The sequence below is a fragment of the Hyperolius riggenbachi genome, chromosome 7 (assembly GCF_040937935.1).
Source record: "Hyperolius riggenbachi isolate aHypRig1 chromosome 7, aHypRig1.pri, whole genome shotgun sequence".
Classification (NCBI taxonomy): Eukaryota; Metazoa; Chordata; class Amphibia; order Anura; family Hyperoliidae; genus Hyperolius; species Hyperolius riggenbachi.
The window spans coordinates 308,922,102-308,994,190 of NC_090652.1; the positions used below are offsets into that span (position 1 = coordinate 308,922,102).

Sequence of the window (72,089 nt, forward strand, 5' to 3'; positions counted from 1 at the left end):
CCCTGTTTATGCGAATGCATTGACCATTTAAAGAGGAGCTGCCAGCCATACTATCTCAGAAAAAAAACCCACATATATAAGTAGATAAATACTTGCTCTACTTATATAATATGTTTTTTACACTGTCCAGTTTTGATTTTAGTGATTTTTCTATAGTGAAAAAAAGAGAAAATAATTTTTAGGATTCTCCATTGTAACTGTGTCTATCTTGAAGCCAACCCTGATGTAATTTCCTCCCTTACTCTCCTCTGCCTGATTGTGTATTTATTGTCCACCCTCCTAAAAGTCTTCAGACACTCCCATCCAGCTCTGCAGTAGAAAGTGCATTGTCTCAGCATGAGAAATATTGGCCAATCAGAGAGGAACAAAGGTGTGAGAGGGGAAAACAGGGGTGTGTGTGTGTATGTGTGTGGTGGTGGTGGTGGGGGGGGGGGCTTTAGCCAATCAGGCTGCATTAGTTAAGTCTCAGAGCAAAGTAAAGAAGCAAAAAAAGACAACCCATCTCCTTTGTGCAGAAATGTACCAAATAGGAGGTGCCAGGGAAACTGGGGAATGATCATTTATCAACAAGAAAATTAATAGTGATTTTAAAGTTTGGATTGCCGTATTAGCATCCTTATTACTTGTTTACCAGATAAAAATAAATAATTGATTTTTGATTTTATGCCCGTCAGTTACACTTTAAGGACGGCTCTTAACTCCTTTCAGTTTCCAGAATATTTACAGTAACTATCTGGTGTTGTATCCTGGTCTTTCTCTTGTCCTGTTCCTTGTTCCTGTACCTGCCTGCTTCATTGACTTCCTGGTTTGACATGATATGTAATTTTGACTGATTTTCTACCTTTTAATCTTGTGCCTTTCCTCATTGTATAATCATAAACACCTTTTATTTTGTGAATTAGCTAGATAGTTAGTTAGGTTTCTGTGCATTTGGGGTTTTGATGGCTGTGGTGTTGGTTATTTGTTTATGTGCTGTTTTCACTTGTATACAGTGCATTATTTAAATAAATCATTATATTTCACCGTATTCCTGTATCCAGTCATCAGTGTTCCTGCAAATAGTGGTCACTTGCTGATTTATGCATTCACCCATAACACTATGGCCTCGATTCATAAAGAGCTGTGCGATAAAAAAAAAATCTGGTATTTAAAATACCGCATTTGGTATTTTAGACTTTTGTTTGCTAATTCATAAAAATGTTCACAGGTGCGATACAAGTTCCTTAATTTACTGGCTTCACGTGACTAAAACCTGTTCGGTAACAGCAGAGTAGTGGAGTTGTCTCTGCTTTGTTACATGCTGTTCCGTGCAGTGACGTAATTACAATAGTAAGAGGCATCCCCAACATCCTTTTTTAATGTACAAGTTTGTTACACTGCCTCTGCTCCCTCTGAATCTGTTCATTAGTCTTTCTTAACATTTTATTTTATTGCCACAGCTTACATGAACTGCAAGAAACATTTAACATGCCATGCTTAGGCGATTTCCCCACTAGCTCCTCTGCATCTTCAAACAGGAACCTACAGGGTTAAACGTCTGAAGGGCTACAGGGGAAACCACTTTTGTTCAGGATTTCTCTCTTCTGCTGCCTTGGGGGGGGGGGGGATGTTGGAAAAGCTTGACCCTTCTGAGAAGGCTTCTGATCCTATTGGCATCTGATCAGCGGGGACAGAGGCTGTTTATATTGGCTGTCTGCTCCTGTCAGTCATAGGTAATCCCTCTCTGCTTCTGTGAATCACAGCTCTGCACAGTCCCCACACTGTTTTCGACAGACCAGAGCTGCCGGTAATGTTTCTGGGCTTTAACACATGTTCTAGTCTTGATGAATTGACATTTACTGGCATGTGTGGAGATATTTACCACACAAGTCGGTAATTTACCTCACTGCTCGATAATTTCAGTTTTCCGTGCAGTAACAGCCTTTATGAATTGACATTTTTTCAAGTGCTTGGTAAAGTCAGCTGTTTTCTGCATTACCTCATGTGGTGGTAATGCTTTATTAATCGAGACCTATGTGATTTATTTTGGCTGCCCTTTATGTCAACACTGAGTCAATCTTAGGACTTTCAGGAAAGGCAACATAGCCCCAGGCCTTGGGTGGTCGCAGCTTAAGCGGGCAGCTGGACTTAGGCAAGAGGAAAAAGAGGAAGAAAATGAAGAGGGAATGCTGTAAATGGGGAGGGGGGTGGAAGAGGAAGCTGCAGAAGTTGGTCTCGGGGCAGAATGGTAGAAATCCGACCCTGGTCATACGGCTAAGTTGAGGTCCACTTTATGTCATCCTCTGCCGTGAATAATTCTATACAGCACTGTGACATCACAGGAGATGGGCGCTTTCAGCTGACACACTCAGAAAGGCAATTGTTAACCAGCAGAGTTTTCTGGCTGAGCCCCCAAGGGACCCCGGAACTTGGCAAGCAAGAGATCCACAATGTAATATACGACTGTTCCATATGCTGACAAACATTCGCCGGCGTTCTGCTCCTCAATTTATGTTGACAAGCAGCAACAAATGATGAGAGAGAGATTTAATTTGAATAAATTACAATATTTACATGGGCAGAAACCCATAAAGCATTGCACTTTGATGGAACACTTACATCATGATATTGTGCTGCGTTCCCACGGGCCTCGCGGGGAGGCTGCACATGTATCTTCCTAAACTGCACGAGGCCTGGCACCAGAATCCATCTCCGAGTACTGTGTGACTTGTCTGCAACACTTACTGCTCTTTATTGTTCTGTTGTGTTCTGTAGTTTAATTTGTGTTTATGGCTTTTATGCTGTAGTTTACTGCGATGAAGCCCTCAGGCTTGTGAGAAGCTGCTGGACTGAGTCTCCTGCCGCCAGTGTCACGTACTGACATTATTCTGGCTCCATTCCTGCCCAGAAAGATGGAAAGGATATAAACATTTGTAACAAAAATAAGTTTATAGACACAAATATATGTATAAACTTTTAAAAATGCACACTGTTATCAACACACACAACAATCTAACATTTCTGAACCATTTATTGTTTGTGTTTTGTTTTTTGTAATTTTATGTTATAATTTTATGTGCAGAATTTCAAAATTTCATTAATTATTTATTTAGAACATTCTTTTTGTATCGTTGATAGCTGGCAGACTTTTAACAGCGAATACAAATAACGCTTTTACCTACAGTATTTTTTTCGCATATAAGACACACTTTTTCTCCTCCAAAAAAAGGGGTGAAAAAGTCCCTGCATCTTATATGCCGAATACAGGGAGTCCCCGACGTACAAACACTCACAAATACGAACTACCGCCCTGCCCCAATGCCCTGTGCTCTCCCCATTTGTCCTGTTCTCCCCCCGTGTGTCTTCCACACCCTCCATTTGACCAGCGCGTCCCCGTGAGTCTTTCCCTCTCACCCGTTTGTCCTGGGCCCCCCATGTGTCCTCTTCTGCCCCTGTACGGTTCCCCTAGTGACCGGCATCAGCAGAAGCCATCACTAGGGGAGCCGTGCAGGAGAGGAGAGGTCTGCGATCGCTGCAGGAGGCATGGAGTAGGTTAGCCAAGCTTCCTATCTTACACCTTGAGTCTCACTTCTGCTAACCTTGGCCAGGTAGCGACAGCTGGTGCTCCTCTCCTGCAGGTACACCACTCCTGCAAACCAAGACAATCCAATATGTAGAAGAAGGCACTCCGCAGGCTTCAAACTTGCGTTTGACTTCTTTATTGAGCAACAGCACACACTATAAAGAAGTCAAACGCAAGTTTGAAGCCTGTGGAGTGCTTTAATCTACGTATTGGATAGCCAACTACCTATTCACTTATACATGGGGCAGAGGAGGACACATAGGGGTGGGGGTATGAATAGATGATAGATAGATAGTCAGATAGAAAGTTAGATCAATCGATTGATAGATATATAGATAGATATGGATGGACAGATAGATGAATAGAACATTTTCTTTAATATCTCAATTCTCAAGGGGATTTCTGACATGAAGAGACAGAGGCCCATATGCAATTCACTTTTTCACTTGACTTTTCTCCTAGGAGATAATTTTTCATCTTTAATTTAAAATAACTTTTTAGCATTTTACAATGGGAAAATTACCAAAAAGTAGGAGAAAAAACTACCGTCAACATTATTTTGAGTATTTGTTTGTTTGCAGATAGTTTAAAAGTCATTTTATGACAAGTTTTCAAAATATCACCTAAGAGAAAACCCAGTTGAAAAGTGAATTGCGAGAGATAGATAGAGGCCCATATGCAATTCACCGTTTCTCCTATGTTTTCTCCTAGGAGATAATTTTTATGATATTTTTTGTATCTTCTCTGTAAAGTAACTTTTCAGTATTTGCAATTGAAAAAGTACCAAAATTAGTAGGAAAAGTACTAACAAAATTATTGTGTGCATTTTGTTGTTTGTTCTGGGTTTAAAGGGCATTTTATTGACAAGGTGTGAAAATATCAAATTGGAGAAAACTAAGGAGAAAAACTGAATTGCATATGGGCCAGAGAGTGAAATGTATAGATAGATAGACAGACACATGCCTGTTAGACCACAATCCTCGCCGTGTAGCTTTAGCTGTGTCCTTTACTTTAATGCAGACACACAATTTTCTGTAATATCCCGAGGGGATTGCTGATAAATTCCACAATGAGATTTATGTGTAAAAATTTCATCAAAGTGTGATTTGGTGGAGATCAGAGCTGTGACATGCGGAGACACAGAGGCTCCCGCAGACTTTAGCGGGGATCCCAGAGAAGCGTCTGACGGAATTAAAGTGCCACCATTAGGCCCGAGGTCGGCACAAGTAACCAGCCAGGGGATTTATTGAGAACACACGTGACTACCTCCTACATCTAATGGAGATTTCTGCTCCAGGACAGCCTAGCCGGTCATCAATGGGCCATTACTCAGGGGTGGGGAAATACATAGTAACACTCAGAGTGTCCATACATGTTCACACACACAGAGTGTCCATACTATACGCGTTCCAGGTGATGAAGGAAACAAGAGCACAAAATATTATCAGTATGTGTTTACACAGAAGGTATGTGTGATTATTCAGGTTGGAGCGAGCATATGATATCTCCCACAATGCACCACTGCTGAATATGCAGATCGTCACTTTATTGTCCCTGTCAGCTAGCCACACCCCCAGAACCACTGGAATGCAATGATGTGTCAGCTTGTGAATATTACTGAGCCACACTAATCCAACATGCATTCATACAGGGCCGGATTTACTGATAGGCACTGTGGGCCTACATGTATTAAAGGCGGCTATTTGTCTGCCCCAAAGTGACCCCTCTGCTCCCCGCTTCCCTCTGCAGAGCGCGAGTGGATCGGTTATGAGAAGAGGCTCACCGGCTCCCGATGTTCCAGCGATGATCTCCATTTACTAGCGGTAGCACATCCAGCGTCATCTCCATGGCTACAGTGTGTCTCACTGCAAGTTACCTGACGGCTCATAACAGTTCATCATATGACTCATCATGCGACTCTTTGTTACGAGCAGATGGGTCACATACAGAGACTTGCGGTAGCCATGGAGAAGGTACTGGATGTGCTGCTGCTGCTGCTGAACGGAGATCATCACTGGAATGTAAGGAGACAGTGAGTCTCTTCTCATAACCGCTCTGCTTGCACCCTGCAGAGGGAGGGGGACTGGCACATTAGGGTAATCATACTGGGGCACATGTGACAACGGTGGATGAGGCGGGTACACACTGCTGGGGCACCTATAGCTGGCTAAACTATACTGGGGCACCTATATCTGGTTAAACTATATTGGGGCACCTATACCTGGCTACCTATACTGGGTCACCTATAACTGGCTAACCTATACTGGGATACCAATACTTGGCTATCTATACTGGGGCACCTATAGCTGGCTAATCTATACTGGGATACCTATGCCTAGCTACCTATACTGGGGCACCTATATCTGGCTACCTATACTGGGGGAACCTATACCTGGTTACCTTTCCTGGGGGCTCCTATACCTGGGTACCTATACAGGTGGCATCTATAACTAGCTACCTGTACTGGGGGCACCTACACCTGGCTACCTATACTGAGTCACCTATACCTGGCTATCTATACTGGGGCACCTATACCTGGCTACCTTACTGGGGGCACCTACACCTGGCTACCTATACTGAGTCACCTATACCTGGCTACCTATACTGGGGCACCTATACCTGGATACCTATATTGGGGCACCTATACCTGGCTACCTATACTGGGGCACCTATACCTGGCTACCTATACTGGGGGCACCTATACTTGGTTACCTTTCCTGGGGGCACCAATACCTGGCTACCTATACTGTGTCACCTATACCTGGCTACCTATACTGGGGCACCTATACCTGGCTACCTATACTGGGGGCACCTATACTTGGTTACCTATACAGTTGGCATCTATAACTAGCTACATATACTGGGGGCACCTACACCTGGCTACCTATACTTGGAGCATCTATACCTGGCTACCTATACTGGGGGAACCTATACCTGGTTACCTTTCCTGGGGGCACCTATACCTGGATACCTATACAGGTGGCACCTATAACTAGCTACCTATACTGGGGTCACCTACACCTGGCTACCTATACTAGGGCACCTATACCTGGCTATCTATACTGGGACACCTATATCTGGCTAACTGTAATCGGGGCACTTATACCTGGATACCTATACAGGTGGCACCTATAACTAGCTACCTATACTGGGGGCACCTACACCTGGCTACCTATACTGGGGCACCTATACCTGGCTACCTTTACTGGGACACCTATACCTGGCTACCTGTAATTGGGGCACTTATACCTGGATACCTATATTTGGGGCACCTTTACCTGGCTACCTATACATGGGAGCTAAATACTGCATGACAAATAACGGGGTGGTAGTGTGGTGCAAGTTTTATAGCCTCTCCCTGGGAACAATTTACCATAGAAACTGCATTGCACACACGTGGCTTTCTATGGGGGGGGGGGGAAGCACATCTGACTATGAGAGGGGGGAGGGAGGGGGATACACCAACTATCTATAGGTGGGGCAGGGGGGCACACTGAATATGGGGGGGGGGCACAGCACCCATCTATAAAGTAGGTGGCACATCTGACTATGGGGGTTGGGAAGGGAAGCACCTATAAATGTCTATGAGTGATGTGTGAGGGGGTGTGACCTGTGTTAAGGGGCAGGTTTAAGGGCACTGGAGCTTATGTGCCTATAGGCTCCTGAGCTGTAAATCTGGCCCTGCATATATATGGATTGGTTGATCCTCATCAGTGTATGGTATGTATTATTATGTCTCTATGGGTAAAATGTGAAACACCAATAGTTACAGAGACCGGCTGCCTGATCCCCCCCCCCTAAAGAGAACCAGAGATGAAGCACCCTCTTGTATCTTACCTTATAAATCAGTGGGAACATGACAGTAAACACCTAATCTGCTTTTTGTTTCATTGTTCTCTGTTTAATCTGACTGTTATCACCTCTGATAAGAATCCCCGACTGAGCACTCACACTCAGTCTAGCTTTGCTATGGAAAGATTATAGCTGAGTCTGTCTTCTCTGGTGTCTTTTCAAGCCCAAGCCTGCCCCCTTGTGGCTCTGCTATAATTATTCCCTGCAAAGCCAGACTGAATGCTCAGCCCGGGATTCTTACCACAGCTGATAACAGACACTTTTAGCAGTGAGGATGAAACAGATAGCATGGTAAGTGTTTTTTCTAATTCTCTTACTGATATATATGGTAAAATACACAAGGGTGCTTCGTCTCTGGTTCCCTTTAAGGACCAGGGCATTTTACCTGGGGGGGGGGGGTCAGGCAGCTGGATCCCCAGTATTGTTAGGTAGGCATTAGTGTCCCCAGTGTAGCCATGGGTGCCCCGTATTGCCAGCAGCCTTTACTCACCATCCAGGCTCCAGCGATGAGCAGCTCTAGCTTTCTCCACTCTGGCCGGCATCCCCGCTCGCACTGCTGTTAAGTTCTGGTTCGCGGCTTGATGAAGTCATCAAGCTGGGACCCGACACTTATGTCAGAGTGAGCAGAGATGCCAGCCAAATCAGAGGGGTGCGACGAAGGTGAGTGAACTCTCTTATTCCCCTAGTGATCAGGAGCAAATTGCCATAGCTTCTGATCACTGAGAGGAGATGTCAGCAGTCATATGACAGCTTAATCTCCCCTCTCGGGTGCGCTCGGGAGCGGAAGCAGCAGGTGGCATAAATCCTACGCTGCATCAGAGTTACACAGCCACAAGTGCGGCATAGGATTTACTACCACCGGTCCCCAAAAGGTTAACAAGTTGACACATCACTGCATACGAAAGTAAAAATTAGTCAGAGTGACACTTACCTCATTGACTGTATGGCAGTCAAGAACTCTCCTTACTAAAATCAGTGCAGAGAGAACCAGTACATAATAATTTTCAGCAGATTATTGGCACAGGTCGCAGAGGTTGCAATCATGACTGGGTCCTATGTTCTGCTGGGCTTGTTAGGGGTCGTCTTTCCAGCTGGAGGCCTGGCCTAGATAAGAGAAAAGATGACCTTCTGGCATTGGTAGAGAATGTACCTGCATTACTGCGAGCAACAGAGGAGGACATATAAGGGCATACTTAAGGGGTCAACAGAGGAAGAGAGTAGAGTGGGCGATAGTGGAGGGAGGACTCCAATGGTTAGAAGGCTCAGACAGGACGACTGATGGGGGCACAATTATGTGCAGCAGTTTTTAAAGTGTTGATCGTAACGAGTCATTTTGTTTTCATACAAGTTTGCATCTTTTTGCAATTACAATTCTTATTGTAATTATGATTATGTGGGTAATCTTGATTTCTTGTAATTTTGCCTAGTAACACATAGTTTTCGCACAATTGCATCGAAGTCTGTGAGGCATAAGAAAACACATTTTTTTTCACTAGAAAACCCATTTTTGCATTAATACATTGAAGTCTACGGAGCATAAGAAAAAAGCCCCAAGTATCCGGCGCTGGCGGGGTTCGCCGGATGCCTGACGCACTTGTTTGCAGGTTGTCATATCCCTCTCAGTTCAGGTGTAGAGATGTCGCGAACCTCCGATTTTCGGTTCGCGAACCCTGTTCGCAAACCTCCGCGAAAGGTTCGGTTCACGAAAAAGTTTGCGAACCGCAATAGACTTCAATGGGGAGGCGAACTTTGAAAATTTGAAAAAAATCTACTGGCTGGAAAAATGATAGAAAACATGTTTCAAGGGCTCTAATACCTGGAGGCCCTCCCTCCACCCTCCACCCTCTATCCTCCTCCCTCCTCCCTCCACCCTCCTCCCTCCTCCCTCCACCCTCCACCCTCCTCCCTCCACCCTCCTGCCTCCACCCTCCTCCCTCCACCCTCATCCCTCCTCCCTCCACCCTCCTCCCTCCACCCTCCTCCCTCCAGGAGGGTGGAGGGAGGAGGGTGGAGGGAGGAGGGTGGAGGGTGGAGGGAGGAAGGAGGAGGGTGGAGGGAGGAGGGTGGAGGAGGAGGGAAGCAGCTGTCCCTTAACTAATTAGTGTAGGCAGATAAGTGAGTGAAATGGCATAAGGACCTTGCTTGGAGGAGGGAGGGAGGGAGGGCCTCCAGCAGTGAGAGCAGTTTGTTTGGCAATAATGTGCCTGCTGACTGTGATGTAGAGAGTCAAAGTTTTGCTCAATAGAGCATTATGGGGCGAATCCAAGTTCCGCAAAAGTTTGCCTGGTGCAGGTGAATGCGAACCCCCAAAGTTCGCCTGGAACCGTTCGCCGGAGAACAGTTCGCTACATCTCTATTCAAATGTCTTTAAAGAGGAACTGTCTTGAAAATCTTAAAATTTAAAACACATACAAATAAGAAATACATTTCTCCCAGAGCAAAATGACTCATAAATTACTTTTCTCCTATGTTGCTGTCACTTACAAAGTAATTTATGGCTCATTTTATTTTCGCGACAGTTCCTCTTTTAATACAAAAAAACACTTGTTGTTGTGATTGATAAAAACGGTGAACAGTGATATTAGTAAGGATCACTATAGTGGCTGGCTCCTATAGACAAGGGGGGCCCACCCGGTCACAGTGTTTGGCGATTAGGGGGTCTACAGCAGGCCACCTGCAGACCTGCAGACATTCCCGGAGGTTACGTGAACTAGTAAAGTCATAGAGACAGTGACTGTGGAGGAAGATGGATAGTCAGTGGAGCCTGGAGAGGTAAGTTATCTTCTCCATGGGTGAATGTCACATCTGACTACCTATTCTGGAGAATGCCACTTAATACTAAGGGCCCAATGGCTTTCTATACTGGAAGCTACCTGAGGCTACCTATGCTGGGCGGGCACTGGCGAACTGATCGGGCTATTCCGGGTGTCTGGAACCTCCCCCTGCACTGAGCTGTGTATTCAGCCAGGGAAGCCTGCATAATATAAACAGCCTCATTCTCCCTCCCTTCTTACTTCTGGTGTCTCCCTCCGGCTAATAGAATGAGAGAGGCAGCCCAGCTTCCCTCACAAGAAGATGCAGCCTGCAGTGAGAGAATGCTGATTATGGAGTCCTGGACTCTCCACAGCACAGAAGTGTCAGACATGATGAAATTAGAGTGCAGGCAAGCTGGTAAATATGCACAGCATGATGCAGAGCTTGCCTGGACTCAGGGTCTGTGGGCAAACATCTGTCTGGTCTCTCCCCATTGTTATAATGACTGCATGTGTGGGTAAGGTGTTTTACAAGCTGAAAAGTTTTTGACAGTCCCTAGACTCCAGGAGGGCTTCTTTCTGACTTGTGTGAGAGACTGACAGGGACAGGAGTCCGATTACAGGCAAGTAGCCTGTGTGATGTGGGACGGCAATACAGATAAGTTCTCTGCTCCATCTCAGGCTATTCTCAATTTCTCCACTCCTCTCTCTGGGCTAGTGCAACGCCAAAATGACAATAGCAATCGCTAGCAATTTGTGAGTGTGATTTTGTGAAGTGATTTTCAGAGCGATTTTTGAATGAATTGCTCAAAAACATGCTACATGCAGTATACCTGCGATTTTGAAAAAATCACAACGCTGCTGTGAGAACACTGTCATAGGGTAACATTAGCCAAGCGCTTTTCAAATCACTGTTGATTTGAAAAACGCTCAGAAGCACTCTTGGTGTGCGCCAGCCCTCCCTCATTCACCTTTGTTTCCCTCTTCCCCTAGTGCTGGGTATTTGTGTCTTCTTGTCATACAGGAAAGCTAAATAAAAGTGCAATCCTGGTGAGGCAAAATATTATTATTTAGTATTTATATAGCGCCGCCATCTTCCGCAGATGCATATATCCCTGCATCATATGGGTATCGCTTGCGCTATGTGACACTATGTAGCATATTCCACTGAATTGTCCAAACTAAGTCTATCTCCTGTTCCTCTCTTGGGGAGTTGTTCCAGCGCTGTACCCCGTTCAAATTTGCTGCTACCAGAAGCCCTCAGAAACACTCGTGACCTTGAGTACTTCCAAAGATAGGCAGCTCCGTAATACGCCAGCGCACTTTTGTGCATGGGCAGTATGGAGCCACCTGTATTCGGAAGCACTCGGGGACATACGTGCTTCTGGACCTTTCAGGAACCCCCCCCTTAAAAATCCTGCGTTTGCCCCTGGCGGGCTACCTCTGGGTACCTAAAATGCAGGCTATCTTATAATAAGGGGCACCTCTTGCTACCTATACCAAGGCAGGTCATTCCCCGGCCGCGCTGCGCCTGACCTGGGCACTGATATATATTTAAAGTGAATCTGTATTGTTAAAATCGCACAAAAGTAAACATACCAGTGCGTTAGGGGATATCTCCTATTACCCTCTGACACAATTTCGCCGCTCCTCGCCGCATTAAAAGTGGTTAAAAACAGTTTTAAAAAGTTTGTTTATAAACAAACAAAATGGGCACCAAAACAGGAAGTAGGTTGATGTACAGTATGTCCACACATAGAAAATACATCCATACACAAGCAGGCTGTATACAGCCTTCCTTTTGAATCTCAAGAGATCATTTGTGTGTTTCTTTCCCCCTGTTCTCATGCACTGAAGTTTCAGGCTGCTCGTTTCTTCCTGCAAACAGCTTTGCCCTTGTCTGTAACTCCTCAGTATGTGAAAGCCCAGCCAGCTCAGAGGACGATTTATCCAGCTTGTAAAAGATAAGACAGAGGAGAGAAGCTGCCCTAATCTAAATAATACACAGGCAGTGTGCATAGAGGGGCCTGGAAGGGGGAGTTCATAGCAGAACCACAACACTGAAGAACTTGGCAGCCTTCCAGACACAGGCCGACAAGTCTGACAGGGGAAAGATACATTGATTTATTACAGAGACAGTGATAGTATAAAGTGCTGCAGTAAGCCAGAACACATTAGAATAGCTTTTGGAACTTGTAGGATGATAAAAAACAGGATGCAATTTTTGTTACGGAGTCTCTTTAATGTTATTATGTCTATGGCCATGCAGCAGTGCAATTCGATGTTGGCAATTATCAGAACCCCAAATTACTTCTCCCTCTGAATTACTATGACTCAGAGGGGGAATAGTAATTAATGCCGTCCCAAATTTGAGCGGCAGCAGGATGAGCTGCCATTTGGCTCACCTTCTGCTAAAATGACCGGACGGCAAAACCAAATGTACGCAACTGTACTGAATGACTACCTGGGGCTACCTACCTAACACCAGGTGGAGGCACCTCTTTCCACCTAAAACATGGAGGGGGAGACTTAAATCTTAAAACTGGTGTCGGGGGAGGGGGGGAGAGGGCAAAAAGGTACATTACATTTTGGGGGGCTCCAAACAAAAGTTTGCTATAAGTCCCCATGATGTATAGTTACGCCTCGATATAGAGTGGTTGGAAGTGGTTAAGTATGCCCATGTCTCTGAAGCAGAGTCAGGAAGCCAGGAGTTGCTAGTGACTCAAAGGACACCAGAGGCGAAAATAAACTAATGAAATAAACAATTGTATCTATCTTCCTTCTCCAAAAATGACTTTTTAAGATATTCCACAGTTTGATTTTATGTTTAAATGTACTTTTTAAGTTTTACCTGTTTTATTGTTTTTGCTCAATGACACATTCATTGAAGTATGCCAGAGCTAAAATCTATGAACTGTTGGCCATTTTTATCTCTTTCCTACTCTCAGAAGCTATTTTCTGCTAGGAAAGTGTTTAATAGTTGGAATTTCATTTATCAGTGAGGGTCACACTGTAGTCACTTCCTGTCTGAGTCAGGACACTTACATACCTGATATTTAACTCTTTCAAGCAGAGAAAGAAAAAAAGGAACACAGCCAAGTTATTTGTGTGCTAGGCACTGTACATACACATGTCTATCTCATCATGTCACATGCCACCTCGGGTATCCTTTAACAAAAACTTACCAAATAAAGAAAGACAATGAATTTTTAGAGAACATGACATTCTACTGCACTATTATAAGGTACGGTACTTGTGGAACCAAGTTTGTGAGTGAAGCTTAGATATACTGCTTTATTTATAGTAATGACGCTCTTGAGTTTGGCTACACTTAACGACTGCGGGGAAAGAAAGTTTGAGAGCCAGCCTACTCCTTCTTCTACAAAACAGACACGTTTATAGCTTTCTCCTTCAGGGTTCTCTTCTGCGTAGCGCGAGTGCCGTCTGGTTATACGAGAACATTTATTTAACATCAAAGAGACCAGAAATAATTCTCAATTTAGATACAAAAACCACTCGGCGGCACAAAGGCACTTTACGCGACGGCGCCTTAGCACGCGGATTTGGATGCCAGTCATGGCGGCAGTTTATTGCGCCATATAACTCTGTCTAATAGAGGCTTTCCGACAGGAAGGTGCTGCGGCTGATAGGGGGGAAAGCGATCATTACGTTGATCTCCCATTTAAATGAGGTGGTTTCATTGACCACGAAAAATAAATTTGCACCTGAGCAAAGGCAAGTTTAGGTTGATTTACAGTCAGGGGCGCAGGGAAAGCCATTATTAAAAGCAACAAGGTTTGATTCCTTCGGCAGTTATAGATGCATCCAATTGTTCAGGAAGCGTAATAGCAAATTAAAAAATAGAATCTGGAGACTATCTCCCGACCGTTACTCCGGAGTTATTGCTTGAATGGCCCCATTTGCATATGTTTTCTTCTTGCTGCTAAAACTCCTGTCTGGCTCCAAACTCGAGCTCCGAATTTTACCTGCCTGCAATGTGTAAGGAGTCGGATCATTCTTCGACTTTATCCTTTTCTATCCGTTTATCTTTGTTTTCTTCCTCCACCTGCTTGTTTTTTTTTTTTTGTTTGTATTTTTTAATTGGGATAATAAAAAAAATGTTTTCTAGGAACTTTTCCATAAATGGTTTGAATATCATATGTGGTTTTTGTCAAGTTCCATCTTTATTTCATTATGGTAATGGTATTTCCAGAACAAACTAAACAAACTTAAGGCCTCTTTCACAGTGGGACGTTAAAGAGAACCTGTACTGAGTAAAAATATTTAAAATAAACATATGAGGTAACTCCAAATGAACATTGCATAGTTACCTTGCCATCAGTTCCTCTCAGAAGCTCAACATTTTCTTCTGCCAATAATCCCTTCCAGTTCTGACAACATTTTGTCAGATCTGAAATATATCAGTTGCTGTCAGTAAAATATCAGTTGCTGTCAGTTATAGCTGAGAGGAAAACTGATGTAGCAGGTAATGTCCATGTTTCCCTATGGCTCAAGTGGGCGATGTTACAGTTTAACTGTATGCTGACCAGAAAGCTGTTATGGGTAATGGCCATTTTCAAAATGGAGGACGGAAAATTCCCTTGATTACAGTGAACAAACAGGGTGCAGGAGAGGAGAAAGACACTGAGGAGTAGACTACATGGAAGGTAAGTATGACTTGTGTATGCTTATTTTGACTTTTAATGTTCAGTTCAGGTTTTATTTAAAGTCGCACGTTATAAAAAATTATACTGCAGACTAACACACAGCAATACAAAGTCTGTGCGACATTCCCAGTGCTCACGTTGCGTTGTGTGTAACGTGTAGCAATATTTAGAAAGTGCTGCATGCTGTGCGTTTAGCAATACATTTGCTGCGTTATGTGTGTTGCACATGCTCAGTAAGGTTTGTTGTTTTTTTTAAATGTAACGCATGCGCTGTTTTCGTTCCATCAGTATGCAACGAAAACGGCACACCAAGAGACACATAACGCAGTGCAAAATAACGTCCAATTTCATAACCTACATGCGCTGCGTTAGGGGCACGCAACGTCCCACTGTGAAAGAGGCCTAAAAGAACAATTGAAAGCATTCCATGTGTGTAAAGGTTCAAACACACCTACTAACAATCTGTCCAACTATCTTCCAAACTTCTTCCAAACTTGTCTGAAGGAAGATAAGTTGAGTGTGTGTGTACAGCTGACAAACAACCAGATGACCATCTGATAACAGGTTGTTTGCCTGATCCAACCAGTGGATCAATCTGACCAACGCTCAGGCAGGTTGAAACGTGGTACAAGTCATTTGAACAACTTTCCTGTTTTTGAATGCTCACATGTTGTGAAGTTTGTCGTTTAGCTTGCATGCATAGTATTTAAGTGAGTTTGTTGTTTAGTTGGTTGGTGTGTGTGTACATACTTGTCAGGTAAACAATTTGTTGTGTGGTTGGTCATGCTGTGCGGTTGGTTGTGCATTGAGTTGGATGTGTGTATGAGCTTTAAAACATTTACATTCACTGCAGAGAGCAGTACAGGCTTGCTTATCTCTGGCTAATCCGCAAATGTAATAATTGCCGCACAGGAAAACCCTCTCTGCCTGTGTCTTCACCCTGCCCCCATCCTCTGCTGAACAGACACATAGCCCTGGCAGTGGCTACAGCTGAGTCAATTCAGCACAAATAGGAGGCAAGCAGAGTGAAGACACAAGCAGAGAGTGTTTCCTGGCCAACAATCATTACATTTGCCGATTAGCCAGAGATAAGAAAGCTTGTACTGTTGTCTACAGTGAAAATAAACTTTTTTTTTACACACTGGGAATGCTTGAGAATGTTTTCAATTTTTTTTTATGTAACTGAGTAGTTACTAACAATGCCTGTACACTTTTATGGCTATTCTCATGTTTGTGGAAATGTGAACATTTTGCAAAAAAATGTGGTTAATTAATATTCTGCCTGGCCTGCCTTTAAAATTTCTGTTTTGGGGGGAGGGGGTGGGTCCATCAAAAGTTTTGCAGGAAGGTCCAATGATTTCTACACCCCTGGGTCCTACTTACAACCTCAACACTGTATACTGCAATTAACATTGAGGTGTCTTAGAGCAGGGCTTTTCAACCTTTTCAGAAATTGTACCACTTTTATCGCATGAAAATTTTCAAGTACCACCAGTCATTTTGTAAGATGTCAACAACTCAATAAGTGAAAAAAAAGGATAAAGTATTATTAAATATTATTATTATTTATTGTATTTTTAAAGCGCCAACATATTACGCAGATTCACTCATCCAGGCACAACTGTTATCCCTATAGATAAGTTAAAAGCCGGCGTTTTAGTTCACAGAAGAATGCATTCTTATGCTTAGTCACCTATACTGCGCAGAAGTACCCAGGTAAACATAGGTGTCCCAACTCTGGCCCTGTAACATGCATAGTGCAGACATGCTAACACATTCATTGCATCAAACCTATCAATGGATTAGGAGCACACATCCTGTCATCCTCTCCTGGGACAGACAGTGCATCTTACCAATCGCACAAGGGAGCTAACGTAATGTATCCATGTGCACCATGCGCATACACCAGCACCTGTTGCTACCAGTACTGGCTGCCTACACTCAGGGGCACATCTAGCTACTTATACTGGAAACCTCTGGCTACCCATCTCCGGGGGCATACCTCCAACTAACTAATAATTGGGGGCATCTCTGGCTACCTTTACTTGGGGCACCTCAAGCTACTTAATTCTTTGAGTACATCTAGCTACCTAATACTTGGGGGCACCTGTAGCTACTTAATACTGGGAGAACCTTTGGCTACCTAATACTGGGGAGAGCAAGTCTGGCTACCTATGCAGGCAGTAGAGAGTGGCAGCCAGGTCAGCCAGCACACTAGCAGTGCAGTTTGGTGGGAGTTCCCATCAGGATTTTTGGGTGGTCTCTAGGGCACAAGAACGCCTGTGCTTATAGGCTCCTCTGATGTAAATATGAGCCTAGCTCTGAGCATCCCCTATGGTGGACAGTAACACACAAAACTCTAAAGAGATTGGGGAATACTGAGCCAAGAACTTTGATAAAGAGTTAAAGAAGCATCTCTCATTGGAGAAGCAATGTAAGAAGCCATCACGTAGGCTAGTGGTCGGTTGACTGTCCCTTTAACATAGGTTGGTATTTTTTGTTGTTTGTTTTACTGCTCAGATCTGAACACATTTGATGACATGTTGGATGTGCTGCAGCTGCCGTGATTTCATTTGCAGAGGAAGCCATATATCACTGCATTTTTTTCTAGCCTAATTGCCTCTCTGTTATCTGGCCTTTAAAAGGGAATGCATTAATCACTTGCACACTCTTAATACCGTCAGTAATATTCCTCCATTAAAACAGGGGGAAGCCATTAGCGTTGGGAACATGGTCACCAAATGTGAGAAGTAATATTTGCTCTGGCTTTTAGCTAAGTGTAAATGATTGCGAAGTACAGATAATAAAGATACCATAAAAAGGTCCTCAGGTCTACAGGAGAACCTCACATGACTCGTAAACTTCTCTATAAGCTCGGGGGCACCAGATTGTGAGTCTGATTGAAACCTTCATTTGACAAACCTTAACTATGCCAGGGAAAAAAACTCATATATAAGTAGATAAATACTTGATCTACTTACATAGCACATGTATTATACTGTCCACGTTTTGATTTCAGTGAATTTTATATAGTAAATTAAGAGAATTCTGTTCCTGGTGGAAACCATGTCTTTTTCCCACAGTTTGAGGCTAAATCCTGATGTCATTTCTTCCCTTAACTTTTTTTTCTTTTCTCCTCCAATCGCTGAGTCACCTCAGCCTTGCTTGTAAACACAAGTGAGCAGAGGATCATGTTTCAGCTAGGCAGGAAAATAAAGGGAAGAGGAGGAATATATTATATTATAGATAAAAAGAACCCCCAGCTTGCAACTGAATGGCAATGGCTATTAAAGGGCCAGTGCTCCTAAGGTATGTGATAACTCGAAATCATAACAGCAAAAAAAGGTTTTGCAAGTTTTGAATGCAGGATTAGCATCTTTATCACTTAATACACTCAGACCAGTTGCTGTTGAAATTAGATTTTTATGGTGACAATCCCGCTTTAAACTGTTAACAGGGGAGTAACTAGACTTAATAGCCCCCCCCCCCCAACACACACACAAAAATGATAGCATGGGGCCCCCTTGGTCCCCGAATCCCATGAGGGTCATGTGACCTGGAGCTGGCGAATGACAGCAGGGAGTGTTCTACTGTGAAGCAGTGTCTGGAAGCAGTAAAGAAAAATCACACATGCTCCTGCTACTCGCATCTCATCCCACACGCTCCTGCTACTCACTACTCATCACACACATTCCTGCTACTGGCTACTCATCACACAAGCTCCTGCTACTCGCTACTCATCACACATGCTCCTGCTACTCGCTACTCATCACACACGCTCCTGCTACTCGCTACTCATCACACACGCTCCTACTACTCGCTCATCACACACGCTCCTGCTACTCGCTACTCATCACACACGCTCCTGCTACTCGCTACTCATCACACACGCTCCTGCTACTCGCTACTCATCACACACGCTCCTACTACTCGCTCATCACACACGCTCCTGCTACTCGCTACTCATCACACACGCTCCTGCTACTCGCTACTCATCACACACGCTCCTGCTACTCGCTACTCATCACACACGCTCCTGCTACTCGCTACTCATCACACACGCTCCTACTACTCGCTCATCACACACGCTCCTGCTACTCGCTACTCATCACACACGCTCCTACTACTCGCTCATCACACACGCTCCTGCTACTAGCTACTCATCACACACGCTCCTACTACTCGCTCATCACACACGCTCCTGCTACTCGCTACTCATCACACACGCTCCTGCTACTCGCCACATACGCTCCTACTACTCGCTCATCACACACGCTCCTGCTACTCGCTACTCATCACACAGGTTCCTGCTACTCGCTACTCATCACACACGCTCCTGCTACTCGCCACTCATGAAGTCGGGAGGAGGTGGCTGGGACTTTTCTTGAGTGAAAAGAGAGGTTTGTTTGCTAATTGGCTGAACTTGTGGTTGGGGAGAGGGAGGAGGAGGGCCCCCCAAAACCTCTGGGCCCCCCTGTGATGGCGGGAGTCACAGGGGTGGGTGATTGTTTCGCCCATGACTGTTATAAAGGTGCCCATTAACGATCAAATTTCCCAATCCAATCATTGAGATCGATGGGAAAAGATCGTTCGGGTCCATAAAGAGAGAAGAAGATGAGGAGCGATCCAATCACAGGAAAAAAAAATCGACCCCAAAATTGGATCGATGGAACGATCCATAGAATGATCGTTCAACGTTGATTGGCACCATTAATGATACCCGATCCAATTAATTGGGCAATCATACTGTTAATGGCCACCTTTAGACATAATGTATGGACAAATATATACAGTACAGGCAGTTATTTCCTAATGCCAGATATGTGTCATTTTTATGTAACCTCCCCAGACGGAACAAATGCAGCACACAATGGAAACTATTAATATTATTTAGCATTTATATAGCGCCGACTTCTTCCACAGCACTGTACAGAGTATATTGTCTTGTCACTTAACTGTCCCTCAGAGGGGCTCACAATCTAGTAGTCCCTACCATAGTCATGTGTCTATGTCTGTAATGTGTAGACTATGTGATGTAGTCTATGGCCAGTTTTAAGCGGGAAGCCAATTAACTTATTTGTATGTTTTTGGGGTGTGGGAGGAAACCAGAGTGCCCGGAGGAAACCCACGCAGACACGGGGAAAACATACAACCTCCTTGCAGATGTTGACCTGGGTGGGATTGCAAACCGGGGACCCAGCGCTGCAAGGCGAGAGTGCTAACCACTACGCCACCTGCTGCCCAACTACCACTTACTACTTCTTACAAAAACCTCTGGGCAACAGTCCTCTTCACTTCTACAGTTGCCATCTGCTTTACTGCATAACTCCAGATGCATCACATGACCTGAGGCGGGTCAGGTGACACATCGTGAGCTGTACGAGGATGCAGCAGAACAGCCGGCAGCTGGACAAGTGAAGAGGACCAGCAACAAGAGCTTATGATAGTGCTTTCCTCTGCATGCTGCTCTGCATTAGTAAGAGACAGGGACAGTCAGAGACACGCCCCACGGCTTTCCTTCTAACGGATGGTTAGTTTGAGTACTGGATATCTGAGGCTCTATCGTATCCATAATACCTGAAGCAGATGGCAGAAATTACGATTTGCTTTTTGAATTCAGGGCAACCATTCACACTAATAAGGTACATTTCTGTGTGGGATACACCTGCAAAGCTTCCCTCTCTATCTTTAGGTGGCTTGGCTAATCCTGTGGCTTCACACTTAGACCCAAGGCTTTGGAGCAGGAGAGTTTTCTGGAATCCAGGGGATTGTAAAATGCTTCTCCTCCCCCAGCCATATTAAATAAAGATTTTGAACCATGGTTGTCCTCTGAGTCTGAGGCCTCCTGGAACAATTCCCAACTCCAGGGTTCGCTGGTGCTCCAAGTACTAGGGAGAAACCAGATGTCAGAATCTTTGGCCATTTTGACACCTTGGCTACCTACACTAGCGGGTGGCTACTGGCTACCTATTCTGGAGAACACCTTTTCTACTAATACTAGGGGTGGCTACCTATACTGTGGGTCACCATGGCTACCTATACTGAGGGTGGTTACCTATACTGGGGGGACACCTTTGCTACCTATACTGGGGGTGGCTACCTATACTGGGGGACACCTTTGCTACCTACATTAGGGACGGCTACCTATACCTGGGGGACACTTTGACTACCTATACTGTGGAGTGGCTACCTATACTGGGGGACACTGTGGCTGCCTATACTGAGGGTGGTTACCTATACTGGGGGACACCGTGGCTGCCTATACTGAGGGTGGTTACCTATACTGGGGGACACCTGGGCTACCTATACTGGGGGTGGCTACCTATACTGGGGGACACCTTTGCTACCTATACTAGGATTGGCTACCTATACTGGGGGGACACCTTGGCTATCTATACTGGGGAGGCTACCGATACTAGGGGGGGAGCACCTTTGACTGCATACCTATAAAGGAGGTCTATCTATTTTCAGTGAGGGACACAATTGGCTACCTATTATTATGGGAGAAAGAGCCTCTGACTGAGGGGAAGGGGGAAATGCCACAAATTATGTACCGATTGGGGCTACAAAAACCCTAGCAGCACCAAAGGGCCGAGCCGGGCTGAAGTAAGAATGTCATATGCTGGTGCCGGTGTTCTTGTTGTGATGCAAAGATAGGTAAATTGTCAAGCGAGACCTTGTTTTCTAAGAGAAATTACATGTGGCCTTCACTGAGATATCGTCATTTTCATAACCAGCAGATTATGTAATATCTCGACTCGGCCTCCTTTTACAAGGGGAACAAAGACGAAATGTGTAAGTGTTCTGTCCACACGTCGATCTTTGTAAAAAAACAATCTCTTCAAAAGAATGTTCCAGCAAATTTGGAAGGAAGCACAAATGCCACTAAGTGTTTGTATTCCAATTCATGGGTATGAATTGTAAAACGTGGCATCGCTAAGTAGGTGTGTAGGCACTTTGTCGTGACATTTTCTGTCACTCTGAATTGAAAATAATATGTGAATATAGTTTGTACTTTATGTCTTGTTACCATGATTTTTTGATGGTTTAAGGTGCGCAAGTTCAAACTAGTGAAATCATGTAAATGGTATTCAGGGGATGGATGGTGGAGAGAGAACAGCAAAGACAGATATGAGGAAAGGAAGTAGAGAGAATCCAGTAACGTATTGATTGCACTTGACTGACTCAGGTCGCTCAATCCTTGATTAGGAGAGCAGATGCCGGTGCGACACTTTCAGGCAGATACACCACCCCTGCGCCACACAGTGATACACAGTAAAAAAGCAGGCACTCCACAGGCACGATCTTGCGTTCAAGTTTTATTGCATGTCGATATACACTACATGTTTCGGGCTCCACCCTTCATCAGGTGTAACCTCCTACCACCTGCACCTTCCATCTATACTACTGGCCCCTCCCCCATGGGAGGGGTCTAATGAGAGGCCTGAATCAACAGGTGAATCTAAGATGCTTTCTGTGATTTCTCTTTACAGGAAATGAACTGTGCTTCCGTACTCCAGGAAAGGGACAAGTAACTGTATGTAAAATTACAACATTTATTGAAATAATGGAACTGTCATGCTCTTAGCACAGCTCTTCATCTGATTTTCCAGGGTAGATCCTGTAGGGTGCGTACGTCAAAAAGGGGCGCTGGGAAAAAAAAGGGTGAGGGGTTTTAAACGCTAAACATGGATAACGTTTAAAAATAATGTTTTATAAAGTTATAAATCATTAAATAATGTGCATGAAATCTGCAATTGTGAAATCTTCTGTTTAAAAAGTGAAATGTATAATAACGTTTAAAAAAAAAATAGTAAGTAACCCTCCCTGTACCTACCCCTAACCCCTAGACCCCCGTATTGGTGCCTTATCCTAAGACCCCCCTGGTGGTGCCTAAACCTAAGACCCCCCCCTGGTGGTGCCTAAACCTAAGACCCCCCCCCTGGTGGTGCCTAAACCTAAGACCCCCCCCCCTGGTGGTGCCTAAACCTAAGACCCCCCTGGTGGTGCCTAAACCTAAGACCCCCCTGGTGGTGCCTAAACCTAAGACCCCCCCCTGGTGGTGCCTAAACCTAAGACCCCCCCCCCCCCTGGTGGTGCCTAAACCTAAGATCCCCCCCTGGTGGTGCCTAAACCTAAGACTCCCCTGGTGGTGCCTAAACCTAAGATCCCCCCCTGGTGGTGCCTAAACCTAAGACCCCCCTGGTGGTGCCTAAACCTAAGATCCCCCCCTGGTGGTGCCTAAACCTAAGACTCCCCTGGTGGTGCCTAAACCTAAGACTCCCCTGGTGGTTCCTAAACCTAAGACCCCCCTGGTGGTGCCTAAACCTAAGACCCCCCTGGTGGTGCCTAAACCTAAGACCCCCCTGGTGGTGCCTGAACCTAAGACACCCCTGGTGGTGCCTAACCCTAACCACCACCTGAACCTAAGACACCCCTGGTGGTGCCTAAACCTAAGACCCCCTGGTGGTGCCTAACCCTAACCACCCCCCTGGTGGTGCCTAAACCTAAGACCCCCTGGTGGTGCCTGAACCTAAGACCCCCCTGGTGGTGCCTAAACCTAAGACCCTCCTTAGTGATCACTGTATTGTGTGTAGAATAATGTTTTAGAAACAGTAAGGGATAAAATATATTACAATTTACGTTACGTACTGATCGCTTTATTTTGTGAATAATGTAATGTTTTACAAACAGTAAGGGATAACATTTAAAATAATGTTTTATTGAAATAGGAAACGTAAATCATCACAAGCAGTTATAAAACATTAAAAATCTTCGGGCGCCGTTGGAAAACGTTATTATTCTCGGGCGCCCTTTTTTCCTGTTCGGCGCCCAGTAAACGATATTTATTATGGGAGTGAATGGCGGCGCCCGATTTGTCCACTAGCCTCCTGCGCCCTTTTTTACTGTTTCCCTGTAGGGTAGTCCCCTGTGTGAGAGACTGTTTTTTTTGTTTTTTCTTTTCTTGTTTTTCCGTTTCCTTTTTATTAACTATATGTGTTCCAGAGATTGTGCTATCTGTGATGTAACAGATTGCTATGTTCACATGGTGATGTTAGACCCCACACATGGGGGAGGGGCCAGTAGTATAAATGGAAGGTGGAGGTGGTAGGAGGTTACACCCAAGGAAGTAGAGAGATACTGAGGATAGGAGTACATGCAATTATGATTAACCCATCACCGGCCATTACCACTTACTTGTAGAATGAGCGCCTACCAGCCCAACCTGTTCATAGTATTCAAAATCTGTTGGCCCATAGCCCATGTACTATTGGAGTGGTAACATTGGCCAATCATTGGCTAGCGAAAGTTGGATATGTGTATTCACCGAAAGTAATGGAGAACCACACCTCTCAGAGGAATAAAGCCTGGTTCACAATTTCAATTCTGATTGGTCAATCATTGACCAATTTTCCCAACTCCATGTAGTATGAGGGTTTATGTTCACAATCTGCTCATAGTCTTCAATATCTGTTGACCCTCTGGCACGGGGGTGGTAAAATGAGGTCGTGATTGGCCAATCAGAATTTAAAGTGTGTACCAGGCTTAACAGTGGTAAGCTGAATTGTTTTAACACCATGATGGTGAACCTCCAGAGGAATTTAACCTCCCTGGCGGTCAATCAAAACCACCAGGGGGCAGGGCAGCACTTTAATTTTTTTTTCTTTTAATCATGTAGCTAGCCTAGCACTAGCTACATGATAGCCGTTGTGCTGCGGCATCCCCCCACCCCCTCCGATCGCCTCAGGCGATCAGCGCAAACGGGAAATCCCGTTCAGAACGGGATTTCCTGTTTGGCTTCCATGGACGACATTGATGTCATCAGCGTTGTGACGTCATCGGGAGTCCCGATCCACCCCTCAGCGCTGCCTGGCGCTGATAGGCCAGGCTGCGCAAGGGGTCTGGGGGGGGGCGGTGCAGCGCGGCAGGTAGCGGGGAATCGACGCAGAGCGGCGGCGATCATGAAGTACACGCAGATAGCAACGTGCTAGCTGCATGTAAAAAAAAAACCAATTATGCAAATCAGCCCAGCAGGGCCTGAGAAGTCCTCCTGCGTGGCATAGCCCGTGCTCAGCACGGCTTACCGCCAGGGAGGTTAACCAATATTTTCAAAATCTTCGTAGCCTAAAGACCTTTCTGGTCATTTCACTCCCATTAATTCTGATGTGGCTAGAGATGAGCAGACATTCATCTTAAAGGACCACTATCGTAAAAAAAAGTAGGCAGTTAAAATCTGACAGAACCAACAGGTTTTGGGCCAGTCCATCTCCTCATGGGGGATTTTCAAGGTTTTCTTTGTTTTTTAAACAGCATTTTCTGAACAACAATTTAACTGCCAAAATAGTAAGCTACCAGCCAGCCTCCCTGATCAATTGCACACTATTTTGTCAGTTAGACTTTGCAACTGCTGTTCAGGAAATGCTGTTGAAAACAAAGAAAACCCTGAAAATCCTCCATGAGGAGATGGACTGGCTCAAAACCTGATGGTTCTGTCAGAATTTATCTATCTTTTTTTTTTGTGATAGTGGTCCTTTGAAAGTGAATCTTTGTGAGATCTGGGATGGGGAAACGGGCAGAGCCAGAACTTATACACTGAGTATGCTGAGTATAATATATAGGAGTTGATATATAACAGTTAATGTTTAGCAAGTTAGCCTCTACTATTCATAACATTTCCTATCTATTGCAGAGCTGTTATTTTTCTAAGTCATGCTTGTGCCAATCTGCGATGCTATACTGTATGATTTTGCAGTGTTGTTGCACTTGTTCTAAATTCACCTGTGATATGTCTCACTTTCTATGCTAGGGGTGTCACATTTCGGTACAGGTTAATCTAAATATTCTGTAAAGTGTTGCAAAGAAAACACGTGTGATCTGCATATAACAGTATGATTACAATGTGATAAAAGTCAGAGTTCTGCTTTAATGACAATGTTTTTGGTGAAAGAAAGATGAAAACATTACGGCAGCTTCTTTACTTTGAAAGAGAGAAATCGATACTTGCAATAGAAGAGGAGATACATTAGCATTGTGATTTTTCTTTTTTTGTTATTTCAACACAGAAAATCAATAAAAGCAATGCTAACAAAGTACAGCAGATTTTTAAGCCCGACTCCGAGCGTAACTCTGAATAGACCGGCTGGTAGAGATGGCCTGAACAGTTCGCTGGCGAGCAGTATTCTGCGAACATCGGCTGTTCGCATTCGTGGCGAATAGCGAACATTTGGCGTGTTTGTTTCAACCCCTATACATCATCATTGAGCTAAACTTTGACCCCTTACCTCACAGTCAGCAGACACATGGCAGCCAATCAGCTAGCACCCCCTCCTGGACTCCCCTATCAAAAATCAGTTGCGGTGGCCATATTGGATTCATTCTCTGCTGCAGACTTGCAGCAGACAGGTAGGGAAAGCATTAGCTAGGCCTGTGTTCTTGTTCCTTACTTGCTGTGAAAGCACTTCAAACAGCCCTTTTAAGGGCTAGCACATCCATCTCCTGTGTTTTTTTTCTGTGTGACACTCCACAGCCCACTGACACTCAGAGCTGTGTGCACACTACTGCTGTTGCTTCATTAAGTTGCAGGCGCTGAACCACTCAAGTGCATTATTATATCACTGTATTCTGATAGTACTATTGCATTTCTCTGTGTGAGACACTCCACAGCCCACTGACACCCAGAGCTGTGCATAATGGGATTCCTGTCCATAAGAGTTTAAAACCCGACTTTGCATCAACTCAGTAAATTTTGGTGGGACTTTTGGCATGGACCCCCCTCCGGCATGCCACAGTCCAAGTGTTAGACCTCTTGAAACAACTTTTTCTTCACTTTTTGTGGCCAGAAACAATCTTTGTACTTTTAAAAATCCACCTGCTTATTGAAGTATATGGTGGTTCGCCAGATTCGCCTGTTTGCAAACAGTGGCATAGTGGATAGTACTCATTCCTATTAGTGATGGGCGAACAGTGTTCGCCACTGTTCGGGTTCGCCCGGATTTTGGCCTGTTCAGGTTCGGTTCGGCACCCCCCGAATACCTCATGGTGTTCGGGAGGGTGTTCGGGCACGCTGCCCGAACCCGAACAGGCCTTCTTTGTTCGGCCAAACACAGCCGTGTCCGGCCGAACATAGCCCCCTATAGGGTCCCAGCACAAAGGGAGAGCATGCCCCGAGCGCGGGGGGGGGGGGGGGGGTCGGAAATGCCCCCCCCCCCCTCCCCGCTAAGCTCTCCCTTGTGCTGGACCCTATAAAATTAAATCTAAGTCCCCCGAAGGTACCTTGCAGGCTGGCAGGAGGAGGGCAGGAAGCGGGTAGCTGGAGAGCATAGGCGCTAGTACCATCTGGTACTTCCGCCCTCTCTCTGACGCACTTCCTGTTTACATTTGTAAGTCACGTCAAGAGAGAGCAGAAGTACCGCGATGACCTGTACGAGGGTACGTGTCATCATGTAGATGACGCGTACCCTCGTACGCGTCATCGCGGTACTTTTGCTCTCTCTTGACGTGACTTACAAATGTAAACAGGAAGTGCGTCAGAGAGAGGGCGGAAGTATCAGATGGTACTAGCGCCTAGCATCTCCGGCTGCCCGCTTCCTGCCCTCCTCCTGCCAGCCTGCAAGGTACCTTCGGGGGACTTAGATTTAATTTTATAGGGTCCAGCAGAAGGGAGAGCTTAGCGGGGAGGGGTGGAGGGCATTTCCGACCCCCCCCCCCCCCGCGCTCGGGGCATGCTCTCCCTTTATGCTGGGACCCTATAGGGGGCCCCAAAGGGACATGTTCGGGTTGGGTTCGGGGTTCAGCTCGAACATGCCGAACATCAGGGGCATGTTCGGCCGAACCACACCGGACCCGAACATCCAGATGTTCGCCCATCAGTAATTCCTATCAGTACAAGGTTTTCATTTTGGCTAAGACGTTGCATGGAGTTTACACAATTTCCTTTTTTTGTGTGTAGGACATGACGAAGATTCCCATTGGTCTGTTGGAGGACCAATGGGGAGCCCTGGCTTTCAGGGGGGTAAGTAGAGTGGAGCAGCCTTTGTGATCACAAGGGGGCCCAGAGCTGTGGGGGACCCTAACTACTAATCTTCCCTTCCTCAGATACAGGGGACTATACTTCAGATCAGGTGGTTTTGTGGCTACACTTGTAATGGGTGTGAAGATCATGATCGCCACACTTGTCTTATATCCTTTGTAAGATGGGTGTCAAGGCTGTAAAGGGCACCAAGGGGAGGCAAGGGAAGGAGTGTGAACATTGCAGGGGCATCAAACTTTTGTGGGGACCCCATGAATTGTAGTTACGCCCTTGCTGGCTGCACATTTAAAGAAGCTTTGCAGCCCTCCCCTGCTGACCGATGCATAACACCCCCCCCCTTCCCCCTGCCGGCACCCACAGCACCTCAGTATGGTATGGTCCACGAGCTTTTGTCAAACTTCTACACTGCAGCTATTGAATCTGTCCTCTTCTCATCCATCCTGGTCAAGTACGCCGGCTCCTCTGCCAGTGACAGATACAAATTACAGAGGCAAAAGTAGTACAGAGGCGCCAACAGGGTAAAAACAATAATTCTTTAAAATGGATAAAATTAAGTAGGTAGCGGTGGACTTAACCCTCCAAAACAGACACAAAAATTGCTGCTTTAAGCAAAAATCTGTTTATTTACATACTCCGAACAAGGTGCAACGCGTTTCGTGGGTATATCCCACTTCCTCAGGCAATAAATAGGAGCATATCACCAATGCAGTCCGGTACATAGCCGGGCTCCTCTGTAGAAACGCATTGCACCTTGTTCGGAGTATGTAAATAAACAGATTTTTGCTTAAAACAGCAATTTTTTTGTGTCTGTTTTGGAGGGGTAAGTCCACCCCTACCTACTTCATTTTATCCATTTTTAAGAATATTGTTTTTACCCTGTTGCCGCCTCTGTACTACTTTTGCAGTTGTTTCCACCCCTGGTGGAGGGGAATTCTTCCTTTTCCTCGATCTACAGAGAGCGACTTCTTAATCCTGAGTGGGGACAGGTCTAATCTCCTCACCTGCCTTCATAGTGGTTACCTGGACGGTAACCCCTGTTTGTGAGTATAACCTACCTATACTTACCTCCCATACCCAATTTACAGTACATACTACACTATACTGGGCTCTCGGCGTCTTCCCTTATAAATTACAGAGGGTTATCTGATCAGCGGAGAGGATCATAGGAAAACCCCTCCCACCACTCGATCTTCTCTACAACTCTAGGTTGCACTCTGGAGCTCTGAGGATAGCCAACAACGCCACTAACCCAGGTCACCACTCATTTAGCCGGGTTCTATCAGGCCGGAGGCTCTGGGTCATTTCAACTAGGACCTTGAGACACAGGAACTCTTTGTTCCATTTTGCTGTCAACCTCTTGAACTCCCTTCCCCCATAGTACCCTCTCCCCCCCCTCCTGCTGCGGCGACCGCCGGCTGCTATTACTGACAATTTGTCTATCCATTAACTGCCTATTTAGTGTACTTCCATGGGTACAAGGACAGCAAATACCTGTATTTTGTATATTTTGTTTGTGTGTGGACTTGAGCACTTCTGTATATTGTCTTTCTGTGCCCTGTATTTGTCTTACTTTGTGTTTACACCAAACCCACTTTCTGGCATGACCTAGTAGCGCTTGGCAAAAAAATAATATTCTGACTCTTACATAGTTACATAGTTATTTGGGTTGAAAAAAGACATTTGTCCATCGAGTTCCTCCAGCCTTCTCCGTCACATATCCCTGTTGATCCAAAGGAAGGCGAAAAAACCCTTACAAGGCATGGTCCAATTATCCCCAAAAGGGAAAAAAATTCCTTCCTGACTCCAGATGGCAATCAGATAAAATCCCTGGATCAACATTAGGCATTACCTAGTAATTGTAGCCACGGATGTCTTTCAACGCAAGGAAAGCATCTAAGCCCCCTTTAAATGCAGGTATAGAGTTTGCCATAACGACTTCCTGTGGCAATGCATTCCACATCTTAATCACTCTAACTGTAAAGAACCCTTTCCTAAATAAATGGCTAAAACGTTTTTCCACCATGCGCAGATCATGTCCTCTAGTCCTTTGTGAAAGCCTAGGGACAAAAAGCTCATCCGCCAAGCTATTATATTGCCCTCTAATGTATTTATACATGTTAATTAGATCCCCTGATTGTGACACCTATTTCCCCTCAGTTTTTCTCTGTCAGTACTCTATTCTTAAGCTGGCCATACACTGGCCCGATTCCCGGCCGTTTCGACAGCAGATTCGATCCTGGGATCGAATCTGCTGCCAATCGTTCGCGGTAAACGCCGCCGACGATCCGATTTCCTCCCGAAATCGGATCGGTCCGTCGATCGCGCCGTGCGGGAAATTACCCTCGATCGCCCGCGGGTAAAGTGCGCGTCGCTAGCGGCGGCCGATCCGATGAAAAATACATTACCTGATGCGGGCTCCCGGGCGTCCTCTCCGCATCTTCTCAGCGCTGCACCCGCTCCATCCCGGCGCTTCCTGGGTCACTGCAGTGACCCAGGAAGTTCAAATAGAGGGCGCTCTATTTGAACTTCCTGGTCACGGAGTGACACAGGAAGCGCCGAGATGGAGCAAGAACAGAGCGGTGCAGCGTGGAGAAGATGCCCGGGAGCCAGCCTCAGGTAATGTATGTGCGGGGGGAGGACAGGCGGCAGGAGCAGCTCAACAGATTGTGATCGGTTTCAGGCTGAAATCGATTCACAATCTGTTTGCAGTAAAGGCAGCCATACGATCCCTATCTGATCAGATTCGATCAGATAGGGATCTGTCAGCTGGTCGATCTGATGGCACATCGACCAGTGTATGGCTGCCTTTACTTGTCTATTGCATTACGGTTCATGCAGATGCTGCTGCTATATAAGTACACAACTATTGACATTTTTTCCCCAATAAAGTTTTTTTTTTCAATGAAAAAAAGACAGTAGTGAAAATAGCTGAATGTTTATTGAATTGGAGTGTGTCTCCTTGCAGTTGCTTGCAGAGCTACCAGCAATAACTTGTCTTTAATAAATCCAGGACAGCCGACATTTATGAATGCCTAAGTCCAGGCAAGTAGAAAAACAAATCTTTATATACGTTGATTGATTCTAGTGTATGGCAACATATTTTATCTGCAATAAAGCAGCCACACACGCTTACACTGAAAAGCTATCAATATGGTCACAATCAGGGCCGGATTTACCATAAGGCCTTGTAGGCACATGCCCACAGGCACCTGATGATGGAAGCACCTCCCTCCCTCTTTCCCTATGCAGAGTCCTGATGAGAGTCCAAATGAGAAGTTACTCACCCTGCTATCAGCATTCCACTGATGAGAGCTTACTTCAGCCAGGGTACCTCTAGCTACTTACTACTACTGAGGTTCCTTTAGCTACCTAATACTTGGGGGCATCTCTAGCTACTTAATACTGAGGGTACCTCAGACTACCTAATACTAAGGGGCACCTGTAACCAGGGCCGTTTCTTGGGCAGTGCGGGCAGGGCGACTGCCCTGAGCGCAGATCGGCAAGTAGATGAAGGTAGAAGAACATAACCGCTAGGGAGCTGGTGACGCGTGGTGCAGCTAAATGGAAGGAGAAAGAAGATTACCAGTTCGCTCACCTTCCTTGACTCCTCCTGGGCTGCCTGTGTCAGACGTCAATTCATCATCACGTCACCACCGCCTGATGACACCTGGTGTCCTGCAGCGGTACTGCCGGCTGTCAGTACAATTCGCCCATGGAGGAGTCGGCATTCCAGGCTCTCTTCCCCTGTGTGTTTTCCTGATGCCTGCTTCCTCCTGGATGAGCGGCTGGTCACTAGTAAGTAGGCAGGTCTACTTGTGACCTGCGGCTGTGTGACTGTCCCTAAAGAGTAAGTGTTCACAAGTCCACGGGGGTGGTGGGGGGGGGGGGGCGGTGAGCACAATTTTTACACCCTTGCCCTGGGTGCAATTTAGCTTAGAAACTGCCCTGCCTGTAGCAACCTATAATGGGCAAGGGAAGTAAGGGAGAAGTGACAGCTGGGAAAACCGGCACACTTGCGGTGCAGTTTGGTGGGGGTTTGTAGGTTTGTGGAGGGCGAAGTCTAGGGTTACAGATTCAAGGTATTCTTTGTTGTACATTACAGAAGCTGCTGGTACCAGGGCCGTATTTACCATAAGCCACTGTAGGCACATGCCTACAGGCACCTAATGATGGAAAGATGGCACACTCCCCTCCCCAGGTGCCTCCCTAGCTTCTTTTCTATACAGAGTTCTGAGCAGAGTATAAATGAGAGGTTACTCGCCCATCTCTCGGCATTCCACTGATGAGATTTCCCTTTAGTCCCACTAGCTACTTAATACTGAGGGTACCTCTGGTTACCTAATGCTAAGTGGCACCTGTAGCTACCTATGATGGGCAAGGGAAGTAAGGGAAAAGTGGCAGTTGGGCTAGCTAGTACACTTGCGGTGCGGTTTGGTGGGGGTTTGTAGGTTTATGGAGGGCGAAGTCCAAAGTTCCAGGACATTTGTGCCTATAGGCTCCAGTGATGTAAATCCAGACCTGGCTAGTACTGTACAAATGAAAAATAATTACATTCATTAATTAATAACTAAAATAACTGCGGAGCATGTCATGTTTTATGGAGAGATGCTTGATTTTTGAACTATTCCTCGTTATGCTGCCATCTACCATTGGAACTTCTTACCATGCTCTATCAACACAGCTCCAACCCTGGAGGCATTTGAATACAAATTGAAAAGTCACCTGTTCATTCTGGAATTTATGCACACACAGCCTTTCCTCCATAGCACTGCAGATCTCACCCTATAGATGAATTACTCACCTGGGGCATACAGTATCTATGCACTTTGAGTCCAATGGGTAAAGAACACATCACAAATCAAGTTCTTGTAGTCCCAGTTGATGCTCAGAAACAACTAAATAAAATATATTCAACAGAATGTACCACTGTCATAAATTAAACAGGAACTGTAACCAAGGATTGTACTTTAGTAGCTGATACCCCCTGTCCCATGAGAAATCTTTACCCTTTCTCAGACAGATCATCGGGGTGGGGTGGGTGATATTGTGGTGAAACCCCTCCCACAGTGTGATGTCAGCACCTAGGTACTGACATCACACTGTCTGACATCACACTGTGGGAGCCTTGTTGCCCTGTGGGAGATAACAGCTGTTTCTAACTACCAAACGAGCAGCATCTCCTTCCACAGACATCACCTGCCAGCAGTAAAGATGGTGCCATGTGATTAATGTCCGAATGTAAATCAGGGAGAGGAAAGATTTCACAATGGGCAAACACTGACATTATCATTGATAAATAATTATTGTAAAAATTAAGCACTTTTTTTCATTTCGTTATTTTCACTGCAGTTCCTCTTTAAAGGATACCCGAAGTGACATGTGATATGATGAGATAGACATGTGTATGTACAGTGCCTAGCACACAAATAGCTATGCTGTGTTCTTTTTTTTTTCTTTTTCTGCCTGAAAGAGTTAAATATCAGGTATGTAAGTGGCTGACTCAGTCCTGACTCAGACAGGAAGTGACTACAGTGTGTCTCTCACTGATAAGAAATTCCCCTTTTTATTTCTTTCTTGCTCTCAGAAGCCATTTTCTGCTAGTAAAGTGTTTTATAGTTGGAATTTCTCATCAGTGAGGGTCACACTGTAGTCACTTCCTGTCTGAGTCAGGACTGAGTCAACCACTTACATACCTGATATTTAACTATTTCAGGCAGAAAAAGAAAAAAAGAAACACAGCCTAGTTATTTGTGTGCTAGGCACTGTACATACACATGTCTATCTCATCATGTCACATGTCACTTCGGGTATCCTTTAAAGTGTACTTTAAGTGTATAATCTGATACAGCAATGAAGGGGTTTCTGCAATCTACTTTTTGTTGTTTAAACTCAGTCACATCTTGTAAAGTTTCTGCGCACAGCACAAATTGGAACGTTTCCCATCTGTTTACCTGTGAAGACTTCTCACCCTGGCAGCTCGATACATCTCACATTTTCTGCAAAGTCTCACAACTTGTCACCCTTTCCCATGAGCTACAGCTGTGCCGACAGAGAGTTTATATAGCTTATCGAAAACTGGAGTACAAGACACCTGACAGAACTGGGGCACAAACCCCTCACCCGCGCCTCTGCCACGCCCCCTCCATCAGCCTGCAGGAAGCCAAATGACCAATGGCGACTCACGAAAAAGCCAGTGAAATATTTCACATAACGACCTTGTGTCTGCGTGAGCTGAAAGGAAATCAGGTAATAAGTAATATATTCCAGTCTGAAAAAAAAAACAAAAACAAACACCTTCTGTTCTTCAACAAATAAGAAAAAAAAATAGAATGTTTAGTCTGAACCAGAAAAGAAACAGAAATAGTGAGAAAGAACTGCATGGATCTAAACCGCAGAGAACAGAGCGTATGCATGTGTGGGAGGAGCTTGATGTCAGCGTGGAATGAGGACAATACTAGCCGAGGCGAACGCCAGAGCGTCGATCTGGAGCGACATGGAGGAAAGCCTGAGCGAATACTCTATGCGATGTACCTAGCTCCAAGTTTGTACGTTTTTTTTTAACTAGTTTTTAATCATTTTAAAGGACCACTATCTCAAAAATCTTATCATTTAAAATACATATAAACACATACAAATAAGAAGTAAATTTTTCCGGAGTAAAATGAACCATAAATTACTTTTCTCCTATGTTGCTGTCACTTACAGTAGGTAGTAGAAATCTGACAGAAGTGACAGGTTTTGGGTCCATCTCTTCATGGGTATTCTCAGCATGGCCTTTATTCTTTATAAAAACACTCCCTGAAAACTATATACTGTCCAGCCTCCCTGCTCGCTGTACACTTTTTTGACAGTTGACAGAGCAGCTGCCATTTGCTTAGGGCTTTTGAAAATAAAGAAAACCCAGAGAAACTCCTATGAGGAGATGGGCTACTCCAAAACCTGTCAGTTCTGTCAGATTTCTACTACCTACTGTAAGTGACAACAACATAACAGCATAGTAATTTATGGCTCATTTTACTCTGGAAGAAATGTACTCCTTATGTGAATGTGTTTACATGCATTTTTTAATTTTCCGATTTTCGCAAAAGTGGTCTTTTAAAGTAAACCTGAGGTGGGGAGGGGGGATATAAAAAAAAGTATACATACCTGGGGCTTCTTCCAGCCACCTCCGGCCTGATTGCTCCCTTGCCGCCGCCTTCGCTGCCTCCAGTCCGGGGCATACTGTGCAGTCGCAGTCAGTCTGTGCACGCTCCTGTGTCGTGCTCCTGTGGCTGGGAATGGCCTGCAGTTGTACTGCGCAGGCGAGGGAATGCTCCTGGCCTTGCTTGGAAGAGTGACTGTGGAGTGTGCACAGCCTGACTGCGCCTGTGCCAACTAGACAACTTACCCGGGGCCAGTTACGGATGCTGCAGGCAGCGGAGGATGGTGGCAAGGGAACAAACAGGCTGGAGGGGGCTGAAGTAAGCCCCAGGTAGGTATGCATTCTTAATATCCCCCCGTCTCGGGTACATTTTAATGGTATCACACTATACCAATTATTATGTCTTTTGTGTGACTGGATGGGAGCCGTTGAAAGCTGCAGACATACTTATAGCTCCTGTGATGAGGGTTGGGTGGGATACTATTACGCACCTGTAGTGGAAGCAGAAGCATACCGGCAGGTGCGCACAGATCAGGCCCCTGTAATAAGGGTAGGATGGACGAAGTGCTGGAGATAGCGGCATGGCGCTGAAACCCTCAAGGCGATAACAGACCTTGGCAGTGAGAGTCTGCACCTATGGTGGATGACATACTTGTGGGGGATTGTCACAGTTATACTAGTCCTGCATCAGGTATTAGAAGGAGTGCAGTTGAATTTTGGATTGTATTTTTTGGAAGGCACAGTGCTTCATCACAACAGCAAACCTACAGACCTAGATCTATACCAGGCATGGGCAACCTTGGCCCTCCAGCTGTTAACCCCCTTGGCGGTATGAAAAATACCGCCAGGGGGCAGCGCAGCAGTTTTTTTTTTTATTTATTTTTTTTAAAATCATGTAGCGAGCCGAGGGCTCGCTACATGATAGCCGCTGCTCAGCGGCATCCCCCCAGCCCCGCCGATCGCCTCCGGCGATAGGCGATCAGGAAATCCCGTTCAAAGAACGGGATTTCCTGGAGGGCTTCCCCCGTCGCCATGGCGACGGGGCGGAATGACGTCACCGACGTCGGGACGTCATTGGGAGACCCGATCCACCCCTCGGCACTGCCTGGCACTGATTGGCCAGGCAGCGCTCGGGGTCTGGGGGGGGGCGCGCGCCGCACCGGATAGCGGCGATCGAGCGCGCGGCGGCGGCGATCGGGGTGCTGGCGCAGCTAGCAAAGTGCTAGCTGCGTCCAGCAAAAAAAAAATTAAGTAAATCGGCCCAGCAGGGCCTGAGCGGCACCCTCCGGCGGCTTACCCCGTGTCACACACGGGGTTACCGCTAAGGAGGTTAAGGAACTACAAATCCCACAATGCATTTGCCTTTATGAGTCATGACTGTGGCTGTCAGACTCCTGCAACGCATTGTGGGACTTGTAGTTTCGCAACAGATGGAGGGCCAAGTTTGCCCATGCCTGATCTATACAGTATATTGGTATAAATGTCTTTACTCTGTTGAAGTGGTTTAGTCCTGTTTCACAGTGGAAATCCTGAACTCTGCATTTTTGATCATTATTTGCAGAGATGAATAGGACACTATGCCATTAGTCACACAATTTTTATATCTGAAGCAACTATTCAAGACAAAAAAACAAACAAAACAAAAAAAAAAAAAAAAAAAAAACAAAGTCAGTAATTTGAGCCAGATATCTGTGGACAGGACAACGTAGAGAGCTGTCAAGGTGCATACACACGCACTACATGCGGCAACGACGGGTCCGTCAGACCTTCCCACTGGGGGGACGTTCAGCCGCCAGTAGTGTGTGTGTGCTCAGCGGATCGTTCAGAAACAGCCTTATCAGTCCACCGACAGCACGTACACATGTGCTACTGTTGGCTAAAAGTCCGCCCAGCGGGAGGGTCTGACGGACCATTAGTTGGCGGCGGTAGTGCATGTGTACGCACCTTCAGGAGAGTGGGAGTGTCTTCCTCTGCACAGAGCCATTGCCTGACCCCACCCACTTTCTCCCTCAGTTCCTTTCTGTGCAGCACAGGGAGGAGATGGGTGGGGTCAGCTGTGTGCTTAGAAGGAAAGATTGGCTAATGCTTTCTCAGAGCTCCTCCCTGACTTCCTCCTGTTGGTGATGATAAAATAAGGAAGGTTTAGACAGCTGATAGGCTGCAGCATAGACCAGCTAAGCAGTATCTGACATAAGAACAGGACATCCACACTTCAAACCTAGCTAAGCTGAAAATATAATAATAATAATAATAATAATAATAATAATAATAATTCAGTAATACTAAAACGGTTTATGTTTAGTGCAATGTACAAATGCTAGTGCACTGCAAATGATGATACATTCCACAGAATAGTGTATATACAAGAGCTGATCTAGGTCTTTAAAAGAAAATATGCCCTCAGCATTTGTAAAGAGCGAACATTAGTTTTGCAGCACTTTGCAGAGTATGCCTTAACATAAAGAATGCAACTTAAATTCTACTTTGGATAACTTGATGTGACTTAAAGTGCTGCATATGCTTCCCCTTTTGGACATTTCCTTGTTACTGAGTTTTAGTGCTTTTTATTGTTACTGAACATTACATTTCCATCTCAATCTGCTATCAGCTGTAATTTTTTAGACATGCCAGAAAAAAAATATATATTTTATATGCCATGCTTTCTTGTAACTAGTGCTGTTTTTAGACATAGGCAAACCGGGCCTATGTTTAAAAACCAATTTTTGGCAATTACACCTATACGTAATTATGATTTGGGCATTCAATTGATTTTCTATAATCCATTAGTAATTTAATTTCACATCATTTTTGCATAATTTTGTGCCAATTCTAGTGGTTAATAGCAAAGCCCCCTTACATGCTATTATCACCAAATTGCTATGTGTATTAACATGAATAGTGGGAATAAGGAAAAAAAAACATAGTTTTTGAGAGGATGGCTTTTAAAAATGCAAAGGAAAAATGTTTTTTAAATTGTCATTTTTCTAAGTGTAAAAATATATTTTCCTTTCCATTTTCCTTTGCATTGTTTCCTTTGCTTGGCTTACTAAGGGTGAAAAGGGATAATTTGTATATTTAGTAGCAGTGCATTGTGGGTAACCACAAATGTTCACTTATAGCTGAATTATTGCAGATTTGCTTCTGTTTTAGGAAGGCAAATTCCACCAAGAATTGCTTATTAGTAGGAGGGCTTTTTGGTCGCTTTTATCCCCCTATACATTCCGAGTGGTTTGGGTCACCCTGAGCTGCTTGGTTACTCTGTTGTGTTGGTCCAAGCCCTATCTCATACAGCCATATCAATCCTTGCCATGTACTGATGAGGACCAAAAGCCTGAAACAGGCTGTCACATGTGGGTTTGATATGACTGTGTAAAATGTAAAGCTATAGGCTTGCTATACACCAGTGGTTCTGGATGCTTGCTTGGCTTACCAAGGGTAAAAAGGGATAATTTGCATATTCAGTAGTGGTGCATTGTGGGTAACCACAGATGTTCCCTTATAGCTGAATTATTGCAGATTTCCTTCTGTTTTAAGAAGGCAAATTACACCAAGCTTTGCTTTTTTTAGTAGTAGGTCTTTTCAGTCTCTTTTATCCACCTATACATTCCGAGTGGTTTGGGTCACCCTGAACTGCTGGGTTACTCCTTTGCATTTTTAAAATCAATTTTCTCAAAAAATTATTTGTTTGACTTGTTCCGCCCTCTTCTCCGTAACATGCATTGCTTTGCTTTGCTATTAAAGTCAGCACACAATTATGTGAAAATTATGCAAAATTATAAAATGTTGGTTCCTGATTATGTTTAAAAAGCAAATTCATTTTCCCCCAAAATTTTGCATTACAATTTTGCATCATAATTGCAAATTACAATCCGGAATTTGTGTATGGTTTATAGACTTTTTTTAAATAACATAATTTCTCTATATAACAAGACATGTGAAAGAACATGTTTGCCGTCAAACAGTTCCTGAATCCCTGCAAATAATGACCATTTGGCATTCGTGTTTACAATTAACATTTCACTAATTTTCTCCATTCACAAAATCTTTCCCATTCGCTTTCCAGAAAATTTGCTTTCATATTTTACACTGAAATCAATGACTGCTGACTTAAAAAATGTGGTTAAATGATTGATAATGTATCAACCTATCATAATCGTACATCCAAAAGAAAGAGCATGGAATCTCATGCTGGGTTTCCAGGTGGTTATAATGACCACCTAAACTGGCAACGTTTTGGCCAGGGATCACTGAACAGCCTCAATGTTGTTGTGTAATGATCCCTGGTAAATTAAGCTTTCATTTGACCAGTAAAAAGTTAAATTTTGAAAAATAAATCACGTGGGGTCCCACCTCCTAAGCCTCTTTAACCTCTTGTCACTACTGGGATCCAATGATCCAACTCCATATTCTCTCGATACCCAGAGAGCAACGGAGAAGGCTGCATGCATTAATCCCTGCCCGGATGACCAAGAAACAGTGCCGCAAACTTCATGCTCCTCCCCAGCCATTGCTTTACTGAGTATAGCAAGCCAGGGAGCATATTCAAAATTCCATCCAGTGCCCCCTATTGGTCATTTACCAGACCAATGAAAATTCTCATTGGTCTGTTAAAAGACCAATAGCGCTGTATGGGATTTCAAAGATGCTTGCTTGCTTTACTTAAAGTGGATCCGAGATAAACTTTTACTCATTGCATAATTGTGTTCCTTACAAATAGTTTATAGGGCATTCCTCAAGCCAAATACTTTTTTTTGTTTTGTTTTAACCACTTAAAGAGACACTGAAGCAAAAAAAAAAAAATATGATATAATGAATTGGTTGTGTACTATGAATAATTACTAGAAGATTAGCAGCAAAGAAAACATTCTCATACTTTTATTTTCAGGTATATAGTGTTTTTTCTAACATTGCATCACTCTATATGTGCAGATTACACAACACTCAGCATTCAAAATGAGTCTTTCAGAGCAGTCTGTGAAGTAATGACCTCTCCTCTAGCAGAGGAAAAGTAAATAGTCCAGAAACAGTTGAGATAATAAAAGTCAGATAACAGCCCTCTCCACGACTAACTTAGTCGGAGAGCTTAATGGCTTGTTTGCATAGAGATAACAACTGGAGTTTCTCAACTCTTCCTGTACTGGAAACAATTAGACTGATGTATCTAATCTTAATGTTTTATTTCTTAGCTGTACTACACATACAAATCATAATATCATAATTTTTTTTTCGCTTCAGTGTCTCTTTAAGGACCGGGCTATTTTTGGCTGATCTGTGCTGGGTGTGCTCTTCAGCCCACAGCACAGATTAGGATTGAGGCAGGGCGATCAGACTTCCCTCCTTTTTTCCCCACTAGAGGGATGTCCTGCTGGGGGGGTCTGATCACCGCCGCTCTGTGTGGCCTAGCGGGGGGGGGGGCTCCTCAAAGCCCCTGTAACATTTGTAGGAATGCAGGGTGTACCCGCAGCCGCCTTTGTTCACTCTTCCCAGACCTCATCCGTTCCGTCGGCGTCTAGCACACCAGGAACGGTATTGTCATCAGCTCATAGGGTCGCTGTCTCGTGCGGGCGCGCGTGGAGACAGGACCTTTATGCTGGGAGAAGGCGCCTCAGCTGACCTGCCGGTCGGCTGATGTCAGAGGTGACTCTCGTCGCTCGGATTGGCTGTTTCCGAGCTGGGCGCGGCTGAGAGCCGTCCTCTGTTTCTTAAGCCTCCGTTCTCCATTAACAAGCTGTCTGCTGTCGTGAATACTTCGTGTTAGCGCTCAGACTTTAGACTAGTATCCGGTGTGCTTTGATCTGGGAGGAAACCAGGGATTTCACACAAGACTAGGACTATTGTATATTGTTACTATTTGATTACCTGTGTATGATTCTGGCTATTCTCTGACCTCGCATTTGCTTACTGATTCTGTACTCCTGCCTATCTGACCCTTGTTGCTGAACCTCTGCCTGATTACCTACTATTCTCCTGCCTGTCGTTTCTGTACTAATACTGCCTCTCTGTTGCCCAACCTTGCCTGACCACTCCTCTCACCAGTGGTCCTCTGCCACTGGTGAGGTGTTTGTAGTATTACCCACCAGCTCCACTGGTGAGGTGACACTTGTTACTGATAGTACCTTGCCAGCTCCTCTGGTAAGGTCTTGCCAAACGATACAGTTACTGTGTCTGATAGTACCTTGCCAGCTCCTCTGGTAAGGTCTTGTCAAACTATCCAGTTCTGTTATAGCTAGTACCCACCAGCTCCTCTGGTGAGGACTAGCGTTGTTCTCAGTTAGTGCCCACCAGTACTTACTTATAGGATCTTGCCTTGTACCTACTTCATAGCTACGTTCACTGTAGTCCCTTACCAGCTCCACTGGTAAGGTCCGGTTAAAGTATACAGGCATGTATTCTGACAGTACGTTACCAGCTCCTCTGGTAAAGTCTTGCTTTATATAGCCATTACCTGCACGGATAGTACCTTACTAGCCCCTCTGGTAAGGTTCAGTCAAACTATTAAAGTACAGTGTTGCTAGGCCTCCCAGCTCCTCTGGGAGGCTCTATCTTCTTATTGTTTACTGTTGCACCAATCACTATCACACAGTACATTGTGAGCTATACTTGCATTATTGGTGATTCTGCAGATCACCACATAATCAGGTATAGTGTCTGCGTTATTGGTGATACTGCAGATCACCCAATAATCAGACATCTAAGTAGCAGCACCCAATCGTTACAGCCCCCCTCCGCAGCGATATTCGGCCTCCCTCTCTTTCCCTCCCTCCCCTCCTTCCCATGGGCGGTACAGGACAGTGATCCGTCCTGTACCGCCTCAGATAGGCTTCAGCCTATCAGATGCCGGCGATCCCCGGCTTATCAGATGCCGGCGATCCCCGGCCAATCAGAGGCCAGGGATCGCCAATCTCTTTACGGCGCTGCTGCGCAGCAGCGCCGTGCGACGTAAACACCGAAGAATTCTTCCGTGTTTACATTTAGCCTGCGAGCCGCGATCGGAGGCTTGCAGGCTGTTCACAGAGACACCCTCTGTGAACTGACATGGAACGGTTGCTCGAACGAGCGCCCGCTTCCATGGAAATCCACTTACGACCTGCCGCCGCCTATCGGCGTTAGGCGGTTGTTAAGTGGTTAATACTCTATTTCCCTATAAACTAAACAAGCCTCGCCCACAACTCAAAGTGTCTTGGCACTCTATGTAGCAAGGTCTTATGGGAGCTCAGTCTGGGCAGGAAGTTACTAGCCATACATTTCAAAGGCAGAGGGGAGGAGGGAGCAGGAGAGGGGAGTGAGCTGAGGGCTGGAGATGCAGTTGCAGCTTGCCTGTGTGTAATGTGACAAACAAAACATGGCCGCTGTCATTGTATCACAGGAAGAAATAAACATGAAACTATTGAAGCTGTTTGCAACTAGATTTTCTGAGTAAACTATCTAAACTTTAGATAAGATATACAGACACGTTACTTGTTATAGTTAGTTTATCATGTTGGATCCACTTTAATATATGAGCCCGGACAATGCAGAAGTGGGCACGCGTGTGACATCACACATGTGCCCACGTTATGCTGGCAGCCACATGGGATGCATGTATGTGTATTGCAGACAGAGCCCAGAGCCAGCAGCGGACATGGGCAGGTAAAGTATATTGTACCGTGCACTGAGGGGGGGGCATTTAACATTAGGGGGACAGCGCCGTGGTTTCTGTACCATTCATCACTCGTCCAATATCGCTCGCCATTATCACCACGGACCCGATCGACCACAACGGCCCGACATCTTGCAGCATGTCCAATCGATACCTGGGACCAATTTCAAAATCGGTTGCATCATCGATCGGGCATGCTCTTGTCTGCACCGATTTTCATCCAATTTGATAATAAATATTGAATCAGATGATCGATCGGCTGCTAAGTAGAGAGATGTATAACCACCTTTATGAACCTGAATATGGACCATGGCTGAAGAACTATTGTCACCTGAACTGATGTTGTTGTCTTTTTCAGACACACAGGTTGGCTGCAGAGGAAATAGGAAAAGAAGAGGTCAAGCTACAATAGTTCAGGCTGCTTTGTAGAAATACAGCCCGACAGGATTTACTGTTATTTATTTATTTATCTTATTTTTAATCTAGCAAACAGCAAATCAAACCAGATTCTGACCTATTTATGGGCCACAAATCCTCGAGTTAATCAATTTACTTTTGTGCCGGCCCAGCAGGAGGTAATAAGAGAGATAATCTCACAAAGGGGTTTACCCAATATAGCCTCCTTCCCGGCAGACGCCGATAGATGGGACTGCGAGGACAAGCTATGAACAAAGCAAAGCACGAGTTGTGATGTACAGGTCTGTGAATTGTTATCACAATAAGATGCTGTTATGTTACTGATTTATAGATCCCCAGCAAACTACACAGTGCCAATTGTAATACATTACTATCAGCTCTCACCTACAGCACAGCTCATGGTGTACTGCCGGGACTGTTGTATATAGAGGATGTAACTAACACACACGAGGCATCCCTACCTTAAAGAGGAACTCTTAGCCATACTATGTCAGAGAAAACAACAACACATATAAGTAAATAAATAATTGCTCTACTTACATAACATATGTATTGCACTGTCCACATTTTGATTTCAATGAGTTATATATAGTAAATGAGAATTCTGTTACTGTCAGTTTCCATCTTAGAAACCCTGTGTCTGAAGCCAATCCTGATGTCATTTCCTCCCTTACTCTGTTTCCTCTCCTCTGCCTGATTGTGTATGTATGTATGTATGCATGCATGTATGTATGTATGTGTGTACGCCCCCCTTTTAGTCTTCAGACACTCCCACACAGCTCTGCAGTAAGAAGTGCATCCTCACAAATCATTGTGTAACTTTGCAGACCTGGTTTATCTGTATGGATTGGATTTCAGCTGAATCACTTTCTCAGCTTCTCAGCACAAGAAATATTGGCCAATCAGAGAGGAAAAGAGGCGTGGGAGTGGGAAACCGGGAGTGAAAGAAACTTCAGCCAATCAGGCTGCATTAGTTATGTTTTAGGAGAACGGGGGAGGGAAAAAAAACAACCAGCATGCACTTCAACTTCTCTTTCTCGGCAGATGTTCCAGATAAGAGCCAGGGGACCTGATAAATTATATTCTATTGAGAAGAAAATTAAGAGAGATTTTTAACTTTTGGATTGACTGGTTATCATCCTTATTATTTGTTTACCATAAAAAATAATGAATTGATTTTTGATTTTATGCCTAATAGTTACTCTTTAAAAACCAATCCTCCTTTTCCTACAGTATCCCCCACCCCCCAACACGTACACACACACACACACACACACACACACACACACACACACACACACACACACACACACACACACACACACACACACACACACACACACACACACACACACACACACACACACACACACACACACAGCCTATTAAGCATTTTCCAAAAAACCTCTACCTATCCCTTCCTCTTCCCCCTTGAACTTTCCTTTCTCCACAAGCTGCAGAATAGTGGAGCATTACATTTACCTGCTCCAGCCAGCACAGCATTGTCTGTTCTGCCTCTCAGTTGCAGCTCTCTGCTTGCATACTTTTGGTGCTGAAGCATGTCATGTGATCCAGAGCCAGAGATATGCAAGTCAGTGATGAGTAAAGATTCAGATATTCTGTTTGCATTAATTTCGCAAAAAATAATGTAAAATTTGACTTTTTAAGTGAAATGAATTGTATTTTTGTGAATATTTTCTCACAATAGAACATAGCAAGAACAAACAACACCTAATGCAGCTTTGAAGCAAATAAATATTACACTGCTACACTGCACTACCCTGTGGGGGAACTGAGGGAGGGGGTGCCTATAGTTCCCACACCCTTCTCCCTCACCATAGATGAGGGAAAAGCCATTAGTCCAATATTGGGCAAAATGGTGAGAGGAAGTTCTGATCTAACTAAAAAAGAAGGAAAAACATCAGAAATTATTATAAAGAAGTAATTATTCAAAAACCTGTGAAGGATTCAAAAGGTTATTTCCAAGCAATATGAAGTCTATAATTATCCAGTGAGTAAGATTATTCACTAGTGGAAAACGTTCAAGACAGCTAACAATGTTCGAAGGTTTCCAGCAAATTCACCACATGTTTAGACTGTGCAATGCTCAAAGTACCTAGAGAACTACTCTACACGATCTTAGTTAGCATGTTAAATATTAAAGTTCATGACAGTGTAATCGGAAAAAGACTGAACACACATGGATACAGGGGCGTAACTAGAAATGTCTGGGCCCCCCTGCAAAACTTTTGGATGGGGCCCCTCCGGAAGCAGGAAGTTTGGGTGCCACCATAACTGCTCATAGTATTATACATAGAAATTTCGGTACCTGCTATTTGAAGTTTGGGGTTTATGTAAACTGTGGCTACAATCTATAACCAATTACAGCAACTAACATTTTTAGTTGTTTGCGGCAGGGAGGACGGTTAAGGTTAGGCTTCAGGAAGGAGGGTTTTTACAGTTAGGTGGGGGGAGGAGGGTAGTTAGACAGGGAGAGTTCTCTGTGAGAGTAGGGTTAGGTTTAGCTGCAGTAATATAATGGCAACGTTAACGACCTCCTCAGCTGAGTTTTATCTATCGTGTGTACAGGGCAAAAGACAGCCACATGACGGAGGGACAGAGGTGGGGTAGTGATACAGTGAGGGATAGAAAGCCACATGACGAGAGGAGGTGACAGAGAGGGAGAGATAGTGACATTGTGGATGGCGAATAAGGATGAGCGTTTGAATTTGGAACAGCGTTCTGAATGCTTCGATTTTGATTCTTTACATATTTGGACAGCGGCAGGGGAAATTTAACTCACCCTTAGTGCTGCCGCATCCTGCTGCACTACACATTGCGTTCCAGCTCTCTGACACTTCCTCCTTTAGGCTGTGATTGAGGAAGAATCAGAGAGCTGCCTGGAACTAAACATGGAGCGCTGGGGGCAGAGGTGGCAAAAAGGGTGTATTAAATCCCCTCACCGCAGTCCAAATATGTAAACATTCAGATTTGAAGCATTCAGAACAGTGTTCCAAATTCAAACGCTCATCCTTAGTAGTGAAATTGACAGGATTGAGAAAACAGCCATGGGGATGGACCACACTAAAAAGAAACACAGGGAGAGGGAGAAAGCCACACAGAAACACAGAGAGACATGTCAGGGGAGTGAGAGATGCAAGAGTCAAACATGCAGAAACATCAGCTTTGTGAATGGGGAGACAGAAAACTAACAGGCAAGTTGCAGGAAGCCATAAAGTAGTACAACTGCATTGAAATTCCTCAAAAATACCTCAAACATTCCCTTTGCTGCTGGTGGGGGGAGGAGAAAGAGCACCCACTCTGGACGGCTTAAATTGCCTTCAGCGGGGTGTGTGTGTGAAGCAAACAGCGGCAGTGCAGGAGAAGATAGCATAGAGAAAGGTCAGAGGTGAGCAGAGTGATCTGCAGGGGTCACTCATTTGCATACTCACTGCTCGCAGCACTCCCGTGGCTTTGTCTGTCTGCTATAAGCACACAGTATGTGCAGCTGATGCCAAGTTCAGAGCCCGGCTGTAATCTCACCCTTCCTTTCCTCACTGGTATATGTTGAGCAGCAGCACGAATTCCCCACACATGTCGGCACTTCAGCTCTGCACTGCGTCACTACTCACACCTTCCGGCTTGTCCTGCCATCCACCCTCGCTGCTGTCAGCAGTCAGGCACTATTATACTAGTAAGAAGCCGGCACAGACGGGCCCCCCATGAGCTCCGGGCCCCACTGCAGTTGCAGATGCTGCAGGGGCTATAGTTACGCCCCTGCATGGATAGTTTGGAAGGGTTGCAATAATCCTTCTGAAAAAAACATGGCAGCACAGCTTAGGTTTTAAAAGTTGCAATGTCCTTTGGGCAAAGTGGAAATATTTGGCCATAATGAAAAGTACCACATTTGGTGAAAGGCCAAATAAAGCATATCAGCAAAATATGACAAACTAACTACCAAGCAGTGTTGGAAAGATTATGATCTAGACTTGTTTTTCAGCCACAGGACACGGGCATCTTGCGTTCATTGAGTCATCCATGAACACTATTGTATAATTAAATATTCTAGAGTTAAAAATGAGGCCTACTGCACAAAGGCCACCAAAAAGGACTCATTTCTCAGATGTATTCCCATCTTCATACTAAATCCGGTACATTAATACCATCCCATCCATATATGACCAAATGGAACTCTGCTCTCACTATGAATATAAGTATTGAAGAATGGGAAGAAATCTGGTACAATGCCAAACATTCCTCTATGTGCACCCAAGTCAAGGAAAATATTTGTAAAATAATCTTTTGATGGTATTTACCACCAGAGGTACTCTCCAAAATATACCCTAATGCTCCAGATACTTGCTGGAGAGGCTATGGGTATAAAGGATCTCTGGAACATCTCTCCCAAGATGCGCTTAATCACCCATATCCTGACAACTACCAGGCTATCTATAGCCTCAGCATGGAAAATGATAGCTCCCCCCACTACTTCTGAGATATTCAATAAAATAAAATGGACTAAATATATGGAGAAAATGACTGCTTCCTTGAGAAATACACAACATAAATTCCGAAAGACCTGGGATCCTTGGTCTCAATATATCTCAGATTATATACCTCCCTGATCCTCTCAACCTCCCTCTCATTTTAACTGACTTGAGCACAAAGTATCTTAGATATTCTGGAACTGTCGAGACACCCAACTACTATTAAAGTAAGTGTATGGGCTTTTGCACAAGTGTTTTGGGCTCCTTGCCCTTCCTACTCTTTAGATAATACATTTTCTCTATTATCCATGCTAGGATTCTGAGCATTGTGACCTCTCTCATCTCGATTTTCTAACTCGATCTCCTCTATTCTCTTTTCTGTACTTTTCTCTACTAATGAGACCTACTAATATAGACCTCACCTTAGGTCTTTAGAATATTCTCAACCTTCCCTCTTATTATACAACTAATGTTTTATTATGATTAAGACATATGTTACTGTTTCTCTTACCTATCACAAATGGAATCCAGGATCCGATATTTAATTGTCTGTTGGCTTTACCTGAATGGACTTATAAACTCCTCTTCACATAGGAAAATTGTCCGAGTCTAAATCCTTAGACTAAAGATCTTGTCATCAAAATTCTCTCTTTCCTGCTCTTAGACCAAAAACTGTTTGACCCATGTAACATAAGATCCCTAACTACTGTTATATGCGTCATGTTACTGTTTGTAACCGATTTCATTTTTGATATTGAATAAAAACAGAGTTACAAACAAACAAAATGAGGCCTACTGTGTGACAGCGTATTATTGGCTGAAACTGGGTCATGCAACAGGGCAATAATCTCAAGTACACCCACAAATCTACAACATGATAGATGAAGAGGAAAGTAATCACGGTGTTGTAATGATCCAAAGTCTAGACCTCAACCCAACATAAATGCTGTTAAAGAATCTTGAAATAGCGGTGGATGAATGAATGCCCGCAAAACCTCCATGAACTGAAGCAATGTTGTGAAGAAAAGTAGGCCAACATTTCTCCACAATATTGTAAAAGACTGTCACACAGGGCACAGTTATTTCAGGTTTTTGCTGCCTATGGTGCTTCAACTAGCTGTTGAAATGTAAGGTGTACGTAATTTTACATAGATGACTATTCCATTTTACCTTTTTTTGTGTGAAATATAGACAAAATTGAATATTTTGTGTGGTGTTTTACATCTGAGGTTATATACATATAAAAAAACCTTTTAAGGACCACATGACTTTTCATTGACCTTGGAATTAAAATAAAGAGTATTAGTAAAAGAAAAAATATGATTGTTTTCTCTTGTTGTTGAAGGTAGAACTTTTTGTTGGGACACACCCTTCGTAACTGGTTCCAACCTGTTCTCTGCTCATTGGCAGAGCAGAGGAGGGCTGAAGATTAGTAATTCAACAAGTTCACCTCCATGTAGGTTAACCGAAGGAAAAGGGACAAAGTTAAAATACATGGAAGAAAAAATGCAACGCTTTTGTAATGGAACATTATTTTTGTTTGACACGGTATGCAAAGCTGAATATCTGTTATTCCAGACAACCTTCACACCCTGTGCAACATCTATGAATTTCTCACCGGCATTTGTCCTAGTGTCCTCTCCCTCTAATGATGATCATTAACTATGTTCCTTCAAAAGGCTTTGTCTGAACCGCCTACGCCAAGACCTTGGCGGCCATACACTGAATTATGAGGGGAACTTCAACACGGACTTAAGGTTTGCCTTGACCAGCGTAACTTTCTCAGCCACAGAAGTAATGTCACAGACACACTTAGATGGACAGAGAAGATCCTTTTACAGAGAAGGAAGATTCAGTTTCCTAGTTGGGGGGACCTTTAATCAAGGTCAAGAGGATATTGATGTGTAATCATTAATAAAAGGTAATAAAAAGTATTTATGTATATTAACCTTCTTAGTGGTAACCCTGAGTAAGGCTCGGGGCAGAAAACCGCTGCTCAGATCGGTAACACTGAGCCAGACTCGTGGAAACCGCCATGAGGTTAATGCAGAGCATAGTGCGCAGCGGACATTTCAACTCACCTCCTTGGGGTCCCGGGGATCCAAACACCATCAGCCATTCTTATTCCTGTCTTCTGAGGCTCTGCATCCACCTGATGAGATCGCCGCCCGTCTTCATGACGATAACCGGAAATCTCACTATAAGGTTACAGCGTCACCTGGAGTACGGAGGGAGAACTGCAGCGCTGGATCCCAGGGAGGCGAGTAAGTGCTGGGGCTGCTGCAGGCTTTCTGGCAGTATGATTGTTTCGCCGTTTTAGGGTCTGAAAGCATGCAAACAATTTGCACTGCTTTCAGACCCTAACATCTGGAAAGAATCATACCGCAAGGGAGGTTAAGAATAATGATGTTCTAAAAACTGTTTTGTTTTCTTTTTTCTTTAAAGCAAAGCTGTGATGAAATAGTAAAAATAAAATAAAAAATCAGATACTTAAGTAGAGGGAAGGCTCTGGATCATATAGAACCTTCCTGTTCTTCTCATGATCCCCACTTTACAGCAGTGTCCCGAATCAAATTTGACACCTTCAGGAGCCCTTATTTAAGTGATGAGCAGCACATTCGTCCTTTACCATTGCAACACCATCCGTCTGAACCGGCCATATATTATACATGACCTCTTTCCAGTGGCAGGATAGGTCCTCCTCAATCCTCTTCAGTGCAGCTCCCCACCATGTAGCCGATGACTCTGCATGTCATGTGACGGGACGAAATCTGTATGGTGATTGGCTGTATATGACGCATGCACACTGAAGAGGAGTGAAGAGGACCTGTGCTGCTGCTGGAAGGCGGTGATGTGTGTAACGCTCCACTTTCACTGCTGCTCTGCATTATGCTCTGCATTATTCTTCCCCTGGAAGAAGGACATCAAGAGGAACGACCATCACTAAACAGAAGCTGGTCTCTAGCACTTTGGGCCTGATTCACAAAGCGGTGCTAACAGTTAGCACGCTAGTGAAAAGCCCTTTATCACGCCTAAACTCTGTTTAGGCATGATAAGTTTAGGTGTGATAAGTTTAGGTGTGATAAGTTTAGGCATGATAAGTATAGGTGTGATAAGTTTAGGTGTGATAAGTTTAGATGTGAGAAGTTTAGGCATGATAAGTTTAGGTGTGATTAGTTTAGGTGTGATAAGTTTAGGTGTGATAAGTTTAGGCATGATAAGTTTAGGCGTGATAAGTTTTTAGGCGTGATAAGTTTAAGCACCAACTGGGTTAGCACCGCAGTGCACAGCTGATCAAAAGTTTTGCGGTAGCAAAGTCTGGTGCACTTTGCATAGAGTTTAATGGCGCTGCTTTGCGTGCGGGACTTTGCGTGCGATCTAAACTTATCTAAACTTAGCATGAGCAATACAAGTGAAATACCGCTCCACTGTGCCTGGGAAGGCGGTGCTGGATCCAAAGCAGCCAAGCTCAATACAGACAAAGGTAAAGAATGATCCGCAACGATATCTTCACCAGATTCTTTATTTAGGACATATCCTCAGTACAGTCAAAAGGTCTCATAGCTATGAGGCCTTTTGACTGTACTGAGGATATGTCCTAAATAAAGAATCTGGTGAAGACATCGTTGCGGATCATTCTTTACCTAAACTTATCATGCCTAAACTTATCATGCCTAAACTGAGTTTAGGCATGATAAAAATGGTTATCACGCCTAGGGCTCGATTCACAAAGCGGTGCTAACCCAGTTAGCATGCCTAAAAGACTTTAGGCATGATAACCATTGCACCATGCTGGTGAAAAGCCAGTTTAGGCGTGATAAGTTTAGGCGTGATAAGTTTAGGTGTGATAAGTTTAGGTGTGATAAGTTTAGATAAGTTTAGATCGCTTGCAAAGTCCCGCACGCAAAGCAGCGCCATTAAACTTTATACAAAGTGCACCAGTCTTTGCTAGCGTAAAGCTTTTGATCAGCTGTGCACTGCGGTGCTAACGCAGTTGCCGCTTAAACTTATCATGCCTAAACTTATCACACCTAAACTTATCATGCCTAAACTTATCACACCTAAACTTATCACACCTAAACTTATCATGCCTAAACTGAGTTTAGGCATGATAAAGGGCTTTTCACCAGCGTGCTAACTGTTAGCACCGCTTTGTGAATCAAGCCCCTAAAGTCTTTAACTGGGTTATCACCGCTTTGTGAATCGAGCCCTATATGTTAAAAGACATCTGAAGTGAGTGGGATATGGAGGTTGCCATAGTTATTTACCTTTAAAGGATACCCGAGGTGACATGTGACATGATGAGATAGACATGTGTATGTACAGTGCCAAGCACATTAATAACTATGCTGTGTTCCTTTTTTTTCTTTCTCTGCCTCAAAGAGTTAAACATCAGGTATGTAAGTGGCAGTTCCTGTCTGAGTCAGGACTGGGTCAGACTACGGTGTGACCCTCACTGATAAGACATTACAACAACAAAACACTTTCCTAGCAGAAAATGGCTTCTGAGAGCAGGAAAGAGATAAAAAGGGTCAATAGGTCATAGGTTTCAGCTCTGGCATACTTGAATGAATGTATCATTGATCAAAAACAATAAAACAGTAAAAATTTAAAAATTAGATTTAAATATAAAATAAAACTGTGGAATATCTTTAAAAAGTCATTTTTAGTTGAAGGAGGATAGATACAAGTGTTTATTTCGTTAGTTTATTTTTATCTTGGCTGTACTTTAAGCAATACCAGTTTATGTATGTAAAAGTGCTTTAATCAAAATCCTTTAGAGAGGAAAAATAAGTAGTTCCCAAGAATTGAATTAATGATTTAAAACAAAAATGTTCCATTTTTTTTATTACTTTCAAAATATTCATACTCGTTAGTAAGATCCATGTTTTCTTTAATTTAATTTAATTTTATTTTATTTATAGCACTTTAGAAGCAATTTCAAAGTGGGAATTTCTTTCAAGAGTAAATTAAAATGAGCAGAAATTTAGTTAAATGAAATTTGCTTTCTAATTTACTAGTATTTTTTTTAAGCATTTATTTCTTTATTTGCCTTTTTATTTTTCACCCAAAATTAATGCAGTGCAAGGGGAAAAAAAGCCATAGAACGCCATTAATCTTCTGATAAGAAAACAGCCAATATTTGCTTTGTACATGATTACATTGATAAGCGTTGTACAAATGGAGGTTCTTTAAGAGGATCGATGGAAGGTCAGTCAATAAAAGGTCACAAGCAATTTTTGTTGTTGTTGTTTTGTTTGGTGTGTGTTTTTTTTCCTGCTGGTGGTTTGCGTTGATTGCCGGAGGCCACTAACTAGCCTATAATGTATCTGTTTATTGACTAAATTTCCCATGTATATTACCGTCATCTATGCTACTTGTATGCAGCCAGTTCTTTCTTATTTGTTTTACAAACACAGAACACTGAGAAGATTACCTTCACCACAAACCCGACACCTAGCTTATGACTTAACACCCATATATGCTTGCAATAATAACATTCAAATTCACAGGAACAACCTCATCAAAGACATCCAAAGCTCAAAAACCTCCAAAGAAAATGACATAAATCTACAGGGCAGGAAAGCCAACATGCAGGAATTTCTTGGACGATAGTTGATGGCTGTCGTCTATTTATATGGAATTTCAACTGGCATTCCCAATGTTTAGCATTTTTATTATTAGTAGTAGTTTATAGCGCATGTATCTGCAGCGTTTCCATGCAGACGACAGGGATGGGGAAACGCTGCCTATCTTTTAAATGCCTTTGCCGTCCAGATTGCACTGCTGTGTTTATCTGGACGGCATGCTGCAGAATTTCACAGCACACAACCAAATCCATGTAGCAATGTATGGCACTGCTTAGCGATTTGGGCAGTGTTAGGGCCGTTTCTTGGGCAGGGCGACCGCCCTGGCCCCTGGATGCTGACCAGCAAGTAGAAGAAGTGGGCGCAGGCAGAAGGACATAACCGCTAGGGAGCTGGTGATGTGCGGTGCAGCCAAATGGAAGAATAAAGAAGATTGCCAGCTCGATCACCTTCCTTGACTCCTCCTGGGCTGCCTGCGTCCGACGTCAAGTCATTATCACGTCACTCACCACCTCGTGATGACACCTGATGTCCAGTAGCGGTATGCAGGCTGTCAGTGTGCGGCGCCCATGGGGGAGTCGGCTTTCCGGGCTCTCTCCTCCTGTTTGTTTTCCTGGTCCCTGCTTCCTCCTGGATGAGCGGCTGGTAAGTAAGTAGGCAGATCTATTAGCCCTGGGTGCAATTTAGCCTAGAAACTGCCCTGGGCAGCGTGTTACCAGCACAAAGGGAGCCATGGCCGAATCATAAACAACTGAGGCTCTCAGTGGAAATAAACCCAGATAATTGGTAAGAAATCCACTCTGTGTGAGTTTAGAGTGAGCAGGCTATCTAATTAGCTGTTATCAGCAAGGGTGAGGCTGTGTTCCCACTTGCCGCCCTGGATCACATCCGTTGTGGTCTGACTGTAGCCCGGGGCAGATGCATTACCCCCATAGGCTATATGGTGAATGCATCTGCCTGGCCAGAACTGCACAGGAGTGAGGCCCACTTACCGCAATGGATCCCAGTGTGACAAGGGTGAACAGCTCCTACTTATAAAATAGGAGCAGTTCACTGTCAGATTTGCGACGAGCGGAGAAAAAATGTCCAAATGTTCTCAGCTCAAGTGGCAACAAAGCCTAAATCATGACTGTCAGCTGTGCTGCAGTGCGCCATTGTTCAGTGCTAATATGTCAACACTGAATATTAACCCTTTCTGTGCTCCCAGGAATGTCCAGGAAGTAAACACTGCAGGGTTCTTGTAGAAGTTCTATAAGTTGTCAGGAACTAATGTTTTTTCTTTAAAGGTTATTATGCTGCTGCTGCTTATCTTTTAGAGCAGTGATGATTTCTCCACTATAACAAATGTTTCTCGCCTTGCTGTGCCACTTGTTAGTTCTAAGAAAGGGCCTGATGCACTACACAGAGGGTAAAGTTGCTGTGGGCAGGTAGCGCAAAGCAGTTTTACTGTTAGGCCCTGTTCACAGGGGCATCTCATGCCATCTTTCTCAAATGCTTTTCTGCTAGCATGCAGAAAAGAATTTGCCTATACAGTTAAAGTGAACCTCCAGACTTAAAATCTTCTCAGCAGCACTGAAAAGGCCTGGTGTTTCTTTGACATCAGACCTTTGTTTTTCTTACCCAAGCCTCATTTTTAGCTGCACAGAAGAAAACTGCCCGGGCATTTTTTCCCCTGATGCTCTGCAAAGCCTGATGAGATTTCTAAAGTTGTTGTTCTTTTTCTGCTGTTTTAGCACAAATTTTTTTTTTTTTTTTTTTTTTTCATTTTGAATTTGAGATTAGAAGCCTAGCGTGTGCAGCTGGGAGGGGTGATCAGGACACAGGACAGTTGGAACTGTGTCTCCTGCTCCCTGTCACCTCCTTTCAACCAAAAAAATGGCTGCCCCCATGAAAAAGATGACTGCCCCCATGAAATCACAAACATTTGCCTGTTGTTTTAATACAGGGTGCATAAGATATTATATTATCTATCTATTTTAATCAACATAAGTAATGTAACTTAATGACAGTATGCTTGTTTAGGCTGAAGTTCCTCCCTTTAAAGAAAAAAGAAAACAAACAGTAGATGCTAAACAATTTAAGAAACTGGTTGGTAAAGTTTGGGCGATGTTACAGCTGTAGAGCCAAAGGTTGTTCATCCTCAGCCTGCCCATCTATTCTTGTCTCATAAATATGTCATTGTTATATATCTGTGCAGTCTCTCCCCTCCACCAGCTCACCAGCAGCTCCGAGACTGATTATTTGCTCCAGCCGAGCCTGACGCATTGCAATAACCCGCCGCCCGGACACACGTTTTCTAAATCGAGCAGAGCCCGTGTGATGGTTTCTTATTTAACAGTCCTCTTCTGTTACATTAGAAGATGGTGTAAATGGAGTCAGGGTGACCTTTGGATGGTGGTGTGAGTGTGCTCTCTCCCGACCCTCCAATAATGAAAATTACCGTACTGGCTCCCTTCATTTCCATGTAATCATGTTTTTTTTGCCTCATTGATTTGGCTCTCGTTGCTGGAAGAGGGTTCAGTCCGTGTTACGTGAATGTCTATTGTAAAGGACAGATAAAGGAAGAGACAGAAGAAGAGCAGAGCCAAGTATATGGAGATGCAGAAGGAACATTCGCCTCAGGCCCTCCAGGACCGGGGCCACCACCAAACTTTGAAATCACGGAACTTGGATTCTGAAGATGTAGACAACCTTTTGGCCCGGCATCTTGGTGGACAAGAAAGCCAGGGGATATGTTCTTTTTATAAGGAAAATCTCTTTTCGGCTTGCCATATTAATGTGATTTAACAATATGACTGGTGTAGAGAGGTTATAAAAATGATAATATAATATTTAAAGTGAACCAGAGACGAAGTATCCTCATGTATTTTACCATATATATCAGTGGGAACATTAGAGAAAACACCTACCATGCTCTGTTTCATTATTTGCTGTTCAGATTGCTTCGTTTCAGCCCAGATAAAATCCCTGACTGAGCATTCAGTCTGGCTTTGCTATAATGACTCAGCTATAATGATTCCTGAGCAGAGCCACAAGGGGGCAGGCTTGGGCTTGAAAAGACAGCACGGAAGACAGACTCAGCTACAAAGATTCCTGAACACAGCCAGACTGAATTTTCAGTCGGGGATTTTATCAGGGCTGGTAACAAGCAGGCTGAGCAGTGAAGAATGAAACAGAGAGCAGGGTAGGTGTTTTCTCTAATGTTCCCACTGATATATATGGTAAAATACATAAGGGTGCTTCGTCTCTGGTTCCCTTTAAGCATAGAACAGTTTTTTATGCATTTAAATAAAACATTATTTAATAAGAAGAGCAGATCATTTTTAAAGATCCTCATATCCTGCTTTACAAGCTTTCATATTCTCCTCCCCCCACCATGTATTCTATTGTAGTATTTTATTTAAAAATTACAAATAAAAAAAGAGAGATAACCGCTTACCTCTCCAGATGATATAAAAACCAGTTCAACTGGAAAACGTTTATTCAAAAAACAACCAAAATGACCTGTAAAATGCGTTGTCAGATTGGTTTTTGAATAAACTTTTTTCCAGTTGAACTGGTATCTATACCATCTAGAGAAGTAGGTGATAACCTCTCTCTTTAATATTTATAATTATTAAAAGAAACACTAAAAGAGAATACACAGATGGTTTCTCCATCCTACCCAGTGCTAGTCAGACCTCCTTTGGTGATAATAGCTTTGCAGTTGTTCTAGAAAGTCTACAGGAGAGCGACCATCACTGGACTGGACAGGACCTAGAGCACTGAACGGGGATGGTTAATTCCCTGCAGGTTTATATGGTGGTTGCAGGAACTGCAACCCACATGTGTGAGTATATATCCATATACTTTTATCCCTATACCTGACGTTACTCCACCAGGGATGCTCAAATCTGAATTCGGGTGAAACCCGGATAGTTGCTATCCGGATTTCACCCAGTAAACCTGTGTGGGGTGGGCAGAGGGGTCAAGCTTACCTGTCTGATGTCTTCTTCGGTCCATCCCTCAGCGCCTCCCACGATGCTGTCCACACACATCACGTGACTACAAACACTTCCTCCTTGAACCCGGAAGAAGGAAGTGTTTGTAGTCACGTGACCACCACGTGGAACGCATCGTAGGAGGCACCGAGGGACGGACCGAAGAAGACATCAGACAGGTAAGCTTGACCCCCCCCCCGCCCAGCCCGCACAGGTATCTGGGTAAAATCCGGCTAGCAACCATCCGGATTCACCCGAATTCAGATTTGAGCATTCCTGTACTCCACCATTGGGCTCCTGGTCTCTCTCTACTTCTCACCTAGGTATTCTTGGTCCCTACAAGAATCATCAGAAAAAAAACCCTACTCATCCCCCAACCACTAGTCACTACATAATAGGCTAATAGTCAGTGGGAGGTGTGGCTTCAGCTGATAAAGCAACAAATCTTTGCTCTGTATACATGTGAACAAAGAAGCAGGGGTTTTTTTTGTTTATTTGTTTTTTCATTACTAAAGTTCTAAAAATACAAATAAAACAGATTATGCTGCATAATAAAATCAACATAGTTTTGTTTCATGTAGAGCAGTGTTGTCCAACTGGCGTTCTGTGGGCCGGGAACTCTTGCTGTTTCCTGCCTGTTGCTTGCTCTGTCACCCCCCTCCTCTCAGTACTTCTGCCGGGCTCATGTCTTTGTTTCTTGCCGGACGAGTTGCTGACTGCTGCATTATTCTGTGGACCGCTCGCTCTGCTCCTCAAAGCCAGGACTTGTTGCCTCTTTCACCACACAGGCTCTGCTGCATGGCGTTATGGTCTGCTCAGCTTTATCCACAGATTCTGCTTCCCTCCTCCATTTCCACCCCCAGCGAGGATTTGTTGCCTCTCTCAGTGTTTTTGCCAGACCCATGTCTTTCTTTTTGAAGGTTTGCCTCCAGTCAGTTAGTATCAGCAGGGAGCTGAGGAGACCATTTAGAGAAAAATGAGTGCTGCTATCCCCTGTTAACCCTTCCAATCATGTTACTAAGGGCCCGTTCTCACTGGGCCGATGCCCACTAATCAGCGAGCATGAGCGCAATACCAACTAAATGGCAGTGATCTTAATGCCGTGATTGCCGCTGATCACAGGCGATTCGCAATTAGCAGCATTTGCAAAACACGGAAAATGTGAGCGCTGAGTGCTAGCGTTTTGCAACTACATGTGAGAACAGGCCCTAACTGTTTTCAGAAGAGCTTACAATCTAATCCCTGCCATCATGTCAATAACTGTCTTCAGAGGAGCTTACAATCTAATCCTGCTGTCATATTACTAACTGTCCTCAGAGCAGCTTACAATCTATTATCTAATAACTGCCTTCATGTTGCTGTCTTTGGAGGATTTTACAAACGAATCCATCATGTCAGATAGTATTAATGTGTTGGCATTCTGTAGACTGCATCATTTTATCCCACTATTGGTAATTTGAGAACTTATTTTATTGTAGCCAGCCCTCCAATCAGTCCCAAAAATATTGGCCCTCAATGACCTTGAAGTTAGATGAGGAGCAATAGCAATTTTGGTCCAGATAAGAATTCAAACCACACACAAAAAAAAAAAAAAGATAATTTTTTTTTTAAATTGAAGTAAAAATAAATATAAATAAATCAACCTGTGCAAAAATAGGTAGGGGAAAGGTGGGAATCTGGAAAGGGTCTAGCAGATCCACTGTTCACAGGTTAGAAGGAAATGAGAATCTTTGAACTGGTGTAACAGGTGTTTACCTTTGTTGTCCTACAAAAATGACTGTGCCCCACCGCCCTCCTCCTATCTGAACTTTTAATTTTAAAAGACAACTGAAGTGGGAGGGATGTGGTGGCTGCAATATTTATTTCCTTTTAAATTATACCAATTGCCTGGTAACACGGTTGCCCAAACTTTTGCATCCCACTGTAATTTTAAAATTGATTTTCTGTGAAACTATAAGGTCTTTTTGAAAACTTTTTTTCCTTCCATACCCATGGTTCACCTTAACATATTCTGCAAATTTAGGGATTCTAGCTATTTAGGGGCTTTGCTATTAACCATAAAAGTCGGCAGCCATTAGGCGAAAACGCGAACATTTTAGCAAATTTACATGAAAATCTTGAAAGTGAAAATGCAAAAATGTAAGTTTATTTTCACGAAAAATTCTCGAAAACAAAAATGGCATCTTTGATGCGAAAATGTCTTTGGAGAAAATTTGCGAACAACACTAAAGAGGAACCATGAAAACCATGATGCCAGCGTCAGAGCCTGGAGGAATCAGGTGCCTCCCTCCTCCCCTGCCTGCTTCTGCCTTTTGCCTCCTCCAACACCATGAGCCACAGACCGCACACAGACTGTTCAGGCCACAGTATCCAGCGGTCGCAGCAGGGACTTTTAAAATGTGCTTGGTTAAAGGGAAGGTTCAGGGAGTGGGAAAAAAAATAAAAATCCATATCCACTTACCTGGGGCTTCCTCCAGCCCGTGGCAGGCAGGAGGTGCCCTCGGCGCCGCTCCGGAGGCTCCCGGTCATCTACAAGGCCGACCCGACCTGGCCAGGCCCGACTGCCAGGTCGGGCTCTTCTGAGCTCCAGTCTGCGCCTCACGGGGGAGTGCTGATGTCATCGGACGTCCTCAGGGCTGTACTGCGCAGGCGCAGTAGTTCTGCGCCTGCGCAGTACAGCCCGGAGGACGTCTGATGACGTCAGCGCACCTGTGTGGAATGCAGAAGAGCCCATCGTTGGAGCGCAGAAGAGCCCGACCTGGCAGCCCGGCCTGGCCAGGTCGAGTCGGCCACCGGAGACCATCGGGACCCTGCGGAGCGGCGGCGAGGGCACCTCCTGCCTGCCACAGGCTGGAGGAAGCCCCAGGTAAGTGGATATGGATTTTTTTCCCACTCCCTGAACCTTCCCTTTAAGGGGTCCCTATGGACTCTGGGGTCTGGAGGCAATTGCCCGCGTTACCTTAATTGAAGTACCGGCCCTGTGCATCAGTAGTGTGTGAATCACACACATGAAATAAGCATGCAACTAATCCAGTCACACTTCAGTCAGAGCACCTAATCTGCTGCATGCTTGTTTAGGGGCTATGGCTTAAACTGTAACTGTCAGGCATAAAATCAAAAATCAATTATTTATTTGTATCTGGTAAACAAGTAATGATGATGCTAACCAGGCAATCCAAAAGTTAAAATCACTATTACTTTGCTTGTTGAGAAATGATCATTCCCCAGTTTCCCTGACTCTTATTTGGTGCACACACAATTTGGTACACACAAGATAAGTTGCAGTGCATGCTGGGTTGTCTTTTTTTTGCTCCTCTACTTCCCCTCAGACTTAACTAATGCAGCCTGATTGGTTGATGCCTCTTTCCCTCCAGTTTTCCCCTCCCACACCTCTGTTGCTCTCTGATTGGCCAATATGTCTCAGGCTGAAACAATACACTTTCTACAATAAAGGGCCGGCAAATCAGGCAGAGGAGACTAAGGGCGGATATTACATCACGACTGGCTCAAAGTAGCCACATTAAATATGGAAACTGTCTAGAATAGGATTCTCTACTTTTCCTTTATAATATTCACAGGAATCATAACATGAACAATGCAGTACATCTGTTATGTAAGTAGAGAAAGTATTTATCTACTTATATATTTGTTATTTTTTTCCTGAGATAGTATTGCTGACAGCTCCTCTTTAAAGTATAAGAGGCAGGGGATCAGCATGACAACCAGGAAATGGGCGTTGTTTAAAAGGAAATAAATATGGCAGCCTCCATATCCCTCTCAGGTCACTTGTTCTTTAATGCATACAAAAAGGAAGAGATTTAATACTCCAAACACTGTACCTCAAACAGGAAAATACCTTTTGGCTACAGTCAGGCCTTTATCCAATAGCAACTTTACTTATATTAAGCAGGTGGCTGTGACAGACACAACTCTCACTGCCACTGATGTATGGACAACATACTAGCTTGTGAAGCAGGCAATTTGGGCACCCCTAGCACCTGAAGTTTGGGAGCTGCCATCAGTGGTGGGCTGAAATTTTGCATATGTGAAGTTTTGCATCAAAATTCGCAATTATGCATCGTAATGGTAATGCAAAATTGCAGAGAAAATCGTGATTAATTTTGTAGACATTTAAATAGATTTCGCATAGTCATTCAAAATGTCACGTTAAATTTTGCATAATTTAAATAAAACATGCCATTGCTATAATTTTTACATTTTTTAAATCAATTTTCTCAAAAACTACAAGGTCTTTTTGGAATTTTGTTTTGACCCACAATTCTCCTTAACATATGTAGCAATTTTGGTGTCAATAGCATGTATGGGGACTTTGCTATTCACTGCTAAAGTCCTCATGAAATTACGCAAAAATTACGCAAATTTTTCTCGTGAAATTTTACGCAAAATTATGAATGACTATGCAAAATCTATGAAATGTACAAATCGTAATTACATGTAGGTGTAATTGTGATAATTTACACAAAAATTTGCGTTATCGTAATTAGCTCATTACGAGCATCACTGGCTGCCATAGGCACCTATAGAAATATTGTCATTCAGCCGTCATTTGGGAATAAATAGCAGGCGCTGGTACGGTATTTATCCAACACCCAAATTGTGGCTCAATGCCAATATTTCTATAGGCACCCATGGCAGCACCCAAAAACCTACGTTCCTTGTGACAGAGTTGGTGGTGGAGAATGGAATTTAAGGTTAGGTATGGGGGAAAGGGTAAGGTGGTTAGGGTTAGGTGTCAGGTAGGTAGTTGGTGTGGGTGTGTGTGTGTATGTTAGGTTTAGTTGTCAGGTAGGTAGTTTGTGCAGTTGGGAGTTTTGGTTAGGCCTCAGGTAGGTAGTTTGTGCAGTTAGGGGTTAATTGTCATGTAGGGTGTTTGTGCTGGGGGGGAGGGGGGTTAGGCGTCAGGTAGGTAGTTTGTGCAGTTGGGAGTTAGGGTTAGGTGTCAGGTAGGTAGTTTGTGCGATTGGGGGTTAGGCGTCAGGTAGGGTGTTTGTGCAGGGGGGTGTTAGGGTTAGGCGACAGGTAGAAAGTTTGTGCGGGGGACTTTAGGGTAGGTTAGTAAGTTTGTGCTTTAGGGGGAGTTAGGGTTAGGGCGTCAGTTTGGATTTTTGTGGGGAAGGGGGAATAGGTTTAGGCATTGGGGGAGGGTTCTGTGCGAGAGTTGGGTTAGGTTTAGCCATAGTAAAATATTGGTATTAAATACTAATATTTTACTATTGGCATTACTGGGCGCTCACATTTTCATGCACCTTTTTTCAATAGACACACTAGCTTGACATCTGTCAGCAGGAGGCGGCCTCAAAACTTTTACCCGACGTTCCATTCCGAAAGTGGTTTTCTGAACATTTGGCAACCCAGAAATTGAGAGTACAACAAATAATCTGAATTATTCTAAGTTATCTGAGGTTACACTGTATAACCGGCTGGTCTTTTTCTGTTTCATCTCCAGGATTGCACAATTCAGAAGTTCTGAGCTGCAGGAAATGATATTGAAGCCAGTTTGTTTTATCTCAAAGATGTGGTTGGGGAAGGAGGGGGGGTAGCGAGATCTGCGGCGCTGTCCGTACATTTCAGCTGCTGTGAAGTCCGTGTCAAAACAGAAGTTTGTTATGTGCGAGTGAAACGTGAAGGGAGGTGGTTTGGGAGTCGCTGACATTAGGCTGGCAGGTCTGTCAGGTCGCAGCTGTCCTCGTGTAATTGTGCTTTTGTCTGTTGGAACTGCGCTCGGCTGAAGAATAAATGCCACTTTATCCTGCTTAAGCCGACATGGCGGTGACATGGCTCACACTGGGAGCCATCGTACCGCTGACGAAGGGATCATTCTTTAAACATTTGCTATGTCGCTTTCTTCAAGCTCCACTGCCTCTCCGTAAATGCTTCAGTGATATTATATTTCAGCTGCTGGGGTGTAATAAATATAATGACTTTCTTCAAGATCTGACTTCAGGAAGACCACATCATTGGCTCAGCACTTGTGGAATAGGTGGAACCCAGATTAAAAAAAATAAGTGTTTATTAGGTGAGCAGGAATACAAAACAAAAAATAGGGTCAGCACCAAACACCGGGCATATAATAAATAGCCAAGTGTGCAGAACAGATCTAAAACAATGCAAGTACACCACCAGGAAAAGTAGATCTGAACAACACCGCACCACTCGGATAATTACAGAAAGATTCCATCTTTATTCAATGCCAAAAAAGTCAAGGATAACAATAAAAACAATTAAAAACCAAATAACAGGTGGTTCATGCTGACATAGTAATATTTTCAATTTTGCAAATAGAAAAACTGTAACAATCAACCACAATAGTAGGCTCAAAGAATGCACAAGGAATAACAATTAGGGATGAGCGTAATGACCTAATTACGAATTTCCGAAATTTCGCGAAATTACTACAATTACGATTTCAGCAGTAATCGAAATTTCGTAATTTTCGCAAATTACGCAAATTTTCGTAATTACGATTACGAAATTTAGTATTTTAAAGTTTGCAAAGGTTTCTATCCCTCTAGATGCCTAAAATGAATAACCAACCTCCTCCTCCTTCTCTCTCTCTCTCTCTCTCTCTCTCTCTCTCTCTCCAGAGATTTGTAGTATTTCAAAACCATACTCACATTCATGACATGTCCAGGGATGAAACCCAGGCCAACCACATGGAAGACAGCTATGCTCACCACCATACCACCAAACACACACTAAATAGACTGCTAACCTAAATCTTACTTGTAGACAGTCATATGAGACACATGCTGGGTGCAGGGCTTTGTGATTGGACCATGCGATAGAGTGAGGTGCAAAAATGAAATCATGCCTAGCAGAGGATGGTTTCACAGTGCTAAATGCTAGGCTGGCTGTGGTGCAATTGGTTAGTGTGTCTGGCTGGTAACAGCAAGGTTACAGGTTCAATTCCATCCAGGCATGTCTTTTCCTTTTGCGTTCAACAGTTGTCCAAACAGAGCCAACAGAGCCCCAGATAGCCATGTAGAGTTAGGTCACAGCTAGCCTGGCTGTGGTGCAATTGGTTAGTGTGTCTGGCTGGTAACAGCAAGGTTACAGGTTCGATTCCATCCAGGCATGTCTTTTCCTTTTGCGTTCAACAGTTGTCCAAACAGAGCCAACAGAGCCCCAGATAGCCATGTAGAGGTTGGTCACAGCTAGCCTGGCTGTGGTGCAATTGGTTAGTGTGTCTGGCTGGTAACAGCAAGGTTACAGGTTTGATTCCATCCAGGCATGTCTTTTCCTTTTGCGTTCAACAGTTGTCCAAACAGAGCCAACAGAGCCCCAGATAGCCATGTAGAGGTTGGTCACAGCTAGCCTGGCTGTGGTGCAATTGGTTAGTGTGTCTGGCTGGTAACAGCAAGGTTACAGGTTCGATTCCATCCAGGCATGTCTTTTCCTTTTGCGTTCAACAGTTGTCCAAACAGAGCCAACAGAGCCCCAGATAGCCATGTAGAGTTAGGTCACAGCTAGCCTGGCTGTGGTGCAATTGGTTAGTGTGTCTGGCTGGTAACAGCAAGGTTACAGGTTTGATTCCATCCAGGCATGTCTTTTCCTTTTGCGTGCGCGCGCTGCGCCATTGAACCCCATGGGGTATTTTGCGTGCGTAAAACTTTACGCATGCAAAACTTTGTGCTCGGTGTTTGGACAACTGTTGAACTCAAAAGGAAAAGACATGCCTGGATGGAATCGAACCTGTAACCTTGCTGTTACCAGCCAGACACACTAACCAATTGCACCACAGCCAGGCTAGCTGTGACCTAACTCTACATGGCTATCTGGGGCTCTGTTGGCTCTGTTTGGACAACTGTTGAACGCAAAAGGAAAAGACATGCCTGGATGGAATTGAACCTGTAACCTTGCTGTTACCAGCCAGACACACTAACCAATTGCACCACAGCCAGCCTAGCATTTAGCACTGTGAAACCATCCTCTGCTAGGCATGATTTCATTTTTGCACCTCACTCTATCGCATGGTCCAATCACAAAGCCCTGCACCCAGCATGTGTCTCATATGACTGTCTACAAGTAAGATTTAGGTTAGCAGTCTATTTAGTGTGTGTTTGGTGGTATGGTGGTGAGCATAGCTGTCTTCCATGTGGTTGGCCTGGGTTTGATCCCTGGACATGTCATGAATGTGAGTATGGTTTTGAAATACTACAAATCTCTGGAGAGGGAGGAGGAGGAGGAGCTGGCTGTGCTATTCATTTTAGGCATCTAGAGGGATAGAAACCCTTACAAACCTGAAAAAGTAAAATTTCGGTTGGAGACACGAAATTCGTCATTACGGGAGTGAAATTTCGATTACGAAATTGTAAATTACGATTTGAAAATTAATTACGAAATTACGAATTTGGGTCGTAATGTTAAATTTCGCATTCGTAATAAAAGCAGTTCGAAATTTCGAAAATTTCGGCTCATCTCTAATAACAATAAAAATCTGAAGCATATTAAATGTAGAAAAACTGCTCAAAAAACCCTTCCAAAGAGTCATATCACAAAGAATGGTTGACAATATCATAATAAAAACAAGGAACACCAAGAGCCCCAATAGTGTAATATGTACTGGTAAATGGTTACTAGATAGAATAAATATTAATACTCACAAACCAGGGTTACCATTAGGCAACCACTGTAAAGGCAGGTGGGGAGATTTTCCTGACCCCACTCAGGAATAAGAAGTCACTCTCTGTAGATGAGAAAAAGGGGGTTCAACCCTCCACCCAGGGTGGACTCAATATTATGCAGGAGAACAGAGGTGCCAAAAGGATAAAAGGAAGCTAAATGAGCTTAAAAACCAAATTCTTGGTAAATAGAGGAGGTAGTGGTGGACTTACCTCCTCCAAGTAGACACACAACGACTGTAGTAAAGACAGTCAATACATTTTATTTATGAACTCCAAATATGCAACGCGTTTCGCAGGTTTGATCCCGCCTCATCAGGCAATAACAACGGAGCAATAGCATATGTGGTCAGTAGAAGAGCCAGGCACCTTGGAGGAGGTAAGTCCACCACTACCTCCTCTATTTACCAAGAATTTTGGTTTTAAAGCTCATTTAGCTTCCTTTTATCCTTTTGGCGCCTCTGTTCTCCTGCATGACAATATCATAATGGTTGCACATGGCAGAATTATATAAAAAACCACCCTAGAAAACAAAAGAGGAGGAATAAGTGCAATATACAATCAAATGTACCAAATTAGGTGAGTAGGGGCGTAACTAAAGGGAAACAACGCCTGAGATCGCAGGGGGGGGGGGTCCAGAACTGTAAGGGGCCACATCTAGGAAACCATACCTTTCTCCCATACAGAAGACTGTACTTCAGATCAGGTGGTTTTGTAGCTACACTTGAGTGCAAGATCATGAAGGCCACACTTGTTTTATGACCTTTTTGAGATGGGCCTTAAAGGGACTCCGAGCAGTGCAGAAACTATGGAAAGATGCATATCATTTTAAAGCTCTCTTTCTCCTCTTTCCAATGATATATAAACCGCCGCCCTACGCCTTTTAGTTTTCGCTATTTTCACGATTGAAATTGCCGCGGCCGCGATTTCGATCGCGAATATAGAGAAAACTAAAAGGCGTAGGGCGGCGGTTTATATATCATTGGAAAGAGGAGAAAGAGAGCTTTAAAATGATATCCATCCTTCCATAGTTATATTGTATTACACAGGGCAACTTTTTCTGCTGAATAGAGCTGCTGACACTGGGGAAAGTGTCGTCCTGTGTAATACAAGTAACTATGGAAAGATGGATATCATTTTAAAGCTCTCTTTCTTCTCTTTCTGACGACACCTACATCGTCATTCTACGCCTTTTAGTTTTCTCTATATTCGCGATCGAATTTGCAGCCGCGGCAATTTCAATCGCGAAAATAGCGAAAACTAAAAGGCGTAGGGCGGCGGTTTATATATCATTGGAAAGAGGAGAAAGAGAGCTTTAAAATGATATGCATCTTTCCATAGTTTCTGCACTGCTCGGAGTCCCTTTAAAGAGGAACTGTCGTGAAAATCCTAAAATTTAAAACACATACAAATAAGAAGTACTTTTCTTCCAGAGTAAAATGAGGCCTAAATTACTTCTCTCCTATGTTGCTGTCACTTACAGTAGGTAGTAGAAATCTGACAGAACCGACAGGTTTTGGGCTAGTCCATCTCTCCATAGGGGATTCTCAGCATGGCTTTTATTCTTTATAAAGACATTCCCTGAAAAATCTTTATACAAAGATGCTGGACAGCCTCACTGCTCACTGCACATTATTTTGGCAGTTGGACGGAGCAATTGCCATTCACTAAGTGCTTTTAAAAATAAAGAAATCCATGAGAACACCCTATGAGAAGATGGGCTAGTCCAAAACCTGTCGGTAATGTCAGATTTCTACTACCTACTGTAAGTGACAGCAACATAGGAGAGAAGCCATTTATGGCTCATTATACTCAGGAAGAAATGTACTTCTTATTTGTATGTGTTTTACATTTTAAGATTTTCATGACAATCAAGGGAACATTGGAGTGCCCCATCAAAGTTTTACTGGGGGACACCATCAATTGTAGCTACACCACTGTAGGTGAGTATGCATTTCTCCTTGGGTGTTTTCTGATAAACTCCTGACTAGTGTTGGGCGAACAGTGTTCGCCACTGTTCGGGTTCTGCAGAACATCACCCTGTTCGGGTGATGTTCGAGTTCGGCCGAACACCTGACGGTGCTCGGCCAAACCAATCGGCCATATGGCCGAACTAAGAGCGCATGGCCGAACGTTCCCCGAACGTTCGGCTAGCGCTGTGATTGGCCGAACGGGTCACGTGGTTCGGACCCGAACGCGCTCTGATTGGCCGAACTGTCACGTGGTTCGGGTAAATAAATACCCGAACCACGTCATATCTCCGCCATTTGTCTGTGGGTTTAGCTTTGGGTAGGCAGGCAGGGTAGTTCGCGCTCCAGCCACGCTAGCCAGGGTCCCCCCCAGTCATTGTGTGTCACTGCTGGGAACAGTAGTACACCGCTCGTTCAGCCACACTATATAGCATTCTGTGTACTGTTCTGTGTCTGCTGGGAACAGTGGTACACCGCTCGTTCAGCCACACTATATAGCATTCTGTGTACTGTTCTGTGTCTGCTGGGAACAGTAGTACACCGCTCGTTCAGCCACACTATATAGCATTCTGTGTACTGTTCTGTGTCTGCTGGGAACAGTAGTACACCGCTCGTTCAGCCACACTATATAGCATTCTGTGTACTGTTCTGTGTCTGCTGGGAACAGTAGTACACCGCTCGTTCAGCCACACTATATAGCATTCTGTGTACTGTTCTGTGTCTGCTGGGAACAGTGGTACACCGCTCGTTCAGCCACACTATATAGCATTCTGTGTACTGTTCTGTGTCTGCTGGGAACAGTAGTACACCGCTCGTTCAGCCACACTATATAGCATTCTGTGTACTGTTCTGTGTCTGCTGGGAACAGTAGTACACCGCTCGTTCAGCCACACTATATAGCATTCTGTGTACTGTTCTGTGTCTGCTGGGAACAGTAGTACACCGCTCGTTCAGCCACACTATATAGCATTCTGTGTACTGTTCTGTGTCTGCTGGGAACAGTAGTACACCGCTCGTTCAGCCACACTATATAGCATTCTGTGTACTGTTCTGTGTCTGCTGGGAACAGTAGTACACCGCTCGTTCAGCCACACTATATAGCATTCTGTGTACTGTTCTGTGTCTGCTGGGAACAGTAGTACACCGCTCGTTCAGCCACACTATATAGCATTCTGTGTACTGTTCTGTGTCTGCTGGGAACAGTAGTACACCGCTCGTTCAGCCACACTATATAGCATTCTGTGTACTGTTCTGTGTCTGCTGGGAATAGTGGTACACCGCTCGTTCAGCCACACTATATAGCATTCTGTGTACTGTTCTGTGTCTGCTGGGAACAGTGGTACACCGCTCGTTCAGCCACACTATATAGCATTCTGTGTACTGTTCTGTGTCTGCTGGGAACAGTAGTACACCGCTCGTTCAGCCACACTATATAGCATTCTGTGTACTGTTCTGTGTCTGCTGGGAACAGTAGTACACCGCTCGTTCAGCCACACTATATAGCATTCTGTGTACTGTTCTGTGTCTGCTGGGAATAGTGGTACACCGCTCGTTCAGCCACACTATATAGCATTCTGTGTACTGTTCTGTGTCTGCTGGGAATAGTGGTACACCGCTCGTTCGCCACTGTATAGCATTGTGCTCTGTGTCGCTGCTGGGAATAGTGGTACACCGCTCACCCGTCACTGTATAGCATTGTGCTCTGTGTCGCTGCTGGGAATAGTGGTACACCGCTCACCCGTCACTGTATAGCATTGTGCTCTGTGTCGCTGCTGGGAATAGTGGTACACCGCTCACCCGTCACTGTATAGCATTGTGCTCTGTGTCGCTGCTGGGAATAGTGGTACTGTATAGCATTTCTGTACTGCCACTGTACTGCTGCCAGTCAGCGTGTACTGTAAGGATAAGTGAAATGAGGAAGAAATCCGGTGAAAGAGGGAGGGGCAAGGGAAGAGGTGTTTCCCCTGACGGTTCACATACAGGCCACAGGGGAGCACCCAAGAAAACCCACTCAATACCGCCCATGTTGTCCAGGACAACAACCCTCACAAATCCAAAAGAACAGGACCAGATAATTACTTGGATGACCTCTCAAGCGTCCAGCAGTGGGTTAAGCAGCACCAGCACATCACGCACGAGGTCCGAGTCCTCAGCCAGTTACAAGGAGCCAGTGGGCACAAAGCTGACACAACCGGCAGCGACACCACGCACACAACTGCCAGATAACCAGTCCGATGAATTACCTCAGGACACAATGGGGTATTCGCAGGAGCTATTCCCAGCCCAACAAACTTCCACCTTTCAAAGGTCAATGGAGGAACAGCCAGAAATGTTGTGCCTGGATTCACAACCGTTAACTGTGGGAAATGCACCGCGCACTGAAATACAAGGCGAGTCCGAAGAGGACTCGGAAACCCAAATCCCAGAGCAATTTGGGCAGGAGGGGTTGCAATTGCAGGAGGTCGGCCGACAAGATCTGGAAGACGACGTTGGAGTGTGCTGCGCAGAGGTTGTTGTGGGGAGCTCTACTCCACGGCGGTGGCCCACAATGACATATGACGAGTTTGAGGAGATGGAAGAGGAGGGTATGGACAATGTGGACAGAGACCCAGATTTTGTTTGTGAACGAGAACATCGCCGTCGTAGCAGCAGCACAGATGAGTCTGTTGAAGAACACACTGCTGCACGAGTTCGCCTTGTGCCACAAGGTAGGCGGCGCGCAATTTCAGGCACCACAAGCGTGGAAGTTCAAGTGAGAGGCAAAAGAGGAGCAAACAGAAATCGCCAGCAAGGAGGCAGGTGCTCCAAAGTCTGGGCTTTCTTTGAAGACTGCACTGAGGATGTTACCATGGCGATTTGCAAGGTGTGCAAGACCCGCCTGAGCAGGGGGAAAAATATTAACAACCTCTCCACCACCAGCATGAGCCGTCACATGCTATCCAAACATCCCACTCTTTGGGCAAACGCGTCAGGACAGGGTACCAGAAACAACACTGCCTCCCTTGGGTTCACCAGACCCGCCTCAGCAGCAGCAGTAGCCCAGCCATTGCGTGGTTCACAACATTCACAAACATCAGACGACGCTGACACTGTCACTTTCCGGAGTAGTGCTCTTGAGGTCTCCCAGTGTTCATCAAACACAACAACCAACAGCCCTTCCGTGTGCAGCGCTACGGTTCAGTTGTCTGTGTCGGAGATGTTTGAGCGCAAGAGGAAATTGCCAGCAAATGACCCCCGGGCCGTGGCAGTAACAGCCAGCATAGCCAAGCTTCTGGCCTGCGAAATGCTGCCATATCGATTGGTGGAGACAAACAGCTTCAAGGGCATGATGTCAGTGGCCATCCCACGTTACGTGGTTCCCAGCCGCTACCACTTTGCACGCTCTGCAGTGCCTGAGTTGCATGAGCACGTGGTCAGCAAAATAACCCGAAGCTTGAAGAATGCCGTTGCCTGCAAGGTTCACCTCACCACTGACACCTGGACGAGTGCGTTCGGCCAGGGTCGATACATCTCCCTTACCGCGCACTGGGTGAACCTTGTGGAGCCTGGCAGCGATTCCTCACCTGCTACGGCACGGGTGTTGCCCACGCCACAAACAGCTGCACCGCCGTCCCTCCCACTGGATAACAGCAGCACCTACCTCTCTGACTCCTTCTCCTCCAACGCATCTCAAAGCTGTACCTCATCCGGAAACGCTAACCCAGCAGCAGTAGGATCGTGGAAGCAGTGCAGCACAGCTGTTGGCATGCGTCAGCAAGCGTTGCTGAAGCTAATCTGCCTTGGGGATAAGCAGCACACAGGGGAGGAAATTTGGAGGGGAATAAAGGAACAGACGGATTTGTGGCTGGCACCGCTGGACCTGAAACCGGGCATGGTTGTGTGTGATAATGGGAGTAATCTCATTCGCGCTTTAAGGTTGGCTAAGCTGACACACATCCCTTGCCTGGCGCACGTGATGAACCTAGTAGTTCAGCGGTTCCTGAGGACATACCCAGGCGTGCCCGATCTGCTGTTGAAGGTGCGTCGAGTGTCCAAACATTGTAGAAATTCCAGTACTGCTTCGGGGGCACTCGCCAAGATGCAGGAGCGCTTCAATCTCCCCCACCATCGCTTGCTGTGTGATGTCCCTACGCGCTGGAATTCTACGCTGCACATGCTAGCCCGCTTTTGCGAGCAGAAGAGTGCAGTGGTCCAGTACATGACGGCGCAGTACCGAGGCGCATCCGGCCAGCTGCCAAGCTTCTGTGGATCCGATTGGGCCAACATGTTGGACCTCTGCCAAGTCCTCCAAAATTTTGAGCAATCCACGTTGCTTGTGAGCAGTGACAACTCTTCAGTCAGCATTACCATACCACTGCTGT

General features: G+C 44.6%; 1 long non-coding RNA gene across 1 annotated transcript; it reads right to left on the reverse strand.

The window, feature by feature from the left end:
• Positions 1–2,597: 2,597 nt before the first annotated feature.
• LOC137525911 (uncharacterized) lies at positions 2,598–46,421 on the reverse strand. Its single transcript, XR_011023060.1, has 3 exons — positions 46,333–46,421; positions 8,346–8,518; positions 2,598–2,879 (listed from the first exon to the last, which is right to left on the reverse strand). It is a non-coding gene; the product is annotated as an uncharacterized lncRNA (long non-coding RNA).
• Between the last annotated feature and the right edge of the window lie 25,668 nt (positions 46,422–72,089).